At 42.3% G+C, this 65,246-nt stretch overlaps 3 protein-coding genes, 1 long non-coding RNA gene and 1 other non-coding gene across 7 annotated transcripts; 3 read left to right on the top strand and 2 right to left on the bottom strand.

The window, feature by feature from the left end:
- Positions 1-4,839: 4,839 nt before the first annotated feature.
- LOC148872810 (uncharacterized) lies at positions 4,840-6,427 on the top strand. Its single transcript, XM_088973055.1, has 2 exons — positions 4,840-5,003; positions 5,626-6,427. Exons 1-2 carry the CDS (start codon positions 4,907-4,909, stop codon positions 6,315-6,317), a joined length of 789 nt encoding a protein of 262 aa, XP_088829181.1. The 5' UTR covers positions 4,840-4,906; the 3' UTR covers positions 6,318-6,427.
- A 21,781-nt stretch (positions 6,428-28,208) lies between these two features.
- LOC148872809 (uncharacterized) lies at positions 28,209-30,513 on the bottom strand. 2 transcript variants are annotated; one of them, XR_016106901.1, is made up of 3 exons: positions 29,269-30,443; positions 29,068-29,140; positions 28,209-28,964 (listed from the first exon to the last, which is right to left on the bottom strand). It is a non-coding gene; the product is annotated as an uncharacterized LOC148872809 (long non-coding RNA). The 2 variants fall into 2 exon arrangements; XR_016106900.1 differs by lacking the exon at positions 29,068-29,140 and having other exon boundaries at positions 29,269-30,513.
- Positions 30,514-30,594: 81 nt separating this feature from the next.
- On the top strand, positions 30,595-39,878 carry LOC148872807 (E3 ubiquitin-protein ligase RING1-like). Of its 2 annotated transcripts, XR_016106899.1 has the most exons (3): positions 30,814-32,001; positions 39,211-39,318; positions 39,592-39,878. XR_016106899.1 is itself a non-coding variant. In XM_088968364.1 (2 exons), exon 1 carries the CDS (start codon positions 30,915-30,917, stop codon positions 31,959-31,961), a length of 1,047 nt encoding a protein of 348 aa, XP_088824490.1. In that variant the 5' UTR covers positions 30,595-30,914; the 3' UTR covers positions 31,962-32,001; positions 39,592-39,878. The 2 variants fall into 2 exon arrangements, 1 of the variants encoding a protein (XP_088824490.1); XM_088968364.1 differs by lacking the exon at positions 39,211-39,318 and having other exon boundaries at positions 30,595-32,001.
- Positions 30,614-30,695, bottom strand: TRNAS-GCU (transfer RNA serine (anticodon GCU)). The gene has a single exon. It is a non-coding gene; the product is annotated as a tRNA-Ser (tRNA).
- A 3,086-nt stretch (positions 39,879-42,964) lies between the features above and the next one.
- LOC148872806 (uncharacterized) lies at positions 42,965-43,777 on the top strand. Its single transcript, XM_088968677.1, has one exon. It carries the CDS (start codon positions 43,326-43,328, stop codon positions 43,602-43,604), a length of 279 nt encoding a protein of 92 aa, XP_088824803.1. The 5' UTR covers positions 42,965-43,325; the 3' UTR covers positions 43,605-43,777.
- The last annotated feature ends 21,469 nt before the right edge of the window (positions 43,778-65,246 follow it).

The raw sequence follows: 65,246 nt of genomic DNA, 5'->3' as shown, positions 1-65,246 counted from the left end.
AGCTCGAGGAACTCAGTCACGGTTTTGGACTGGTTGACGACCATGAGCCATCTGAATTCTTTGTGGGTGATACCTCATTTGGCCGCCGTAAGCCGAACTACAGGGTCCAGGTCGGGTATCTGTAGGCAAGCATCATTAAACCGCTTGATATAGTTATGGATGGACTCCCCATCTCTCTAGACTATGCTAAGGAGACTTTCTTGGGTCCTCAAGCATCTCTTGCTCGTGACGAAGTGGGAGGTGAAGACCTTCACAAACTGCGCCCAGCTCCTTATTGAGTCCGGTGAGAGGTTTCGGTACTAGGTACAGGCCACCACTTTGAACATAGTGGAGAAGGCCACGCACATGCAAGATTCGCTTGCCCTAGCCAGATGCATCTGGGACTGGAAGGCATCGACGTGGTCGTTGGGGTCGAAGGACCCATCGTATTTGTCCAATGGTGGGAGCTTGAAGTCCTTGGACATGGGGTCTGCGAGAAGCTCCAGGGATAGAGGAGAGGGGACCGAGAGAAGTGGTGTGGCTCTCACCTCTCCTGAACTTATTTCTATTTTGCCCTTGAGCTCAGGCAGGTTGGGGGCGGTGGTAGTTCGGCGAGCCCGGTGACGTCTTCACTACTTCTTGGCCAGCTCGGCGTTGGTGCTGCTGGCCTCTGTATTGCTGAGTTCGATGGGCCCAGCGAGAGGTAGGGATGGCTGCCAGTAGCTACGGACAGAAGGACCTTGCTCTAGGTCATCGGCTAGCACTTCAAACTTGTTCTCCACGAGCAGAGGCTCGAACTGCGAGTGTTGGGGTGACGTCGGCCTAACCGGCTGGGAAGCCCCCGACCTGACCGCGGGCCGCATGGCGGGGGTAGGGAATCTTCCTTTCTTCCTTGAGTTGATGCCGAAGTCTCTCCCTGCCGGGAAGGGAGTTCACTACAGCACTGAGGCTTGGCTGGCTGCGCCGCCCGATGTCGGGGAAGGAGTGAAGGGAACTGTTGCTGGTATTGGTACTGAGATACTTGGTGCAACACTTGTTGCTGGTGAAGTTGGAGTTGTTGAAACTGCTGCATCTGTTGAAACTGCTGCACTACATCAAGTCTTCAAGTTGGCCTTGGTCGGCCACCGAAGGGAGAATGGCGGGTTCAATGGGGGTCATCCCGACTACAAGGGGTAGTGGGACAGTTATGGGTGCTACCGTTACAGTCATGTTCAGGATAGGAATCCCGTCCGCAGAGAGGGGGACGATGAACTGCCCGATGCAAACGGTGGGTAGTTGGAGCTGCTCCTCTTGGGTGCTCCGGCGTTCGGAGTTGCTAGAAGAAGCCATGGGTGTCGGTGGTGTTGGTGAGCAGAGAGGGAAGTTTTGCAAAGATTAAAGGGAAGCTTTTCGAAGCGTATTCCCACAGACGGCGCCAGATGATGCTGCACAATCTGGGCATTCCTAGCTAGTTGTGACTTGGCTTTTGACTGAAACGAATGGCACCTGAGAGGAAGGAGAAAGTGAAGGGTTCCCAGGGAGTTATCCCGGTGGGAACACTCCGATGGCTAAGTTAGAACTAGAGAAAATCTCAAAGAGAGTAGAGAGTAAGAGTGTTCAAAGTGCTTAAGCTTCAATACCTTTACTTCATGAGAGTTAGGGTTCTTTTATGTCGGAGCTCGGTCATACCTGGCATAACCGCCAATGCCCTTGCCGTTACTGCCAGGGAAGGTGTGGCCAGCGCAAGTTACTGCTATGGAGTACTATCGCCAGGTACGAACTTGACTGACGTGCAATGCTTTTCAAAGACGGCAAACAGAACGCCACTTGGCGGGCGGAACGCCGCCTGGCAAGGGATTAGAGCCCTGCCATCGGGTCGGGCAGGTACGGATGTTAGGCATGCCTCCCCACAGCCTGCCGAGCTACTATGCACCGAACTACCTGGGGCAAGTTTGTCTTGGCACCGAGGTGCCGAGGTGCCTACGTTGGGGGCGGTGCTGCCCCGAGGTGCTTCTCCCTCAGGATACTTAGTCGAAAACCGTGGTGCTCCCTTCTTAGGGAGGAAGACCCCTTAGGAAGAGCTCAGGCCTCGAGGGGAGCTTAGGCCCTGGGAGGAGCTCGGGACCTCCCACACTTTGTGAAAGTCAAGGTTAGCTGGGTGTTAGTCTTCGGCGAGTCGCTTAACCCGCCGAGTGGATAGCGTAGGACTCGATGTGTCTCTTCCGCCGAGTCACAACTGTGTTGTCAGGCTGAGCTGTTCCTTGAGCCAGGCCACGCACACGTGTCTCCATGCTATGAGGTCGGGCCAAATCACCCTCCATCATCCATCATCTGACGGCATGGGATAAAAGCATATTGGTTCAAGGAAATACACTTATACGAAGTCTAGTAGCTAAGATTTTGGAGATGATTTTATAAAGAACATTACATAAATCGATGGGGCGATAATCTTGGTCCTTAGTGCAATTAATATTTTTTAGAACAAGACAAAGAAAAGTATGATTTAAGCATTTAAGTAACTTTTTGTTCTGGAAAAATTATTGCATAAAAGCTACAATTTCGAAGCACATTAACTCCCAATATTGTTTATAGATTATGGTTGGCATTCCATCTGGCCTAGGAGATTTGAGACTGCTAATACTGAATAAAGTTGTTTTAACTTTATCTTCAGAAGGGGTGGCAGTTAAAAAATTATTTTCTTCCACAAAAATGGTGAGAGTAAAAAGTTCTGACACAAAGTACAAATCAGATTGGGGTTGATGAGTAAATAACTTCGAAAAATAAGAGATGAGTGCATCTAAGATATCCTTATGATCTGTCACCCAATAATTATGATTATCTTTTACTCATTGGATTTCATTTTTTCTCTGTCGGCATAAAGTACTTTTATAAAAAAAAAAATGTGTTCTTGTCACCCAACGAGAGCCAAAGTTGTTTGGATCTTTGTTTCCAAAAACTCTCTACTTGTGATTGAATATCATCATATAGTTTATACAGAGATGAGAGTTGTGATTGATTCCTAGGAATTATTTGTTCAACATGGATAATCTGTTGTTCCAAATCACTTAACTTCTTTTGGGGATCTATGAATTTAAAATTTCTCGAATGAATAAGGTCATATTTAATTTGATTCATCTTCTAAGACAAGCAATAAGTAGCATATCCATTTATCTATATCTCCCAACCATATTGAATAACTTCGCTACAGGAATCATCAGACAACCACATATCATAAAATCTAAAGGGTTTTGGAAATTGGTTTTTAGGGGGATAGTGTTCAGGATTAATGGATGATGATTAAAACCCCATTTAGCAAATGAATTAAGAGTTGCATGATCCAGTCTAGAGTAGCTAGAGCTCTACCTAGGGTTCGAGAAATAAATCCTAAATATCTTTTATTGGACCAACTGAGTTTTCCTCCTTGAATGTTAATCTCAATAAGATTGTTATTCAGAACCATATTACAGTATTGGCTAAACGTGAATCTAGAGGTATGAGTTGATGTTGTAGGGTCAGGAGGCAAGGCAGAGTCGACTTCATTAAAACCACCTATCAGTAAGAAAGGTTATAATTGATTAAGATGGGACCATAATTTATTTCTATGTGCTTTAATCGATGGTCCATAAATAAAACCTAACAACCAATTACGGTATTGGCTAAACGTGAATCTAGAGTTATGAGTTGATGTTGTAGGGTCAGGAGGCAAGACAGAGTCGACTTCATTAAAATCACCTATCAGTAAGAAAGGTTATAATTGATTAAGATGGGACCATAATTTATTTCTATGTGCTTTAATCGATGGTCCATAAATAAAACCTAACAACCAGTTATCCAAAATAGGAGGAGAAGAGATGTTCAAGAAGATATACCCTGAGTTAACAAAAACGTAGATACCAGAAAACCTGATTTTCAAAAAGCTCTCTTTCATTCAACTACGCTTAGAATCCATTTCCTCCCTATCCATATGCACCCTAGTTGAATTCTAAATGATTTTAAGGCAATTGGTATGAAGAAGGAATTTATTGAAATCAAAAGGCATGCAAAGGCACTAAGAACATGGCATCCGGCCACATATCTAGAACATCGCCTATATTTGTATGTTTATGGAAAGATGCTTCTCATGTATGGCTGGAGAGTTCACATCTGTGCCCCACAAGGGGGCACCCCACAACATCCCACAGCACATTCCCACTGTGTATTGGGAACATCTCCCGATGATGACATTATCGGTTCTGGTACTATCATCGAGAGGTGTTTTCAATACACGATGGGGATGTAATGTGGGACGTCGTGGGAGTTCACATCTCCACCCCACAAGGAGCCGCCTCACAATGCCTAACAGCACATCCCTATCATGTATTGGGAACATCTTCCGGTGATGATATCATCGGAACTGGTACTATCATTAGGAGATGTTCCCAATACACGACAGGGATGTATTGTGGGGCGGTTCCTTCTGGGGCAGAGATGCGAACTCATGGCTGGATGTCATGCTCTCAAAGTGTTTGTATATTTTTTTCCTTTAATAGGCCCAGACTCACTCAAAAAACTTTGACCAATCACAAACCCAGATGAATTTTAATTTTAAAGTGATTCATATCATCAATTGATTGATAACCAATTGAATGATAAGGATCAAGGATGGATGTCTCGCATTGTAGCCCGTTTGCACCGCTTGCAACACTTATTAGTAGAGTGGAAGAAAGACAAAGAACATTTTTTACTTGCTGGTGCAACAAGCACAATCTCAAAAGTGACAATAACCCATTAAATCACAAACCCCTAGGCACAAAAAAGGAATGCTTTTGCTTCAAACAATACCCACCAAGGAATTTTCCAATCTATAAAACCCTTTGGGAGCCACCATTCTCGTTCAAGTATTTCATTGACCATTGTTACTCGCCAGATTGAGAACAAGAGCACAAGAACAGAAAACAAAACCTTTCCCATGGATAGAACAGGGACCCGTGTGTATGAAGATTTCCAACCCTCCTTGGATTGGAAAAAAGAATCTGGATCTGAAGTTGCCGTCGTCCGTCTACCTGGTTTGTCTGTTTTTCCATTTCCCTGCCAAAGTTATTTTTAAGCACTTGTTGGGAAAAGGGGCTTTATTTGAAGCTAGATCAACAAGTGCTTATATGTATTTCGCAAATTAGTTGAATAAGTGCTTTTTCAGGGAAATAAGCTTGTTTTGAATAAACCCAACCTTTTGGTTTTTTTAAGTGCTTTTTGATATTGTATTTCTGATCTGTTTTGGTATATCACATCTACCCACATTTGAAATAAAGTACTTTTTCACTAAGCACTTATTAAGATAAGCACTAATTAATAAGCACTCCCAAGTCCCAAACAACAATTTTTTGGCCCATTTTTATTTTTCACAAAAGCAAAAATTTATCCTAACAATGCCTTAATTTAGTTTAAGTGATTGTAGTTTTACCATGGACATTCTGAACCGGGTCAAGCATATAGCCAACCCAAACTCATGATACAATAATGTAGTTTTACCATGGATCTCTTACCCACAAGACACTACCGCCGTGTATTGGGTACATCTCTTGTCCTGAATAGAGTCAAAATGTTGTAAGAGTTTGTGAGTAGGAGATCTGAGTTCTATATCATGCCTCACAGATCGAAAAAATGGATTCATCTCTTGACCTCTTGCAGACTTTAAAAAGGAACAACTGAGGGTCCAACTTGGATCCGGAGCCCTGAAGGTCTCCGGAGAGCGCCCGATCAACAACAACAGATGGAGCCGTTTCCAGAAGGAGTTCAAACTTCCTCAAAATTGTGAGACCAAAGACATTCGTGCACAATTCGTTGCTGAAGTACTTACCATTGTAATGCCAAAGGTAGTTGCTCCAGCCCAGCCACAATTGCTGCATCCCACAAGTCATAAACCCGAACCCGGAAGCCCGCCTGCACCCAAAAATAGTCCGGAAGAAGCAGTGACCCCAAAACCCGAGAGCCCCGAAAAGCGCCCGGAAACACCGAGTCAGAAATCAGCAGTGGAGCCAAAACCCAGCAAAGCTGATGATGAAGGAAAGAAGGAGAATGGAAGGCCAAGTGATGATGCTAAGAATGTAGCAGAGAAGACTTCAGAGAAGAAGGGACAGGGTGGTGGGTTTGTTGATGGTGAGAAGGTTTCTGGAGACAAAGGGAAGAAAGAAGAAAAAGCAGGAGCAGCCATTAATGGTGAAGCGAGAGCTATGGATGGGTCAAGTGAAACTGCTGCAGCTGGGGATGGTAATCAAGCTATTGGACAGGATAAACCCAGAAAATTGATTATGAGCTCGGTGGCTGTTGCTGTGGTAGTGATGGCGTTTGTGGCATATTTATTATTTAATATATACACTTGAGTCATCAGGGAAAACTAAGAATTCTCGTTTATAATTCTGTATAGTTTTCAATACAATTCTGTATAAGTTATTTGATCTAATAAAAGGACTTCATAAATCATAATTCTGAATTGTGAAATCCAAAGAGAAAATATATGATGCAGGAAAGATATGGTATGGAAAGAGTTTTGATGAATCAAAACCCACCCATAAATTTTGATAAATAACACCTGATTTATGATTCCAATTGATTGATCAGATGTTTTTCCAATATCATATCTTTTCTATATCATAGTCGAACATAAATCCAAATGAACACCTAGGATAATAATAATAATGCTGATGACTATGATGAACTTAAGAAATTGACTTTCTTAATGTTGCGTTAGGTTTGATAGAAAATAAGAGAGAAACATAAATATGAAGGAAAGTTCTTAACTAATTTCAAATTTTATTAAGACTTGATTATCAAGTAAGGGTTCAAGTGATAAAAGTTACCCTAGTTTTCCTCATGGTATTAAATGGCAATGAAGTTTTTCTAGAGCCAAAATGCCTAGTATCGGTTGCATTGTATGTTAATATAAGGCTTTTTTTCGGTATTTACACTAGTAAATGACCCCGTACTAAGTATGGGAAAATCTACCCATATTAATTGTTTAATATTTTTCCTTTTATCAATGTTTTTATATTTTATCCATTTATTTATTATTTAATTAATTGTCTTTTATTATTTAACCATTTTAACAACTATTGATTCATTTTTTTAATTAATATTTTTTAATCCTTTAACCAATTTTCCTTTTATCAGTTTCTTAGTTTTTAAACAATTGTTTGATTTTTCAATCATTTTCTTATTGAATTGGTCATTTTTAATTACTTAATCAAAATTTAATTTAATTTAATTTAATTATTCAATATTTTTCTTGTTAATTTAATTTTTAATTAGTAATTACTTAATAGTTTTATTATTTAATTATCCATTCTTTAGTTAAAAATCAATTTTAATTGTTTAACCATATTGTAGTGTTTTTCTCAAATTATTAATTATTTAATAATGTTTTCAATTATTTAATCGCTTTTATTAATAATTAAATTTTTTGTCTTACCAATTTATTAATTATGTAAATGAATTAATTAATTTAATTAAGCTATTTGAATTAAGATAATTAAGTAAATTAGTTAAGAGGCAAAAAATTGAGTGTGTAAGGTCCATTGAGTAGTATCATACATGTTATGTCATTCGAGCATACGACCCATACAACAAAAAAATGGAACCATTCTGGCCACCGGTTTTTGGGTTGATGATTCGACCATTCGGTTCGAACGGACGGCCCGTTCTGACAACAAAAGTTAAAAAATAAAAAAGAAACAGCCAAAAACCATAAAACGGGCCAATGGGTTGACGGTTCGATCACTCTAGTCAATGGGTCGTTGACTGATTCAATGGTTTTTGTCCAGGGACCAAGATTGGGGTAAAACGGAATTGGTTGCCTAGATAATTTCCAATTAAAAAAAAAAAAACAGACAACCCATTTTGACAACAAAAATTACATGCATAAAATTGAGTGTGTGAAGTTCATTAAGCATTACCATATGTGTTATGTGCTTCGAGCGTGTGACTTATACAACCTGAAAATGGAACCATTCTGGTCACTAGTTTTTTGGTCAACGATTCGACTATTCAGTTCAAACAGATGGTCCGTTCTAATACTAAAAATTAAAAAAATAAAAAAAGGACCAAAAACCATTGAACGGGTCAATGGTTCAATTGCCCAAGTCAATGGGTCGTTGATCGATTCAACGATTTTTTGCTATGGACCGAGATTATGATAAAACGAACCGGTTGCCTAAATGGCAGAAGCAACCAAAACCATTGAACAAGTCAACGGGTTAATAATTCGATTGCTTAGATCAATGGGTCATTGACCGATTCAATGATTTTTTACCAAAGACTAGGTCAACGGTTCCATTCCAGCCCCTATGAAGCAGGGCCCCTCCCCTAGTTTGAAATAATGTGGGTTTGAAGGCTTGGAGTATAGGATGCCACATATTTTAACTCAATTTTTTTCAATAATGGGCTTTTTCTTGAGAGTAGGAATAACCGGTCTTTTGAGATGCTCTTTCTTGAGAAAAAATAAGATGCTATTTGTCTAAGGGAGAACTTTTTTCTAATCAAGTTATTTAAATGAGAAAATGAAGATGATATATGATTGTTTTCAAAGTTCAAGGAGATTTGATTATTTGTTTAATAGCTAATAAAGTAAAACTTTAAACACTATTTGGATCAATTAGAACCAATTTGAACAAATCTAATATTTGTTTTCAAAATATAGGTGTCAATGGACCAGGTTTACGCTGGAACAAATCTAAATTAAAACCAATTTGAACATTTTTGGGTAGTTTAGACGTTGAGCAGACTGATCCAAAATAGTCCAATCTGTTCATCAGATTGGATTAGACCTGGTTCATTTGTAAAGGACTCATATTGGTTCAGATCGGATTGCCCCTTCCCCCCCCCCCCCCCCCCCATTTATTGGGAAAATTCCTGACCTAGTACCCTGAACTTTAAGGGTTGTCTTTGATCTGTCCCCGAACTTCAAAACATGCTTATGTAGTATCCCAAACTTTCAGAATGTGTCTAATACGTCCATCAATTACCTGTATCATGTGATGACATGTGCCACTTATAATTTTAAAAATGACAAAACTACCCTTCAAAAAAGATATTGTTCATTATCTGATACCTTTTAAAAAAAACACTATTTATTGTCTTCTTCATTGAAATTAAACGAGAGCAACAATCAATGGTCTCAACTCTCAAGCACTCTCGAAAGCTGTCCTCTCTCTCTCTCTCTTTTCTTTGTTACATTTTTCGGGATGCTGCTGACGGAGAACATGTTGATACACAACAGTGCCTGGCCATGGTAGAAGCTTCAATATGTGGAATCGGTGTTGAAAACCTTACATATTTAATTTGATTATTAAATTATTCATAGATAACCTCCTAAATCTGTTTAATCCCATTGAAATCGACAACAACATCCTTGATCTGGGTATTTATCTCCCATTGAGGTGGAAAGCAGAAGTTTCTTGCTTCTTTCGAGTTTAGGCTTGTTGTTTTATGCTTGATACGTGGATGAGAATCTGGATAAAATCAATTCGGTTTTTAAGAAAAAAAATGGTGATTTTTCGGGACAATAGTATGGTGAGACCTGAACTGAGACTTTCTAGTTGAGATACTAGGGGTTCTCCTACTTGATAGAGAAATCAGAAATGGCGAACTGGGAACTCAGTGAAGATGCGTAAGTGGTAGACAAAGAAAATTAGATGATACCTTATGGGTATTTTTAACATTTCCAAAATGAATTGACGGGCTATTAACGCCAGGAACTTATTAGACACATTCTGAAAGTTTGGGGTACTGCATGGACACATTTTGAAGCTCGGGGACTGACTAGAAACAACCCCTAAAATTCAAGGTACTGATCCAAAATTTTCCCTAATTTATTTGCTAGGTCTAAGGTATTGGGCCTTGGCCCATCCTGAAATTTGCTAGCTGGGGCCCAAATTGGGTCTGAACACAAAGCATAAGCCTAAGCCCACAATTTCCATACCATGGCTGACCAAGCTGAAAATTACCACCCCTACTATATAAACAAGCAATTTAAATTTCATTCTGTTTCAATGTATAAATCAAAGTGTGGGGATTAAAACAACCTATCTTTATGGATACTGGTATTAAATAATCCAGTGCTGCAAATGAATTGAATTTAACCTCATTACATTTCAAAACTGATTCATTAGTGTTGGATTTTGATATATGTTTTACTTATACTTGGGTTAAATGGACATGAAACTAAAGTGCGATATTTCTATTAATTTGACCAAATTCAAATATGAGTCATGTTGATGATTCAATTATATACAAACATTCATTCCCTTTCAGAATTTTAACTCATAATGATATAGGACTGAAATTATCCACCAATGTGAGTTTGTCTTATACTGCCAATCCCAAGCCTGGATAAAGGAGGATGGTGTGGTAGGTTGGTTGCCGATACTAAAACTTTTGACAAACACTCATGATATGGATCTTGAGTATTTTTTTTCTTTCTCATATTAGGGAATTCTCAAAAAAAATGATAGATTGCATCCAAAGTGTAGTGTTAAGTGGGCAAGGATTTCCCAGGATGGTCCCCGTAAGTGACTTGCCATGGCAATGCCACCTGATTGTGGTGTCAGATAAGCAAGGGTCACCACTTGGAATGTAAGAATATTAACATGAAGGAGAAGGGTTAATATTATGTGTGCATGTGCTTGTATGTAAGGCTGTTAATTGGTAAGATTTGGCTGGGATGGGGTGTATTAGTCCCATTCCAATTAGCAATTGGTACAAAATATGATACCCAAAATTGAACCAATTATTTATTGGGACAATTGGGTCTAATTGATTATACTTGTCATTTATAATTATCAATATAATAACCACTTATAACCTCATTCTCATAATATAACCTTAATAAAATTGAAAGTAAAATGCTAAATTATTGATAAAATGTACTTTTAATCATGGTTGTTTTATATATTCTTTATGAAATTTACCTTTTTACACATAAAATATAATAAAGACTATAAAAAATAGGAGATTTTTATATATTACTAATTATACAATCGGTTTGAGTCTTGGATTGCCTTCTGCATGTGTTTTGAAGAATGCTTGGCATTACATTATGCCATAATAGATACTTAATACTTTTCATTTCAATTACAAAGCTCTACTTGTGTACTATTAAAAAAGCTCTGCTTGTTTAAAATCATCCTAAACTAGGTTTAAGCAAAAGAAGAGTTTCATCTTACTTTCACTATCCAGAAGCATGTGTCAAGTTGAAAATCTGGCTTTATGTACCATGATTTTACACCAATGTGCTTGTCATAAGAAGCTCTCCGCATCTTGAATACTATACAACTCTACTGCACAAAGGAGAATTGTCTTTAGAGAGCACTAGTGTTCTAAACTTTTTGTGAAGACTGTAGGATTAAGATCTAACTGGAGATTGGGAAGAACAATAATCTGTTATTGAACACTTGAACTTGTAATTTTGATTTTTGGGACTTACCCTAGTGCTAGAGTTATGAATCGTAAAAGTTATCTCCATAGTTTTTAAAACCGGATCGAATAGGGAACCATTCTGGGACTAGCTCCTGGGTTGAGCGGTCTGGTCCTTGAGATTCTGGGGCTCCTTTTGTCTGTTGGTGGAAGAGTTTTATTCTTTTTGGGTAGAATAGTTTAGGCTTAAGTATCCCTCCATGGAGGGATCAGACAGGGAGATCCTTTATCTCCCTATATTTTTGTTCTTTGTGCTGAAGCGTTAGCAAAGAAGCTTGAAAAAAAATCTCTAGTTGAGAAAAACCAAATTGGTTGTAAAGTTGCCAAAGTCCAAAAATACCAATTTTATAGTTTGTAGATGACTGTTTGATATTCATTAAGACCTCAATTACATGATGTTCTCACTAAATTTGTTGTCACCCAAACTTTTCAAAATCTATGCTCCAATTTTCGAAAAATACACCAATTAGATTCCAAAAAATCTTAGCAAAAATTTTGAGGATCCCAATCCAAGCAAAGTCTAATATTTATTTGGGAGCCCCCACAATAAACGGTAGGGTTTCAAAGACACATTCTTGAATCTCAAGGAAAGGGTAAATAATAAACTGGCAAGTTGGAAAAAAAAAACACTTTATCCTTGGTAGGTAGAATGACCCTTCTGAATGCTACAACAAATATGATTTCGCAATTCCTCATGAGTTATTTCAAGCTTCCCCAAAGTATCATAGATGAAATTGATAAAATCCAAAGGAACTTCTTATGGACAAATTCTAGTGAAAAAAAAAATCAGTTCATTTGATTAGTTGGAACAAGGTGTGTACCCCAAAATGTTGGGGTGGTTTGGGGCTAATGGGTTAATGAAGCTAACTTAGCAAAGTTGGGTTGGAAAATATTAGTAAAGAGTGATAACATTTTGGTTAAAATTATTAAAGCAAAGTATCTCTAGAAAGAAGACTTTTGGAATGTTAAGGAAAAGAAAGGTATATCATGGGCTTGGAGAGGTATCCTTAAGGGGAGAGATCTCCTTAAAGAAGGGTTAGGTTGGGAAATAAACAATGACAAATCTATTAAATTTTGGAAAGATATATGGATAGGCGATGCCTCAATGGACCAAATTATTCCACCTGATAGGATTAAAAATGATAATCTCATTGTTAGTAAGGTTATTGATTAGAATAGGGGTGTGTGGATATAAAATAGAATTTGTAGTTGGTTCCTTTGAATACTTGGTGGGAAATAAAATCAATCTTCATCTCCTCAAACCCAAAAGAAGATAAATTAGTTTGGAGACTTAACTGTAATGGGAAATTCTTAATTAAGTTTGCATATAAATTAAAATGTAGCTTGTTTCTTCGTGAAGATTTGAACTCAAAGTGGAACTCGACCGTTTGGAAGGTAAATTGTCCCCCCAAATTGAAAATTTTTTTCTATCTCCTTTTAAATAAAAGACTCCCAACAAAAATTCTCATGCAAAATAGAGGTTTAAGTATGGATGGAAAATGTAATTTTTGAGGAGATAACAAGGATGTGGATTATATTTTTAAGAATTGTATAGTTGTTAATCAAATATGGGATGCAATCAATCCCATTTGGAGGGTCTTACAAGCATTAACTCTTCCTTAGAGGATTGGTGGCTAAAAATTGGTAAGAAAAATTCAAATGGAGGAAACAATGGAAGAGAAAAGTGTGCATTCTTAATTCTTATTATGGTATATTTAGAAAAGTAGAAACCAAAAATCTTTTAATAATGTGTCAACCCCTATTCAAGTGGTGATTGATAGAGCTTTATCATCCTTTATGGAATATTATGAAACCAATATGAAGCCTAATGGAGTTGGTTCCCATAAGTTGTGGAAGTATGTTGTGTGGCAACCTCCAAAAATTGGTACTATCAAAATAAACTTTGGCATGTCCTAGCTAAACAATGGGATGTGCTTAGTTGCAGCCATAGCTAGGAATTTCATGATTGAGGTGGTAGATTACAAGACTTACCACTAAGGTTCTTCGATCATCAACATGGTAGAAGCTTGGGCCGCTTGGGAGGTGATGCAGCACGATCCAGGCACTCCTAACCGGGGGTTTACCCGGTGGGAATACTCCGATGCTTAAGTCAGAACGTAAGGGAAAGAGAAAAGAATAGTGCAAAAGCTAAGAGTGTAGGTCGCGCTTTATCACTGTGCTCGAGAGATTAGCTCGCTAGCGAAGATGTATTCAGTTAGAGTGTGAGAGTGCGAAGGTATTCAAAAGTCTAAAGATCCTTTCCCCTTCTGCCTCAAGGACTTTTATAGGGGCGTTCTTGTCAGATCGGGCGTAACTGCCACTAGGCCCCTGCCACAACCGTTACCTGCCAGGGATGCGCAGGCGGCCGTTGCGACGTACACCTTGCTCGGATGGGTGACACGTCTCCAAAGGGGCAGGCACGCCTCCGCCTATTGAGAGACGTGGGTGCAGACTATTGAAAGGACAGGGACTACGCCGTCAGTCAAAGGACGTGGCGTAGTCTGATCGGCATGGTCTGTCAGATAGAAGCTTCCTGAGAAACGCTCGCGCTGCTCACTTGCGAGCTATTTTGTAGCGAGCTTAGGAATACTTGAGGGTTGCCCTTCTAATGACTTAGCTGCTTAGGGGCTTGAGCGAGCTGGTTTCCCCAGCTCGCGAGCTAAGGTAGGCTCAGGATATCCCTTTCGGGGTAGCTCGGGGAACCCAGAGCTCGTGTTGTAGTGAGATCCTTCTTTAGCAAGCTGCTTTATATCCCTATTCCTTAGCCGTTACCAGGCTATGATGCTGAGTTGTTGCTCGCGCTGAGTCAGGTTCACGTGTCATCGTTTCGTGGGTTGGGCCAAATCATCCTCCATCAATTGCCCCCCACTCCTTGGGCTGAGAGTGTTGCCTTAGCGCAAGGAGTTCACGAAGTATGATGGACTGATTTGACCGAAATTCAAACTTGATTGACTACTCACATTAAATGCGTTCGCGGGAATCATGAGATTTTCTGACTTCTTGAATTCCGAAAATGTGCTGCAGTGGCTCTTAACGCCGGATGTCGTGCAGCTGTCATTACCTGAATCATGGGAGATGTGCATCCAATCGCTTTTCGGTTTTCAGAAGCCGTGCGGTCAATGCACCTGCGAACCGTCGGATCTGCCTTAATTTGGGCTATTGAATCGGAGGCGTGGAGGCTATAAATAGGAGGGCCCTTTGGGTCTCATTTTCTCTCATGCTATCTTGCTGTCTTCGGATTCTGAGGTCGCGCATCTGTCAAGTCTACTCGAGTTCCTCAGTTCACTTCGTCCCATCCCTTTTTGGAGAGTCTCGATTACTATCAATCATGTCTGAGTACCCATACTACACTCGTCATCGGGGCGGTGACCAGAATAATGATGCTCCCTCGAGCTCAGGGGGAGCTTGGGAACGGGCCCCGGGGCTCGGGAGACCTCCGGTGACGGAGCCTCCACTTCCCGGGGGAAGGAGTCCGACACTTTCGGCCCTTCCTCCATGACAGAGGGGAGACTTAGGTATCTAATTAGCTATTTCCACCTTCCCAGGGACCTCGTCTACTGCCTTCCCACCGGTAACTTTCCGTGGGAGCATGGTCCCAATGAGATAGTTATATACCAGGAGTAGCTCAATGTTGACCTGCATCTCCCCTTGCACCCCTTGATAGTGGAGGTGCTAAACCACTTTTAACGTCACCATCGATCAGCTTCATCCCGACGCCATTTGGAACATGGTTGGGACTATATCCTTGTGTTGTGAATATTGTCTTCCCTTACACCTTGACATTTTTTCTGCTATCCGGTGTATAAAGAATGCCACTCCCGGGGCTTCACCGGAGAGGCGTCTTTACTACTTCTCTCCCCACCGTGGCTACAAGAGCTTATACGGGCTTCTGAATAAAATTCCTGCCTGGAAACGGGATTATTTTTTGGTCCGCAACCCTGAGGGGTGGCCCTTCCCTACTTCTTGGGGGGGGCGCCATCCATGACTCTGGGGTCAAGCTGGACCCCGACACTCAAAAAACGATGCTGTCCTGGGCATCAGTTGGCTTCCTCTGTTCGGATTACTTGGCCAAGGAGAAGCTCTTGTAGGCCGGCCTAAGCCCAGGTAGGTTGCCTCTTTAGGTCGCGTAGCACCTTGTCACAATATTGTATATATATGTGTACTTTGTTCTTACTGAACTTGACACTTTATGGTTTCTTCCTGACAGCCATCATGTCTGGTGTTGATTCGCGTCGTCTTCTGTCAAGCAATCAGAGGCACAAAGTAAAGAGTCCATGCCCTGACCAGACTCCCTCCTCTGGGGGTACTGAGTTCGGGTCTACCGAGCCAGGTTTCACCTCTCCACCGCCTGAAGTCCCGCCGCCTCCATCCAAAGAGGGTGCCGGCGGGGCCAGCCTCGAGGAGGGCGAGCTCCCGCAGCAAGAGGTACCCCCTCCGGGTTCCTCTCGTTCGTTTCCCTATCCATGGCTCCTAGTGGGGAACCGGGAGGGCATAAACGACTTCGTCATGGCTTGCACGAGGAGCCGGAGAGCGATCTGCAATGAGGAGGTCGCTAAGTGGGGGGCAATGGAGCCTTGGGATCTTGCCGCGCTCGCTGCTTCTCACTATATGGTGGTAAGTGGTCCTTCTATCTTCCTTTGCCCTCCTTTCCTTTTTGTTGTATTTTGACTATTGTCTCTTGTTGGCAGGTAAACATCGCCATACACACCATGGCCCTCCAGACGCACGTCCATTCATGTGATGCTCATAACCAGAAAGTCAACCTTCAGAAGCTTCAGGGTGAGCTTGACCGGACTTGGGGCGAGCTCCTTCACACTCGCAAGGGGAGAGAGTCCCAAGAGCTGCTCGTCCAAAACCAGGAGGCGCAGATCGCCAGTCTTTCTAAAGAGAGCAAGCGTTACATGGAGGAGGAGTCAAGGGTGGCAGCAGAGAGGGAGCTCCTTCGCCAACAGGTTCGAGAAATGGAGTCTACTCTATTGGATCGAACTCGAAACTTTGACAACATGGTGGAGGCCGAGCGAGAGAAGGCTGTCTGGGACTTCAAAGATTCCCAGGAATATCATGACCTCCAGGTAGAATATGGCTCGAGTTCATACCGCTCTGGGTTTAAGCTCTGTCGGTGGTTGGTCTGAAAGAAATTCTCCGAGCTCAACCTCGACGGCATCACCATGAAAGGTCTGTCTCCCGAGACGGTGGACCAGGTGGAGGAAGAGGAGCTTGACTCTCCGGAGGACGAGGATGAGGAGGCGGATCCCTGAGGCTTTGGCGGCGTTATTTTGGACTTCTGGTGGCTCCCAGGTGTCATAAACCCGGTCTTGAAAATATCTTTTGTTGAGCGGTTAAGCCCTTTCACTCTGTCAGACATTCCTGAGCTATTTAGCTCGACTATAGCTTTATCATTTGCTATTTTTCTTTCTTTTCTTCTTTTTTTTTCTAAATGGTAATGAAATTTCTTCTTTTTTTTTCTTCCAAGTATGATGTGCTCTCTTTATTTTTTCCAAGGCGATCTCAACACCCTAACTATTAGAGCTACATACCCGAAGTAAGACTTCTCAATAGTCGCTATCCCGAACTATCCCTTAATCATTTAAGGCATCTCTATGGTGCACGGCGAAGTGATTACCATGTGTGCCCAAACCATACACTTGTCGGTTATTCCTTAGTTCAACCAACACACCGAGACGAGCTATGTTTCGTGTGGTTTAAACCCAAGTTGTTTACGCCTCTAATATTTCATACTTTGCCTTCATCACTGAAGTGGCTAACTCTTTCTTGATGCCGATGTCTCAATTAGCTCGGTGTTTTAGCCCGTAAGCTGGGGGGGTGACTTAAAGTCTGCCCTTGAAGTTTGCCCATGCTATAGAGACGACTGGGTCTTATTGCGCCGAGGTCATGTTAGCTCGGCATTTCAGCCCTTAGGCTCTGGGAGTAACTCGTGGTCTACTCAGTTGTCACAGCTAATATTGTCTTAAGTTGACAATATTCCATGCCCGAGGTACTTGTTTCCCTTCAAGGGTCTCGAAATCATATGTTCCCTCCCCAAGCACTCATTTCACTCGGTAAGGTCCTTCCCAATTAGACCCGAGCTTGCCAACGCCGGGCTCAAGTACCATAACTTTACGAAGGAAAAGGTCACCGACACGGAGGTTCCGCTTCTTAACCTTAGCATTATAGTACCGAGCTACTCTTTGTTGGTAAGCTGCGGTCCTGATGTACACGAAGTCCCTTACTTCGTCAAGTAAGTCGAGGTTAGTACGTAGCTCATCTTCATTTGTCTTGTCATCGTATGCTTCTAGTCGCAGCGTAGGTACTTCGATCTCTGTCGGGATAACTGCTTTGGTGCCGTAGGTGAGGTTGAAGGGAGTCTATCCTGTTGCAGTTTTCTCCATGGTTCGGTAAGCCCATAGAACACTGGGTATCTCGTCTGCCCACAATCCTTTAGCTCAGTCCAAACGTGCCTTCAGTCCACTGAGGATGGCTCTGTTCGTGACGTTTGCTTGACCGTTTTCTTGAGGGAGTGCAACCAAGGTAAAATTCTATCGTATCCCCATATCTTGGCACCAGTTCTGGAATTGATGTCCTCGAACTGCTTGCCATTGTTAGAAATTAGTACCCGAGGTAACCCGAAACGACACACAATGTTCTTCCAAAAGAAGTTTTGGATGTTCCGAGCTGTGATTGTTATAAGAGGTTCAGCTTCTACCCAATTGGTGAAGTAATCCACGACTACTACTAAGAATTTCCTCTGGCCTGTCGCTGGCGGGAACAGTCCAAGTGTGTCGATGCCCCATTGTGCGAAAGGCCACAGGCTGGTGAGATACTTGAGGTCGATAGCGGGCTGATGGTGGATATTGGCATGCTTCTGGCATTTGTCACATTTTCTGACAAGCTCGATGGCGTCTGCTTTCATTGTTGGCCAATAGTACCCCTGTCGTAGTGCTTTTTGGGTGAGGGCCCTGCCTCCCAAGTGTCTGCCGCACAAACCCTCATGAGTGTTGCGGAGTACAAGCTCAGCTTCGATAGGTCGTAAGTAGTGCAGGTAGGAGAGCGTATAGGATCTTCGGTACAGTCATCCATCTATCATGACTTATTTGGCCGCTTGACGCTCTACCCTTCTGGCGGCATTGCGGTCCGTGGGGAGGGTTCCATGTAGCAGGATGCTTGTGAGCGGTTCAATCCAGCTCGGCTCTGCTTGAACGACGGGAGCGACCTCCTCTGCCCCCCAAGAATGCTAGGCCGAGGCAGGTCTTCTATGTACACGGTCCTCATGGTGATGTCAATGGCGCTGGCTAACCGGGACAGAGCGTTGGCCTCCGCGTTCTCCAACCTCGGGATTTGCCTGATGAAGTGTGACTGGAAGTTGAGCAGAGCCTCTCTTACTTTGGCTAAGTAGGCAATCATGGTTGGTTCGTGAGCTTCGTAATCTCCTGTGACTTGGTTAACTACGAGCTGGGAATCGCTGCAGATGACGATATGCTTGGCTTTTACTTCTCTAGCTAAAGCTAGCCCGGCTATCAACGCTTCGTACTCCGCTTCATTGTTGGATGCTGCAAACTCGAAGCATAGCGCGTACTCCAGTTTCATGCCACTCAGGCCGTGCAGAACTATTCTGGCTCCGCTGCCCTACTGGTTTGAGGAGCCATCTACATGAAGGATCCAGGGCTCTTCATCCCAATTCACACTTTGCCTAACTAGGAGAGATTTTGCACTGGCTGCTACCTCATGGGGCTCAGACTTAGGTGGCCTGGGAGCTCCGGGCTTACCCAAACTAGGGGCCTCATGCTCAACTGGCCTGGGGACTTCGAAGCTGAAAGTGCACTCCGCAATGAAATCTGCTAAAACTTGGGCCTTAATAGAAATTCGCAGCTTGTATTGGAGGTCGTACTCGCTGAGCTCAATGGCCCACTTCGTCAGTCGACCAGAGACCTCGGGCTTAAGTAAAACTTGCCTCGAAGGTTTGTCGATGAGGACGATAGCAGTATGAGCTTGGAAGTATGGGTGGAGCTTTCGAGCTGCGATGACCAGCGCGTAGGCTAGCTTCTCTATCTCTGGATATCTCGTCTCTGCTCCCCGCAACACTTTACTAACTTAGTATATGGGTTGTTGGACCCGATCTACTTCCTTTATCAGTATCGAGCTGACCACTTCGTCATTTGTCAAGAGGTACAACTCTAAAACATCGCCCTCTTCAGGCTGGGTTAAGTTGGGTACATTAGCGAGGTATTTCTTGAGCTCGTCAAACGCGAGCTGGCAATCTTGGGTCCACTCGAACCCTTTGCTTTTAATTGCCTTAAAGAAAGGCAGACAGCGGTCCACTGACTTAGACATAAAGTGGCTCAGGGCGGCTTTGCGGCCATTCAACCTCTGAACCTCCTTCAACTTCCGAGATGGTCTCATATCTATGATAGCCTTAACTTTATCCGGGTTGGCCTCAATGCCGTGCTGGTTGACGATGTACCCTAAGAATTTACCCGAGGTAACACCAGAGACACACTTGTTTGGATTTAACTTCATGTTAAATCGTCGCAGAATTTGAAAGACAAAATGTAAGTCTTGTATTAATTCATGTGAGAATTGGGTTTTAATGACCATGTCGTTTACATAACACTCTATTTTTCTACCAATTAATGGCTCAAATAGTTTATTTACAAGCCTTTGAAAGGTTTGCCCCAGCATTTTTCAATCCAAAGGGCATAACCTTGTAGCAATATAGACCGAACTCTGTGATGAAGGTAGTCTTTTCTTCGTCTGTCGGGTCCATCCTGATATGGTTATAGCCCAAATAGGCATCTAGGAAACTCAGCAACTCGTGCCCTGAGGTCGCGTCCACTAAGCAGTCGATTCTGGGGAGGGGGAAGCAGTCTTTCGGACAGGCTCGGTTCAGGTCGGTGTAGTCAACGCACATGCGCCACTTGCCGTTAGCCTTCTTTACCAGAACAGGGTTGGCTACCCAACTCGAGTATTGGACTTCTCTTATGAAGTCGGTTGCGAGGAGCTTCCCGACCTCCTCGTCGACTGCTTTCCATCGCTCTGGGGCTAGGTTGCGTTTCTTCTAACGGGCCTAACTATAGGATCAATATTGAGTTTGTGAGTTATGAGATTAAGGTCTATGCCGGGCATCTCTGCCGTGGACTATGCAAAAACATCTAAGTTTTGGAGTAGGAAACTTACTAGTTCGGATCGCAGGGGCTCCTGGACTGAAACTCCAATTTGAAGTGTCCGAGCTATGGGTGCAGCTCATTCTTCGCCTTGCTCCGTAGGTCGCTTCAGTTTGAGATTGTCAGCCACCTTGGTCATTCCCTTGAGGGCGGCAACGTAGCACTTGCGAGACTCAAGTTGGTCGCCCCGCGCTACCCCCACTCCAAAGTCTGTAGGGAACTTCATTGCCAAATAATAAGTGGAAACCATCGCTCGTAGGGCATGGGTGATCGGCCGGCCTATTATGGCATTGTATGGGGAGGGGGTTGCGACCACTAAGAAGTCATGGTTAAGCCTTACTATGCTGGGCCATGCGCCGATTTCCACAGGTACTGTTATTTTCCCCAGGGGCCTGACTTCTTCTCCGCTAAATCCTACCAAGGGAGTATTCGTGGGCCTCAAGTCACTTCCCTGCAACTGAAGTTGATCGAACGCGGCTTTGAATAGGATATTTGCCGAGCTACTTGAGTCTACGAGGATGCGTCTGACCTCGAAATCATTGATCCTTACTTTAATGACGCGCGCATCATCGTGAAGGTAGTGGACCCCGCGCGCATCGTCCTCTATGAAGAAGATCAGTTCCTTTGTCTTTGACCGCTTCGGAGGATTCTATTCTTCTTGGGCAGTTTCGTGAACTGATGATTGGGCTGCCGCCAAGGTACAACTTGCAACGATCGAGCCTCCAACTATCATGTGGATGGTGCCCCGAACTGGCCTCTCTTCTGAGGGCTGCCTCTGTGACTGCTCTGCCAGCCTGTTGCTGGACTCAGAAACATCCTTGTTGTGCTCCCCTTGTCGACCAGCTTTATTATTATTATTGATGAGGGCAGATTTGGCCCTCCAGTAAAATTGTGACACATGGCACCTCGTGACAACGAGGAAAACACCCAGCCAACAAACTTACGAAGTTGGTGACCCACCCAGGCACCTGTCTGGCCGGCCTGGCGCGACCTGCGCGCGGCTTGACGCGCGCCTGCGCGGCGCGCACGAACTGCACGGCGCGCGCGCGGCCTGCGCGAACTACGCGCGGCCTGCACGAACTGCGTGCGGCCTGCGTGAACTGCGCACGGCTTGCGCGAACTGTGCACGGCCTGCGCGACCTAGCCGACCTGGACCAGCCTAGCGCATGATCCGGCCAAGGCACCAGCTTGACGACCTGATCTAGACACTGACCCGCCGACTGACACAGGCGCCAGCTTGACGACCTGATCTAGACACTGGCCCGCCGACTGACACAGGTGCCAGCTTGACGACCTGATCTAGGCACTGTCCCGCCGACTGACACAGGCGTCGACCTGATGACCTGGCTAAACACTGACCCGTCGACTGACGCAGGCACCCCTCTGACAACCTAGCCCAGGCGCCGACCTGGCCGCCTGACACAAGTGCCAGTCTGATGACCTCGAGGATTTCACCACCGTACCCCGATTCTGACCGGATGCGACGAGTCTTACCGTTTGGAGGCTTTTCACCCACCTAACTCGCGAAGACTCCGGTATATAAAGACCTCACCCCCCAAAGGGGAAGGGGATGGAAAAGAAAGGGAAGTAACCCCGCTCTCTAGCTCTCTCATATTATCTTCAAAGCTCTCTACAATAAGAGTGCTAACTTAAGCATCGGAGAGCCCCCACCGGGAAAGTACCCCCGGGACCTCTGATTCAGTTCTCGCAGGTCCTTCAGCTCCCGCCGCCTACGAAGAGGAGGAAAAGATGCAGTTCTCGGAAGTCCCTCAGCTCCCCCCACCTACAAGGAGGAGGAAGAGATGGAGTTCTCGCAGGTCCCCCAACTCCCGCCACCTACAAGGAGGAGGAAAAGATGGAGTTCTCGGAGGTCCCTTAGCTCCCGCCACCTACAAAGAGGAGGAAAAGATGGAGTTCTCGCAGGTCTCTCAGCTCCCGCCACCTACAAAGAGGAGGAAAAGATGAAGTTCTCGCAGGTCCCTCATCTCCTGCAGCCTACAAAGGAAAGAAGACCACCTCATGCTGAGGGCAGTCGGGTTGCGCCGCACCAGGGAGCCCCAACATTCTCCAAGGCATCGACCGCCTAGTAGGGAGTTCGCCCCCAAGCAGTTCGCCCCCAGGGAGTTCGCCACCAGGCAGTTCACCACCAAGGCAGTTCGCCCCCAGGCAGTTCGCCCCCAGGCAGTTTGCCCCCAGGCAGTTCGCCTCCAGACAGTTCGCCACCAGGGAGTTCGCCACCAGGCAGTTTGCCACCAAGGCAGTTTTCCCCCAGGCAGTTCGCCCCCAGGCAGTTCGCCCCCAGGCAGTTCGCCACCAGGGAGTTCGCCACCAGGCAATTCGCCACCAAAGCAGTTCGCCACCAGGCAGTTCGCCACCAAGTAGCTCGTCACTAAGGTACGCCACCACCGAGTCGAATAACGAGGTACTTTGCCAAAAAATTTTACATCACAAAACATTGGTACGTGGCCGAAAATGGTTACATCAATTATTATTATTATTATTATTATTATTATTATTATTATTATTATTATTATTATTATTATTATTATTATTATTATTATTATTATTATTATTATTATGTACAAAATTCCTTAGATATCCACAACGAATGAGTTTCTCTATCTCGTTGCAGAGATTCTTACAGTTCTTGGTACTATGACCATGGTCTCTGTGAAAGCTACAATATAAATTTTTATTCCTTTCATTAGGATTCCCCCTCAGGCGGGGTGGCCACTTCACGTACGGGGCATCCTTGATTGCCATCAAGATTTCGGCCCGCTTAGCATTCTGTGGGGTGTAGTCAATTCGGTCTGCTATAGGGGCTCGGAATGGCTGACTCGGCTTTGCCCCCCGAGCTAAGTCCTTCTTCTTTCGGTTGTCTCCTTGGTTGGAAGTTCCCCTTCTCTTTTTCTCTTTTCAGGCGCGCCTTCGCCCTTCTGGTTGATCTCCTCTTCCATGGCTATGAACCTATCTGCGAGCTTGAGGAATTCAATTATGGTCGCCGGCTGGTTGACAACCATGTGCCACTTGAATTCCTTGTGCGTTACGTCCTTCTTGGCTGCTACAAGGCACACTGCAGGGTCTAGGCACGGTATTTGCATGCATGCATCGTTGAATCACTTGATGTAGCCTCGGATGGACTCTCCCTCTCTCTATACTATGCCGAGAAGGCTTTCCTCGATTTGCGGGCACCGCTTGCTGGTGACAAAGTGGGACGTGAAGGCTTGCTCGAACTGTGCCCAACTTCTTATCGATCTGGGTGCAAGGTTCCAATACCACATGCGGACCGTTCCTCTAAAAGTGGTGGAAAAGGCCACACACATGCAAGACTCACTAGCCCTTGCCAGATGCATCTATGACTGGAAACCATCTACATGATCATTCGGGTCGAACGACCCGTCATACTTATCGAGAGGGGGGAGCTTGAAGTCCCATCCCCCTTGTCTCCCGAGTTAACCTCTTTCCGGCCTTTGAGCTTGGGCAGGTTGTAGGTGGCAGTTCGGCGAGCTCAGCGACGGGGTCTTTTTTTCTTGGCGGGCTCCGTGTTGGTGCTGCTCGCCTCCGTACTGTCAGGGATAGTTTTTGCAGGAAGTGACTCGGGTTGCTAGTGATGGTTGCGGACGGAGAGGTCCTGCTTAGAGTTTGCGGCCAGGATCTCGAATCGGTTCTCCAGAAGCAGGGCTTCGAACTTCAATTGCTGGGGCGACATAGGCCTGGGAAGCTGGGATCCTCCCGACCTGACTGCCCGCGACAAGACCAGAGTGGCTGGTCTTTCCTTCCTACAGCGGGAAGAGGCTTGGCTTTTAGGGGGGTTATAGGAAGCCTCTTCTTGGCGAGAAGGGTGCTCATTCTGGCGACGAGGCCTAGTTTGTCGCGAGGCTGGGTGCCGAGGAGGGAGCTGAGGCTGAGGCTGAGGCAACTAAGGGAACTGCTGCTGATAATGATATTGAGAGACTTGGTGCAGCACTTGCTGCTGGTAGAGCTGGAATTGCTGAAACTGTTGCATCTGGGCTTGCATGGCCTGCATGGACTGCACCAGGTTGTCAAGTTGGATCTGGCTTGTCATCGGAGGGACGATGGAAGGCTCAGTGAAGGTTGTCTCGACTGAAAAAGGTAGGGGGACGCTCAAGGGTGCCGCTACTTGCTGCACATTTAGGCTGGGGACTCCATCCGCGGAGAGGGGAATAGTGAACTGCCCAATGCAGACCACGGGAACCTGGAGTTGTTCCCCGGCAATGTCCATCTCCATGCTGTGTCCGACATTTCTTGAAGAAGCCATGAGTGCTAAATCTTAAAAAGGGAGTTACAAAAACTAAGAGGAGGCTTTTTGAAGCGTTCCCACAGATGGCGCCAAATGATGTGACACGATCCGGGCACTCCTAGTTGGCTGTGGACTGGCTCCTTGCTGGCAACAGACGACACCTAAGAAGATGGAAAAGAAGGATTCCCGGGGGTTTACCCGGTGGGAATACTCCGATGCTTAAGTCAAAACGTAGGGGAAAGAGAAAAGAATAGTGCAAAAGCTAAGAGTGTAGGTCGCGCTTTATCATTGTGCTCGAGAGATTAGCTCGCGAGCGAAGATGTATTCAGTTAGAGTGTGAGAGTGCGAAGGTATTCAAAAGTCTGAAGATCCTTTCCTCTTCTGCCTCAAGGGCTTTTATAGGGGCGTTCTTGTCAAATCAGACGTAACTGCCACTGGGCCCCTGCCACAGCCGTTACCTGCCAGGGCTGCGCAAGCGGCCGTTGCGACGTACCCCTTGCTCGGATGGGCGACACTTCTCCAAAGGAGCAGGCACGCCTCCTCCTACTGAGAGATGTGGGTGCAGACTGTTGAAAGAACAGGTACTGCGCTGTCAGTCAAGGGACGTGGCACAGTTTGATCGATACAGTCTATTAGATAGAAGCTTCCTGAGAAACGCTCGCGCTGCTCACTTGCGAGCTATTTTGTAGCGAGCTTAGGAATACTTGAGGGTTGCCCTTCTAATGACTTAGCTGCTTAGGGGCTTGAGCCCCAGCTCGCGAGCTAAGGTAGCCTCGGGATATCCCCTTCGGGGTAGCTCGGGGAACCCGAAGCTCGTGTTGTAGCGAGCTGCTTTATAGGCCTATTACTTAGTTGTTACCAGGCTATGATGCTGAGTTGTTGCTCACAATGAGTCAGGTGCACGTGTCATCATTTCGTAGGTCGGGCCAAATCATCCTCCATCAAGAGGCCTACAACCTGGCAATGAATTTCCCAAACCATTCATTCCATCACAATTGAAGGCTTTGGTCGTGATTTCTTGTTTGAAACGGCTCATCAACCTCCTAAAATCTATGAAACATCATTGAGGAGTATACCTGTTCATGGGTTGGGCTTGGTCCGGTCTTTTGTTCTTCATTAACAAAAATTTTTTCAGGCCCAAGTCCGACCCAATCCGACCAACGAGCCTACAACTTGGGCCCAAGCTCGACCTTCATATAAAACCCAAAGACTGAGCTCGAGCCGAAAGCCCGACTTAGGAGTCTAAATGTCAGTGCTTGAGTTCGCCGATTCTTGGGAGTTTGAGAGAGAATGAAAACTGAGAAAGTGAGAAGATAGAAGATGAAAATGGTGTCGGCCAGAGAGAGAGAGAGAGATCACCGCCGAAGAGAGAGATGACCTAGTTCTGGTGGCGCCGGCCGCCAATGCCTGAGTTTGTAGAGTGAAAATGGTGCGCCTGGGTTCACTGATTCTAAGAGTCTGAGAGTGAGAAACTGAGAATGATAAGATAAGTGAGAAGATAGAAGGAACTTGGGGTTTAAAGTTTAAACAATATAAAAGTCAGGCTGGGCTTTTTTGAGAAATCCTGAGCCCGGCTTGAAAAAAATTGAGCCGGGCTTTTAGGCTGAGGTCAAGCTTGCAAGCTAAAACTCATGTTCAAGCCCATCCAAGGGCCGGGCCGGGCTGTTGGGCTACTTGGCCCATGAACAGGTCTATTGAGGAGTGTATGGATTTGAAGAATCGAGCAAATGAAGATTTGGTCTACAATCACATGTATCGGGAAACTAATCAAGCAATATACTAGCTCGCCAATTAAGCATTTTCTTCCAAACAGGGTATAGTGAGTCTCAATCTCAACGATCTTCCATGGAATTTAGGCTTTGTTTGATAACATTTTTCAAAGGTCTGGTGTCTGAAAAACTTTTCAGACACCAGACTCATTTGGTGTTGCGTCTGAAAATCAATTTGAAATCTGTTTTCAAATTTGAAATTTTAAGTTTGTAGCCTGACACTTAATGCAGTCAGACGTAATTGAGAGGTGCATAAAAAACATAAACGCCCTCAAAGAAATTTAAACATTACATGTTTTTGTCCTTCATGTAACTCGAATTGAACCCTCACTTCGACCTAACGAAGCTCCATTGCCACCACCGTCGTTGCACTCTCCCTGCCACACTCTCTCTCTCTCTGTATTCCCGCCTTCAGCGGCGGCGGTTCCTTCTCTCTCTCTCTCACTCTCTCTCTCTCTCTCTCTCTCTCTTCTCTCTTTCTCTCTTTCTCTCTCTTGTCTTCCCATCACCACCACTACAAGTTGCAGCAGCGACGATTCCTTTTCTCTCTCTCTCTTGCTCTGTCTCTCTCTCCCCTTGTCTTCTTGTCGCCGCCGCTTGCAGTGGTAGTTCATTCTCTCTCTCTCTCTCTCTCTCTCTCCCCCTCCCTCCTATCTTCTCGCCATCGCCGCTACAACTTGCAACGGCGGTTCGGTGAGTAGTAATAATAATAATAATAATAATAATAATAATTATTATTATTATAAATTATTTTTATTAATTATTAATATTTAATAAAAATTTTATTAAAACATTACTAATTATTAATTATTTATATAACAAGTAATTTTTAATCATTTTATTTATTAATTATTAATTTTATTTATTAATTATTTATATAAACAAGTAATTTTTATTAATTATTAATTTTTATTGTGTAAATTATTAATTATTTTAATATTTTTATAATCATTAATTATTTTTTATTTTAATCATTTTATTTATTAAATAGTAATTATTAATTATTAATTTATTATTTTTATTTGTATTGTTTCAATGTTATTTTGAGGTTGAAATTTTTTTTTTGAGATAATGCAAATTGAATTCAACATTTCCAAATAGTATGTTGTAGGGATAAAATAGTAAAATTAGTAAATTTCAGATGATAAAGGTTGATCCAACGCCAACAAACAAAGTAAAAAATCACATATGCTTATTTTCATATTTTAGACAAAATTACCTTTTTAACTTTTTAAATCTGAAATTTCAGATTCGTCGAACGCCACCTTACATTGTATTGTATTTGTATGTCTGATTTGTAGGGACATTCTACCCCCCGTCTTGTGTAGTCTCTTTCGTTTTCTATCAAAACAAATTGATTTAGATAAGCTAACCTTTTCCTAAATAATAACACAATTATTTTCTGCCACGTCAGGTCGTTAGTCACCAGCGAATATAAAACACAACATTTATTTTTTGCCACGTCAAATCGTTATTCACCAGTTCACCAGCGAATAAAAACACAACAGTTTTTTTTTCCACGTAAGATTGTTATTCACCAGCGAATAATAACACAACAGTTATTTTTGCCACGTCAGATCGTTATTCACCACCGAACGCAATAATTGCCCTAAGAGTAATAGGAAGCTCTTAAGTGAGTTATAAATAGGGTAAATTAGAAAGACTTCCGTACAATAGGATCTATGACAAAGACCCCTGTATCATGACCGTGAGACAAAGGCACCTTTCGTTAAAATCTCGTTGCAATATTTTATAATTCCCAGATCTGAGGAGAAAAAAATACTGTTCATCTTTCCTTACCTCACGACACGAACAACAGCGGGGTAGCTGCTGTTATAGCGGCAGCGGACTTCCGAAGTCCTCCCTCTCCCCAGATCTCTCTTTTTCCCCCTTCCCTTTTCTCTCCTTAAAAGACCCTGTTTGTACAGCAAGAATGTCTTCTTCTTCAACTCAGATACCGCTTGATTCACCATGTAATGCAACTCGTGAGCTGAAACTGGCCCTCTTCTCCTTGAACCGGAGCTGTCGGTTGATCGGAAGCTCAAGAATTGGGAAAAAATCGAATACAAAGGCAGACCTAAACTTTGACGAATCGATCCATCTCCGCCTCTTGCCTCTGCAATTCCCCATCGATATCGTCATCGAGGATCGAGAAAAGAGGTGAATCACTTGAAGAAGCCGTACACCTATCATCTAGGGACAACCCCAAACCTGTGGAAACCGACCGTGTTTGCAAGAAATCCACCGAAGATATCTGGGAGTTGTTCTCCAAGAAATCCTATTCTTTTAACCTTTTCTTCTTCGATTCCGAACCATTCTTCCACCATATATCATTACCGCCAGTCTGTTGCCGTAGTCGGAGCAGGAGCGAATCTGGCCACGTGAACTAAGAAATTAAAAAAAATGAAGTAAATAACTAAAATATTTTACAGGAAAAATAATGGAGATGAAGAAAATCTCAAGAGATATTGGTTACAGGGAGAGATATATTGGGGTTGAGATTGATTGACGAAATTTGTGGAGTTGAAGAAGCCGATCGGTGATGACAGCTGACCATCCATAGATAACAAATTTCTTGATAAAAGAAATCAGAAAAAAAATTTAAAGAAGAAATAAAATAGCAGAAATTAGAAAAAAAATAAAAATAAAAAATCTATATATGATTTCGTCGCTCGACCTTCTCAAGCGCTTCGGAGCAACAGAAAATCTTTCGGCCTCCATTTCTTGCTCCCCTTCAAAGACGACAACGATGTAGAAGAGGATTTTGAAATTGACGAAGCGGGTTTGGTGCTTTGATGTTGCTCTTTTTCTTCCCATGCGAATGCAGAAATTCTGAATGACAACAACGATCGGGTACCCTATGGCCGGAATTCAAACCAGAGAGCCTGTCTCTCCCTCGATCTCGTTTTGATCCTTTACGCGCTTGCTCTATTGCAACTGCGAACGAGTCGAAGTCTTTCTTGTGTCGCGGGGACAACGCTTCACGGATTATACTTTTCCCCTTCAAGATAGGTGATCTTGGAGACCTAGGCGACGAAATAACGGTCTTCTGAGTAGCAAACTCATCAACTCCTCTAGGAACCTATTGTAACCAAGGAGGAAGTTTTAAAGGTTTAATGACACCTTCGTCGAAGAATTCATTGGCAGTGAGCAAAGCTGTCTCAAACCGACCACTGAAATCAAAGGCGAAGTCGTCATTGTTGTTGTGGGTGTCACTTGATTTCGACTTTCCAGGCTTCTGTTCCCAGTCAAATGGGATGACCAAAGAAGAGCCACCCCTGCCGCCGATGCCACTGGTGATGGAGAAGTCTGAAGCCACGGTAGATTGTAGCAGCCCTAGTAGGACTAGTGGGAGCGCTAAAGAACTCACCAAGACGTTTGGGGTTGGAAGGAGCGCTGATGTAGGGGGAAGAGCAGGCGCTGTCAAAGTTAAAATCCATGCCGCTGGGTGGCGCCGGTACCACCACCTCCATTATCGAGTCTGGAATTCTGTCCTTATGGCTCGCTCAATTGAGAAGTTGAATTTCGGAGTTTTTATAAGAAATAGGAAAAGAAAGAGAGAGAGAGAGAGAGAGAGAGAGAGAGAGAGAGAGAGAGAGAGAGAGAGAGAGAGGGAAAGAGAGAGGAAAGAGGGGAGAAGGAGCAAATGGCAAATGGGCATCAGAGAGATGATTGACCAACAGATGAACTTAAGGAGAAGGTTGGTTGCTTGTGGTATAGAAAGAAGTCGCCTTTTTTATTTCGTTATTATGACATCGATAGCATCGTCGGCGGCAATCACTGGATCAGCTACGCTGGTGTTGGGACCGAATTTTGTGCTCAATATCTGCTATGTTTTTTTTTGGGAAGAAGAAAGGTGAGAAGAGAAATGGAAAGAAGATAAATAGTATTTTCTCGGAATAATTATTACAAGAAAGTAGGGAGATTAAAAAAATATTGCAACGGCGAATTTCATAGAAAAATGGGGTTTTGTCTCATGATCACAGGGGTGTTTGTAATTTACCCTAATAAATTAAAACACTCGTCGCCTGAGAGATTCGAACTCTCGCGGGGAAACCCCATGTACTTAGCAGGCACACGCCTTAACCACTCGGCCAATGCGACGTCTTCATGCATACGACCTATTAATCATTTTTATTTGGTCACTTAGATTCCAATCGAACGACAAAAAGAGCTGTACCTCACGTGAATGAGGAAAGCGATAGCTCGACTGCGTTTCTCCGAAGAAAAGCAATCCAGTAAAAAAGATCAAGGGCACTGCCGCGCTAGACAGACAAACTTCCGGTGGAACCGTGGAGGGGTGTGACGAGAGAGAGAGAGAGTATGTCTTCGGCTAACGCAACTACCGCTACCGTCATGGCAACCGGCGCCGGTGCAACCACCACGAGCAGTAACCGGCAACAGGCGTATTGGTGTCACGAATGCGATATGAGCGTCTCTCTCTCGCCCAACTCTCCCTCGCTCCATTGCCCATTCTGTCAAGGAGACTTCCTCGAAGAAATGGAGTCCCCTCTCTTCCCCTTTTCCTCCTTCCCTTCTAACCCTAACCCTAACCTTAACCTTGATAACGACCTCTCCACCCACCCTCATTTCCCTCCTCCCCTCGATCCTTTCTCCATCCTTTCCCCTTCTCATATCCTTACACCCACTACCGACGACGATCTCGACGCCGACGATGAGTTTCTCGACATCCCCGCTGCTGTCCGCCTCGCAACCTCCTCCTCCGGCTATCTACTTGACACTCCCTATTTCGATCGCTTGATCCAGCATCTCGCCGATCCCGACGACGATCCCGACACGCTCCTTCCCCCCGGCTCCACTCCCGCTTCCAAGGCCTCCGTCGAGTCCATCCCCACCATCAAGATCAGCGGCAACTTCTTGGCCTCTGACACAATTCTCTGCGCCATCTGCAAGGATGAGTTCGAGATCGACGGTGAGGCCAAGCAGTTGCCTTGCAAGCACATCTACCATTCCGATTGTATTTTGCCTTGGCTGTCACAGCACAATTCATGCCCCGTTTGTCGGTTTTGTCTGCCGACCGACGAAGCCGACCGGAGACCCTGTCGAAGAACAAGGGTTGCGGTGAGGTTCGGAAATTTGATCGATGACGATGATTTTTTTGGAATAGGGAATACTTTGAGGCATATTGCTAGGAGGCACAGGCTTGTGTTCCCTGCGAGGTCAACGGCGGTGGATTCTACTCAGATGGCACAAGTTGAGACAAGCTCGGCAGGGCCTGCCAACAGTGGGGAGACTGTGTCTAGCCAACCGGTTGAGGGAGGGAGTCGTGTGGGTGTTGGTGGAAGTTCCAGAGTAGATGAGGATGGTGATACTGTAATGTCTGAAGTTAGGGAATTCTTGTTCGATTAGGTAGAGGTGGTTGTTCGGATTCTCTTTTTCCAAACCTAAGGTAAGCCCTGATATTGGTTACTCTCGCTATGTGGGTTATGTATTTCCTTTTCTTTTCTGGATGTTCTTGACTTGGACCTTTGAAGAGATGTTTCCGGATTTTAGAACTGATATACAACTATACATAGGGAGTCTTGAATGAATACCATGTAGAATTAAATTAACATAGATGGTAAAATGATGGCCATGTTCGGGGGTGGAAATTGATAAAGCATTATGGCGACTTTCATATCTATTGTTTTGGGTTTTCCTGTTGTCCATATCAAGTTCAGTTAAAAGCCTTAGATGAACTAGTTCCGTATGGTTCTGCCTACTCTTGATTGGTTTAGTAATTCTGCTCTAGCAACTTGATGAATGCCAGCTTGAATTGACCAAGTACTAGAGAAGTTGTGACAATAACTTCGCTTCCTTCTTTGGAGTCTTTTCAGGTCTTCATGGTTAAGCAGCATAATGTTTTTTTCCAGATCAGGGGAAAATGTGGAATGAGTGTTTAGTGGGTGGAACAATTGAAAAAATATGCAACTGTAAATTAGGAGTTTGGAATTAACATAATGGACCGAACCTTATTTGGTTATATGATTATCAGAAAATAATAACAGTAATAATAGTAAACTAATTTTTTTAGTTGTAGAATAAGATATAATAGTTTGTGCGCATGGGGTTTACATTGTCTCAATTTGGGTGTTCCACTTCCATATGCTAGTGAATAGGGAGGATCTGTTACATCTTTTTTTTTTTGTTTTTATGATCAGCAACTCTGAAATGATTTCATTAAATAGAAAAATTATGGATACAACAAGTTGTTGTGAAAGAGACCAGCCTTAGTAAGCTGACCCAAACCAGAATTACAAATGAGCCCAAACTGTTGGCAGATCTCCTCACCCATCTCCCATGGAGACATGTCCCTTGACAGCCATTTAAATCTCCTGAATTCATTCCTCAACTGCTATGTCACCCCTTCCCCCTTCTGTAACCACTTTATCACAGTTTTTGAGTCTCCCTCAATGATCAGTCTATTAATACCCAACTCTTTAGCCTTCTAAACCCCATATGCTGCAGCTAGAAACTCTGATCTTGCCACATCAACCTGCTCCACAGGACCGGAGTACAGAGCAATGATATTTCCATCTTCATTTCTAATGGCCCCCCCAATGCCTGAGGGGCCTGGATTACCCACACAACTCCCATCAAAGTTCAGCTTCTTCCAGCAATCTATTGGGGGAGACCATGCCTCAACAATTTTATCTCTTGTAGATCAAGAGGCTGCAATAACACCCCAAACCCTAAAAAAGTCTTCAACCTTAAAATATGAAAACATCTTCAAGCTTTTTGCCCAGTGTGCCACCCTCAACATTATTGTTTCAACCAAGGCTTCCTTACTTTTTTTCTTTTCCTTTGAAAATTCCTGCATTTCTTTCCTCCCATATAGTCCAAAGTAGTGCTGCTCTAGTATCCTTCCACGTGGAATATATCCAATAAAGGATGGTTGTCATTTCCAATCCTTATAATTAGCGTACATCCAGGGGATTTAAGTTTGTAACTGTAACAGATGAATCATATAATGGGAAAAAAGATCCTCATCTTTTAATTTTCTACTTGGCGAGGTTTGTTGGTTTCCTAACCAAAAGGTTTTTGCTACAGGAGCAAATACTGCATGTCAGCAGTCCTGTGTGGACCTACTGCACACATTAGAAAGTTCCTGAAAGAGCTACTAAATTAGCTTTTTTTTTAATCAGAAACGGTAACTTTCATTAGAGATAAAGTAACCTGAAATACAGAATTCAACCCTTATTAGCAAAGGTTGATCCGATAAACATCAAACATTACAGTACTGCCCAAAAAAGACTCTCCCTTACAGTCCCTTGTTTTGCTAGGGCGTCAGCAAAACCATTTGCTGATCTCCTTACCCAGTTGAACCAAACACCCACCTCCTTTGTTATGCTAAGAATTTCCCTTATCAGTTGTCTATATTGCCAAATTCCCAGCTGCCCTGATTGCATTCACCCAATTACCAACTTGGAGTCTCCCTCTATCTCAATCTGCTGTAGCCTCAACTGTTTGGCCAGTTTTACACCTTGATGTAGTGCCAAGATTTCCGCTCTTAAGGAGTCTCCAAGTCCTATTGGACCTGAAAACAAAGCCATTATCTTGCCTTCATTATCTCTGAAAACACCTCCTATACCAGATGGGCCTGGATTACGTATAGAGCTTCCATCAAAGTTCAGTTTTACCTTTTGTTGTGCCGGTGGGGACCAAACTTCCTGTATCATAGCTTTGGAAGTAGTAGTAGATGCCACAATACCCCAACTTCTATAAATGTCTTCAACCAAGAAATCCTTAAAAAGATCACAGGATTTCAACCAATGGATAACCTTAGTAGTTATTTCCTTCCACAACCTCTTCCTTGGATCTACATCTGCCTTTAAAGATCCTATTGTTTCTTTCCTCCCACACTGACCACAATACAAAAGCTCTAGTGGCTCTCCACATAATCCTTTCACAAACCGTTGGTTGCCTGTAAAAAGTCGGATCAAAGAGGTTCACCACGCTTGAGGAGGGAGTCCACCTGCAGCCAAAGAGAGAAGAGAACCAAGACCAAATAAAGAACACTGAGGGACATGAGACTAGTAAATGTGAAATTGTCTCACCAGAACCCAAACAGAGGCAACAAACATGGGGGGAGAGGCACATATTTGGCCTCTTTTTTTGCAATAAATGCAAGGTGTTGAGTTTTTGGAGTACCACTTCCCAACAAAAGGCCTGAATTTTAGGGGGTACAGGGCTACCCCGCACCTCCTTTGAAGGAAAGTTCCCTACAAGGTTAGAGGTCTGAAGCAAAATGTTATAGAAAGAAGAGCAATTGAAAAAACCAAAAGGGGTAGGTTTCCAAATTCTGCTATCTCTACAGGACTAATCAAGAAAGACTTCCCCTAACTGAGTGATCAAATCATCAAACCATCCCCATTTCAGAATCCCTTAGACCTCTCCTCGAGTCCAAATCCTAGGAGTTATCAACAAACACTGAAGAGATCACTTTTCTTTTGTTTTCACACAAGGAGTGAATAGAAGTAAATCTATCTCTAAGGGATTTTTCACCAACCCAAACATCTTCCCAAAACAAGCCTTTATTTCTAGCGCAGACATCATTTTTGAAATAAGGAAGCATAAGAGGCAAAATACCTTGAATAGCTTTCCAAGGAGAACACTGAGAAGCCCCATGGTCGAGTCCTTCATCCCAACCGTTATCTGCCAATCCATGAATACTAACAATCACTATAGACCAAAGTTTGTCCTGTTCCATCAGTAGTCTCCAAATCCATTTCCCCAGCAAAGCCATGTTTCTTAATCTTATATTTCCTAAGCCAAGGCCTCCATCATCCCTACTCCTAGAAACCACCTCCCACTTCACTAAGTGATCCTTCTTAGTATCCCTTGGTTCCCACAAGAAATCCCTCATTATCTTCTCTAACTGGCTAGCTACTTTCATTGGTACTCTAAAGGTAGACAAGAAATAAACTGGCAGGTTGGCTAAGGTTGACTTGATTAAGGTTATCCTACCCCCTAAAGAGATGTAATTCCTCTTCCAATTTGCTAAGCTCTTGGAGAATCTTTCAATTACACAGTACCAAAAACTCTCAACCATTGGGTTCCCTCCCAGTGTCAACCCCAAATATTGTAAAGGCTAGCCCCCCACTTCACATCCCAAAATCCTAGCTAGGGAATCCACCTCCTCTCCCCCTAGATTGAGCCCTGCCACACAACTTTTTCCCTAGTTCACTTTAAGATTGGACTTCCTTTCAAATTGAAGCACTGGACTCATTAAGTTCCGTAATTCCCCTTCCCGTCACAAAACAAGATGATGTCATCTGCAAATTGTAAGTGTATGACCACCACCTCCTCCCCACCAATCCTCCAACCTCTTATCAAATTGTTAGCATCGGCTCTCGAAATCATGGCACTCAACACATCAGCTACTAGGGTAAAGAGGAATGGGGACAATAGATCTCCTTGCCTAATACCCCTCTTTGCAGGAAAGAAACCCCTAGCTACACCATTCACCAATATTGAGAAATGACATGAAGAAATGCATCCCTTTACCCAACTGCACCATCTCTCCCCAAACCCTCTCCGCTTGAGAACCTCTAGTAAAAAATCCCAGTCCACCATGTCATATGCCTTTTCAAGATCCAATTTGCAAACCAACTCGTTTTCCTTTCTCCTCCTCTTCACCTCAACACATTCATTGGCAATAAGTATTTGATCTACAATTTGTCTTCCTTCTACAAAGGCCCCTTGATACGGTGAGATTAGAGACGGGAGGATCTTTTTTAGTCTTAGCGCTAAGACCTTAGAGATGATCTTATACATGCTTCCCACCAGGTTTATAGGTCTGAAATCCTTTGGTTGGAGAGCGTCCTTCTTCTTAGGAACCAAGGCAATAAAAGTTACATTTGCTCCCGAGTTAAATTTGCCTCTCTCATAGAACTCTTCAAAAACCTCCAACAAATCCTCTCTAATTATCTCCCAACAATCTTGATAGAAGGCCATCGAAAAACCATCAGGCTCGACCCATGGAGAATATTGCATTTCTCACTTCTTGGGCCTCAAATCTTCTTTCCGAAGATTCCAATAAGACACTATCTTCCACCCTCCACTCCAAGTCCTCTAAGCTCCCACTAGGTCTCCCTGGGTTGTCATACACTAATTTGAAGTGATTAACGAAAGCTTGAGCTATATCATCTTCCCTTGTTAGCAATTGCCCATCCCACTCCAATTTTGAAACGGAATTCTTCCTTCTCCTTCCATTTGCCAACAAATGAAAAAACCTTGTATTGATGTCCCCTTTCTTTAGCCATTGCACTTGGATTTTTGCCTCCAACTTATCTCCTCCTTCCTAAGAAGATCTAGTTCCTGTTTCAAATTCCATCTTTCCACCCTACCCTCTCCCCCTAGCCTTCTTTCAGCTTCTAGTCCATCTCTTTCGTGCACTCTCTGACTGATTTCTACTTTCCTTTGCTCTAATCTACCAAAAACCTCTTTATTCCAAATCTTGAGTCTAGCTTTCAAGAGTTGTAGTTTCTTATAAAACCTATACCCCTTCCATCCAGAATTCCACTTGGTCCACTTCCCACCATTCTTTTACCTTAGCTAGAAACTCTGGATGAAGTAACCACATGTTTTCAAACCTAAAAGGGCACGGGCCTCCATCTAGTCTTTCTTGAGACAACCTGATTGGGCAATGATCTGAAATAGGTCTCGGCACTACAACTGGGGTTATTAGACTCGTTTAAGAATCTTATTACATTGAAATCCCCACCCAAACACCAAGGGCCATCCCACAAACCCCTAACAGCTGCTAGTTCTTCCCTTTCCCTATGAGAGGTGGGACCATAGACATTAGTTAGCACCCAAGCCCACCCATCTTCCTTTCTCTTCAATTTTATTGACACAGAGAAGTTCCCAATTAATTCTTCTTCACACTCCCAGTTTTCATTTCTCCATAAAGTAATAATTCCCACTGAAGTTCCCCACGATTGTGCAAAGGCCCAACTCAAATTTCTTGTTGACCAAATGCTCCTCATCCATTTCTTGTCCACCTCAGACAATTTTGATTCTTGTATTAAGACCACATCTGGCTTTTCTCTTCTCAAGAAGTCTTTGATCACTTGCCTTTTCTTTGAACTCTCCAAACCTCTTGCATTCCAGCTTATTAACTTCATGGACAAACCTTCCCTCACCCGCTAATAGCTTGGGGCAATCACATCTGAAATGTGGTTTTGCTACATGCAGAAAAATGCCCCATCACATAGAGGTAGCACTGCCCTTATTGATGCCACCATGCCCCCAAAACCTAGGTTTGCTATACGTGGCTATTACAACATCACCTTGGATCAAATTCAAATATAATATCCATAAATTGATTGATAGGAGAAGAGAGTTTGTAATGTTTTGATCAAAGAGCTATGAACTTGGTTAAAATCCAAGTACCACATGTAATAGAGGCCTTTGAAGAGGGTGAACCAGTGAAATCTGAGTTACTCTACAGGTTAGGCAGTTAACCTAGCTTCTTCAAATAGTGAGTACAGGAAGAGAGTCTGTTACAAGTTTCAGCAGATATGATCTTGGGGCGCTGCTTCTGTGTCACTTGAGTGATTTGAACAAGATAGCAACTTATAGAAGTTAGTTTAACTTATGTGGAGGAGAACAAATATTTATAATTCAGGAAACAAGATAAAAAATAGAGAATGCAATTTCTGTAAGATTTTGATTAGGGTTTATAAGTGGCCTTAAGCCACCTCAAAGTTCTTGTACAAAACATGAGGAACGTTTCCATCCTGGATCACTGGATGCTTTTATGTTTTTAGTGAGTCAACTGGTTTTTGTGTTTTTGTTCTTTTAATTTTTTAGGAGTGGGGAATGAAAAACGGACAAATGTTTAGGCTGGACAATGTTTTCACCCTAATGTCTTGCCATTTCTCAATGCCCAAATCTTTGCTTAAACTGTGATCTTTTGTACTATTTGTCATACCTAGGCCATTTCTTGTGCTTGTTTCTCTTACTAAAGTTACATATTTGTATCATTGGATGTCATTATTATATTCTCTGCATATAACCTAAATTACATAATAAAAATTCAGTAGGTTCATCTTTTAGAAAGATTTTGTATCTATTATTCTCCTTTATATGATTAAGATATCACATGATCTGATTGCCATGATCATTATCTAATGGATAATTTGTGATGTAAATTATTTATACTGGTATATACATCACAACTTGAATGTGATTCATTGTTTCTTTGGCGTTTCTGTTTTATACTTCTGTGTCTTTGTCTGCGTTACTTTTCATGTATAGATGACTAAAAGCATGGTGTTTAGCTTACTAATTCCAATTGCCCAGGATGATCAATGGCATCATTTCCAAGTCTATAGTTATCATGAATATAGTAAAATAAGTTAAATTGCAGTGTCTTTTTTCAAGCACTCCGATACATAGCGGTTTATGTGACATGCGACTTGAGCTGAACAGCAATGCAGAAGATTGAAATTGCCTACTTTCATTTTTTTTTTTGAAATGGCCTTTTTGACTGCTTGCATGATATAATTAAAAGCTAGTAGTCATGCTTTGTTGGATGTAAAATAGGTCATCTAAAATTGGCAGCAATGTACTTTCAGATTCTTCTTTCTATTTGATTTGCCTTATCTTTCAGGGGTATGATAATTCAAATCCTGTAGTTCATTAAATGGAATGCATTAGTTTTGGGGCGTTGTAAAGCTACGTGCGTGTAAGATTAGTTTTCCACTATTTTGGATCTTTGGTAAGCAATCTTCGTGAAATTTATCAACTGTTGTGGAGCTATGTGATGGTTACCTGTAAATTACTGTACAGTAATAAAAACATTTACACCAGAAACTATGGAAGTTGAGCTATGATTTAGTAGTAAATCTTACACGCACGTAACCTTTTGACTGTGGAGAGTGCATTTAATGGGCGGTCCACAAGCATGACCTGTTAGTTAATCCTATCATGTTCCAGTTTACTGAATCAAGTTGCTATTTCTCTTTCTTTAACTTTGGTATGTTTCTTGCAGTTCGTGTACAGTAGATGGAACGAAAGGAGATGATTAAGAGGCCTTGTTAGGATCTGTTTAAATGAAATGCAAAAATCTTCATTGGAGGACCTTAGCTCTAATGGTGTATATTTGTGCTACTTGCCTGCATTTTTCTATTTTCTTGGCTTTTCTGTTTTTTCCCTCCCCGTTATTTTGGGCAGATACAAATATACAATTCATTATCTGCGATCTGATGTTGTCAGTTGTACAATTTTTGTTAGTATTTTTGAAAAAATGAAATAGAAAATGAAGCCACTTCTCTTTCATTGACGACATAAATAAATGCTGCACTTGCAGGCCCTGGGGGTTATCAAGTCTCGTGGTCTCAGCCAATCACCTCATTGTCCTAAGTCAATGTTAAAAAATATCTATACAGTGGCGTATCGGTCGAATCGATACCGCATTTATATATATATATATATTTTTCGCAACCAATTCAGGAGTTGGTTCAGGTCTCCTCCACCCCCTGAACCAGTCAGACCTTGATACATTTATTGTAGGGGCATATCCGAGGGGTTTGGATTGATACTTGTTGATACTTTGAACCTTGGTCCAAGTATATCTGGGTGAATTGGGCTGGATTGGTTTGGTCATTCTTCTTGCTCTTGGCTTATGTGCACTGTGGAGTGTGGTGGTTAAAAAGAAGTAAATTACAGATAGGTACCTTGCAGGCCTGTACTTCGGGGTAGTGACATATAGGTATCCTGAACTTTCAATTGCAACACTTGTTACTCTAAACTTTCAAAAAAGGCTCTTTTTTATGTAATGTCAAAAATACCTTTGTTCATTTGAGAACGCCATCATGGGGATGTATTTGGTTACCTGAAAATGATCTCAGAAATACGTAAAATGGTATTTTTGATATTATGTAATGTTTAACTGATGGAATGCTAATGTATGGATCTAAGTGTGTATTTTTGAGAGTTCAAGATATTCAACCGTTGCAATTAAAAGGACAGGGTAATTGAGCTCAATGAGTCATGCTGTGTTAAACTGTTAATGCTAGTCATCTCACCATAGACAACATTTTCATCTGGTCTGATTTGTCAATTGTGATCAATCAATCCAACTCCAGTTTACATTACAAGGCCCCAGAGATTTGATCCTGAAAATCTCATGAGTTATGACAGCCGTAGCCTTTAGTCCTGAATCATTCACCAACAGAAGATAGGGGATGGGTTCTTTCTTCTGGTTATTTTGTTAATAAACGGACGAGAGAGAGAGAGAGTGATTATGCTATTATACTATTGTAAAAAAAAAAAAAAAAGAGTTCGTTTACGGATTGAGATTTAGTAGCGATTCCAAAGAGACGATAAAAGATGCCTATTTACCTCGAGCTGGTGGCTTCGGAGCTGTAAATGCGGGATTTTAACCCTCAACAAATTCAGAACCCCTTTGAGCCACTTTCGAGGGCTTTGTTCCAGGAAAGTTAATTAGAGTAAGGAAAGCCTATATTGAATTTTCAGATTTTTAGGCCATGTTTTGTTCAATTTTCATTTTTTCTTATTCTTGTCCAGGTACAAATGGATAGAATGTGGAAATATTGTTATGAATCAATTGTTTTTTTCTTAAAAAATGAATTCTTTTCAGACTGACAAGTGTCTTATGCATAGTTTTTAAAACCGAATTGGTGATCGAACTGGTCAGGGGTCCGGTTACCGGGTCGAATGGTCTGACCATTCGAATCGAACGCTCTGCCCGTTTTGACAAAAAAATAAAAACGATCAAAATCGTTCGAACGGTTAACTGCCCAATTCAGCGGTTCGTTAACCAAAATCAATGGTTTGGGGGGGAAGTCCGGTTTTGGGGGAAAATGGAATTGGTCACTTGACCGATTCCTGGTTTTTTTTGGTCTGACTGTCCGGACTAGTCCGGTTTTGAAAACCATGGTCTTATGTTGCTCATTTTCATTCTTCAAAAAACTCGGTCCACAGGTATAAACTGTTAGTTTAATTCATCGAAATTATTAGCATAGATATTTTACCAATGGATGGCGATAGTCAATGTGCATCGATATAAGTTTCCACAATAATCGGCCAATAAACATTTGTGGCAACAGTTTTGCAGACCTAACCATTGTTGGCATAGAGTTTCTTTTGAGAATAAAAATGAACAAAATGGGGTATGATTATTTTTTATGTTGCACGTTATCTCGTTTTTATGCTATGTATTAATTTTTCATTCTGAAAAAAATGAGGCTCTTGACAAGAATTTTGTTACCAAATGTTCAAATGTTATTCATTCTTGTCAAATTTTAACCAGAATGAATAAGAATTAGAAGAATGAGGCCCAAAGCAATGACCCAAACATTGGCCTTATCATTTGCATGTGGGGTCAGTTTAAATCAGCATATCATCCCGAGAGCCCTTCCAAACGAACAAATTGACTGCATTTGGCATTCCTAAAGACTTATCTTTTTTTTACTTAAAAATGCCCTTCTCATCCGGGGAGATGTTCACAATATATAATTGGGATGTGGTGTGGGGCGCTGTTATGCTCACCGAGTTTTTAAATGAAAAAGAAAATAAATATTAAAATAAGGAGTGCCAAATGCAGCTTTAGTTTCATGAAACTTGAAAAGTCGATTTTATAACTGAATTATAACGTACTGGCCTTGTTGGTTTTTTAACCAAACATAATTTTCTAAGTTATCCTTGTAGGGCCCCCACCTTGACATTACCAAGCCAGAAGTAGAAGCCGCTGCATAAAAGAGGAGATTGCCCTTGTGGGTGGTGAATTGATGTAAAAAAAAAACTAAATAAAAAAGGAGCAAATCGGCACGACAACGTTTGATGTCTTAATCCATTGAGAGTTCGACAACTCAGACTAACGTGGCATTCCTCTTCTTGAATCTTGATGCCGCAGCCCGCAGGCGGGGGAACGGGATCTGCTCCTCACACAGGAGCGCTTTACATGTATATCCACCGTATATTCGGAACTGTCCCATGAATAATAATTTATAAGTACGGAGATGTCTACGATATGCGAGTGAGGCGCAGATCCGATCTCGCAGGCGGGGTGAGTTGAGAATTGAGATGAGGTGATGAGATGTTCCTCTTTCTTTTCTCTCTTCTCCCTTCACTCTTGTTGTGCTCATCTAGATTGACTATTTCTGTTTGCACCGCACCGCCGGCAGACGCAGTCATTAGAATGTGCACAACGTGTTACGTTACGTGTGGACTTGGAACGGAACGGTCAAAGCATTTCATCATATCACATAGACAAACCCACAACCATACATCATGTTTGGAGAAAACCCAAAACAAAAGAAATCGTTTCTTAATGATCTACTACATACACCAAACAAATCTCAATCCCCAATTTCTTGTATCATCATCCAATTGAGCTAAAGCTGACACTCCATGTGAAGGACACCCAAAACTTCAAGGCTCTTCCTAACAAACTTCGCCAACGCCAACGTCATAGAAAAAAGCTTCTGCTCCTACGCATCTGACTGGCTTATGGCACAAGTCAAAGAGGCGGCCCTTCAATCTTCTTCTTCTTCTTCATGACAAGAGTCGTTCTCAATTCCCCACTTTCTATATAAACAACTGGTCGATTTGGCTTTGCTCTTACATCCATTCAATTCCATCCCGTTCACGTCTCCACATCTCCTCCGCACAGCACAACTTAACTCATCATCATCCGGTCATCCCCCTCCTTGAGATCTTAACTTTTCCGGCCGGCCATCATATACCGGATTCTCGTTCAAAATGGTGTTCGACGGTAGCCTGGAGGATATGTTGCTGAAGGTGGGCATGTTCCTGCTTGTGCAGTCTCTGGTCTACCTCATCCTCTCCAAGTCATCCAACATCTTCTCCAAGAACGTCCCCAGGTCTGTCAGTTTCAGACCTGCTCGCTCCGCCAGCATACGCCGATTTCTGGCCGCTCTCTCCGACTTACCAGCTGGTTCCGAATCACCTTCTCGGGGATTAAAGGCTTCACTGTCGTTTCAGAAAACCCAAGAGAACTCTGCACCCGATGATAACTAAACTATACTTGGGATTTTGATTGATTGATTTTTTTTTCCTTTTTCTGAATTTGGAACTTATAAGAAAGGTGATTGATTGTATTGCATATGTTTAAATCCTTGAAGGGTTATTCTTTAGTTCTTTCGAACTTGGATCATACAGTTTTATAATTTTATTTGATGGTTATGTAAATACATGTTCTGGTGTTCATCATATTTGTATCAAATTCGCTCAGGGTTAATTCGTGGCTAGCTATTCGTTTCGTTTGTGATTTGTTTATTGAAAATTCCTGAATTTTTTTGATATAAAGCAATGCCTTTTTTTTATTGAATCCCAAATGAGACACTTTGACTACTTTCATTAATGATCTTAGATGTTTTACAGCTGCCAATCTAATCTCAATCTAGGAATGCTACTGATTAACGTTCAAACCAACACACAACCTTAATGTTTGAATGGTAGATCAATAAGGGGTGGAATGGTAGATAAATGTCATAGATATATAAAAATATGAGACGAAATCAGCCCCACAACATTCCACAGCACATCCCCGCCGTGTATTGGGAACATCTGTGCTGTGGGACGTTGTGGGGGGCTGATTTGGACTAAAAAATATCCATCCTAACTTTCGGTGCATGGCCATCATCTCAGTAATAATCGGCAATACACCCCACCGAGCACACCCCCACATGCATATCCAACCATGCATTGGGAAGAACACGTTTCCATGACAATGGGAGATATTTCATTGCCATATAGGCATTTATCCCAAACTGTTATTTGGTAAGACTTATTAAGTGGGTGTTTGACATGGATGCTGTTTTTTGAGAAAATGGCACCATCAAAGTACTGTTTTTTTTCAGAATATATATATATATATATATATATATATATATATATATATATATATATCTAGACCACACCTTGGAATTTGGGAAAGTGTGGTATGGAGTAATGCCAAATTCAATGTTTTTTGAGAAACATTGCTATTAATTGTACAATGATGCAGCATCATCTTGGATGTTGGATAATATAGACCATGTTGAAAATGTTGTTGCCAGCAATGGTACCAAACAAAATCAGTATTGTTTTCTCAGAAAACAATCTATGCGGTTGCACCAGTTCCAAATAAAAATAAGCATCGTCTTCTTAAAATTCCACATGCCCAACACCATTTTTCTTAAAAATCGGTGTGATGTTCCTAACATCGATGCCAAATACCTACTAAATAAACATTTTCTTGGATTGTGTGAGAGCTAATTGTTGGGGAAAACACCATTTTTTTATTGTTTTCCCCAACACTCATTCATTTAATTACTATTGAGATTATATGGTGCCTAATGATGCCTAAGGTTGTGTTTGATTGCAATGCAAATAAATTTGCATTGTTACAAGACCATGGCAGTGCAAATGATTTGAATGTAAATTCTGACCTATTTTTGTTTTAAATTTTAGCTTATTTTGTTTGATTGCATTACAAATGAAGTAGAATAAAGTAAAATCCAAAGCAAAATTAAACAAGAATTTGCATTTTTTACATTTGCACTCCAATGCATTTGTACTAGTACAAATAAAATTGAATTGCAACCAAACATAGCCTAAATGCCAAATAATACCAAATAAATTCATATCAACCACTTTCTATATTTTTAATAAGCTTTTTTCACAACAAAACATTCTTACACATTACAATATGTTTTGGAGATAAAGAGTCCTGACTTAAGGCCCCTGTTTGGTGAATCTTTTCACATAGGTTGTCGGCTTTTCAGAATTCCGGCAATCTACATTTTGGTCTTTTTTCACTTGGTTGGGGAAAAGATCTAGCCGCAGCCCCAAAAAGATACGGGAAACCCATTTCGAACTATTTTCAAGAAATTCCAAATGAAGTTTTTTACATTTTTTCAACTCATCTTCATGAGGAAAGATGCATGGATAGACATGCCTTAACAAATGATCTTCAAACTATTAAGATCTTGATGCAAAAACTCACATCATCTTTTGACTATCAAAGCTTCCAAGGAATCTTAAAAAAAAAACACTTTTCAAATGACTCCTTAATCAAGTAACACTTTAAACTGTTCAACAAACGCTAAAACCAATAATAGTATTCCACACCAATTATAAAATATATAGGATCCACAATTATTCAACTTCTCGTCCCATATATTTTAACCGGTGTTAATTTAATTGGTCTAATAGAACCGACCCATTTACAACTCTTGGGATTTGGTTAGATTGTGCAAACTTTAGGTGTTCCACCTCCACAACTAAGCTGAACTAACAGTTCTTTTGCCCATTGGCGTTTGTTTCATGATAATCGGTTCATACTCTCCAAGTAAATAACTGCCACTAAAGCTGACAATGTTGTTGTCTCCAATACTTATAGCTGGCCCAACTTGTCCAATCAAACCATGGAGTACTAGGCATAGGCCCACTATTCCACAAGTTATTCATCGGGATTTTGAGTGAAACTGGATTTGCAATTTCATAACAATTTATACCTCACTCTTATATACATGATAATATTTTGATTAGCAAGGCATTTATATAACATGAGGGGATGTAGCTCAGATGGTAGAGCGCTCGCTTAATATACAAGAAGTACAGGGATTGATACCCTGCATTTTCATTTAATTTTTAATTTAGGCATGTATCAGTTATAGCTCAGATGGTAGAGAACTTGCTTAGCATGCGAGAGGTACAGAGATTGATACCCTGCATCTCCATAGTTTTTAATTTAGGCATGCATCAGTTTTGGCAGTAATAATATAAGAGGGGATATAGCTGTAGAACGCTTGATTAGCATGCGAGAGGTACGGGGATCAATACCTTGCATTTCCATTTGGTTTTTAATAGGCATGCTCTAGTTTTGGCGGTCAAAATATATTTGAGTAGGATTAGGAAGATGTAGCTCAAATGGAAGAGCGTTTGCTTAGCATGCAAGAGGTATGAGGATCCATATCCTATATCCTGCATCTCCATTAAATTTTAATATAGGCATGCATCAGTTTTGGCTGTCAAAATAACATTGAATACTTTTTTAGGTGGCATTTGATAAATCTGAAATCTAAAAAGTTAAAAAAAAATATATATAAGTGTATAGATAAAGTTGTTTGTGTTGGATCAAATTTTTAACATCTGAAAATCCATAAATTACTAGTTTATCCCTAAATATAATTTTGAATTCAATTTTCATTATTTCATATAAATAATTTATTAAATTCAAAATAATATTAAGAATATGAGTAAATTATAAAAAAATAATTTATTAGAATACAAATAAAATTGAAAAATACATATAAATTTATATTAAAAACAAATTATTAAGAGTTAAAATAATAATGAAAATAGTAATAAAATCCATGAAACAATAAAAAAAATTAATAATTATCAAATTATTAAGTTAAAACTATTAAAATATTTAAAATTTTATAAAAGAATTAAAAGAATTAATAATTAATACAATAAAAATATAAAAAAGAAAAACATTAATATTTAATAAATTTATAAATTAAATAAATTTATAATTTAATAATTATTATAAATAAATTTATAAGTTATTCAGCTTCTCTCTACCGCTCTCGAAACCTTCCATACCGCTTCCTTCTCCCTTTCATGACCTCCTCAGACAATCATCGAGCTAGAGTCAAAACCCGAGCCGTTCAAATCTTCGTCAACTCCCTGGCGTTATTTAACTCCCCACCAAAAAAGAGCATAGGAGTTGTCGTTGTTGGAGCTGGGTTTCAAATCTTCATCACTGCCTACATCGAGGATTTCCTTCAAACAGACATTGTCGACGGATTTATCCTAGATTGAGGGTTTCAGATCTTCATTACTGTCTACCTCGAACAATACTACCGCCGACCGACTTGAAACAACGATAGCGGCGGCCGATAGGAAGACATGAGAGAGAGAGAGAGAGAGGGGAGGAAGGGAGAGGGAAATCGAACATGAACGTCAACTGAGAACGCCACCAGCCGACTGAGAACAGAGATAGGGGAAATCGAACGTGGCGGTCGGCGGGAAGACAGGGGAGAGAGAACGCGAGAAAGAGGGAGGGAGGGAGAGGGAAATCGAACAGAACCGCTGATTGAGAACGCCAATGCTGAGAAACCAAACAAGACCGCCGCCGACCTACTAAGAACAACGGCGGTGGCGGACGACGAATATTGTGTTTCTTCGAGTTCTCCGTCGCCGTCTCCCTTCGAGCCTTGTCCCTGCGTCAGTGATGATTAGGAGTCGAATGAAAAAAAAAATTAGGTTTAAAAAGAGATGTTCATTTCAATATTATGAGGGGCATTTAAGACTTTCAAATAATCTGAAACGCATCTGACTGCATTTCAGTGATGGCCCATTATCTAACTTTTTAGATCTGAAATTCAGATCAATTTTAAGATGCATATCCAAACGCTTTTGAAGTACGAAAAGTAATACTTTCAGACTTCAGACCTCTTAAAAGCGTTATCAAACGTGGCCTTAGTCCCTTATATTTGTTTTGGTCAAACGCAATTTCTCCCATGGTTCTCACTTTTAAACCGTTAAAAGTTTCAAACTATGATATTGGGGCAATCATGACAGACTATGTCAGCTATGTTCATGTAGGAATTAAAATGATCGAATTCAACTGGCATTTGCATCCCATCCGATTATTATATCAAATATCAGATTTAATAAAATGATAATTATATTTAACTTATATGTATAAAAATATATGAATATTATTATTATATAAGACCCTTATGATTTACATGGTCAAATTGTTTATTTGTCATTTGAATAAAAAAAAAAGAAAACGTGGACTTTATAATGTTAAAAGAATTGGATATACTTTTAATTAACAAAATTTATTGATGAAAAATAATATATCTTAAATATATGAATTAATGAGAGAATGATTAACTAATACTAAGATTTAATAGAAAAAATTAAATAAGATGAAAAATAGTTATTTAAATTACAATTTCTACCCTAGAATTGAATTCAAAAAATAAAGATATTTTAGTGAACAAAAACTCTACACCCTCATTCATGTGTGTGTATGTGATCATAAAGAAAGGTCAAGCCCTAAAGGCTCATATTCTATCAAAACTTGGGTTAAATTAGGCTTAGATTGCGGCCTTGAATGGCTTAATCTTCACTAACCTTTATATATACAATATATCTATCTGTGTATACATCAAATACGTAAACACACAATATATATAGTCTATTTACAATTTTTACATGGTTAACTTGATAGCTACATATATTGTATATGTGCAAACATACATGTTATAGATTCTACTTGACCCGATTATTGAAAATATGGGGAGTGCTGAAATTAGTAAAACCTCTTTTGTTTTGGGCAAATGTCAATGTATGCAAAAAAGATTTTTTATATGATTTGAAAATAATTGAGCCCAACTTTTTTTTCGACTTACAAGGTACAATTTTGCATTCTCATGCAAATCAGGTTTGGCCATTCTCTCCCCATCATGATGTTCCATGGTCAAGGTCTACTACCGATTGGTTGAAAGCGAACTGATGGGATTATCTCTACTACGAAAGTCGGTGCCGGTATCGTTATTAGACATCATTCTAGATATGTGGTGGTAGCAACCCCTACTATTGTTGATGTAGGCGCATGTGGAAGGGCCCATGATGGCACAACGTGGCATCGGCCGGATGCAATCCTGGTCGGTCCACTGCTAATCACCTCCAACTACTCCCAAGGCAAGGTTAAGTATAAATAGGAGTGTTCCTCTCTGGATAAAACTATCTTGTTCACACTTTCTCATCTGCTCATTAGCTATCGAGTGACTTTATCTGAACCCTCTTCTCAAGCCCCATTTGACCCCTTTCATTGATTGTCGAAGTCTCCGCCCCTGGGATAATACCTGGGGCCTTTGACTTGCTATTTTATTCTCAGGTTGGACACATCGACCTCAACCACAGGAAACAAATTTACCTTGTCGCCCTCAACCCTATCCTTGGCAACAACATTTGGCGCCGTCTGTGGGAAACGTTGCTAAGATTTTCCCTAAATGAACACTTAACTCAAAACAACTAAGCTTCCCACAATGGTTGATAAACAAGACAATAATTCAAATGCTTAGAACCTAGTCACCATGGACCAATTCAAAATAATCCTCGATAGATTGGACAATGTAACCCAGAGACTGGATGAGGTGGAGCGCCCGATAAGAGGCCGCCCACAATGTAGCGGCCCCGTTGGGAACTAGGGGTAGTACAGTGAACGCTCTACTCATGCTCCACTAGTCCAGCATCCCCTTGGCCCCCGCAAAGGCGACCCCTCAACATCCAACAGCAGTAGCCAATGTGCAAGCAAGCCACCAAAGACCTCTTACCTCCCCAGCTGACGAGGAGATGATCCAGTTGGCTCTCGTGACAACCGCAAGGACCATGAATGCTACCACCGTGCGAAGAGCCATAGGGACGAACACAAACGCAAACGCTCTGGTCACTACAATCCTCCTCTGAGGGTTGGAGGCCAACCCCACCCCTCTCCCTCGCCAATATCTGGCCCCTGTGATCTCCTCAATGATCATTGAGCCTGAAGGAACTAGGATACACCAGCGTCTAAAAACTCAAGGAATCGGGCCAACCTATCCCACAATAGAGAAGACCAGGACAAAGCCCCCGACTCCCATCGACTGACGAATTGGCGATCTATAGGCGCAAATCAGCGCCATGCAAGACAAGTTGTGATAGGTTAAGGAGGGCCAAGGCGATGCCTCCACTAGTCAAAACCCTTCATCCACCAGGATGGACGCCTTCATTGACTCCATCACCTTGGAGCCGCTCCCACCTCACTTTAAGTCTTCCACACTGGAGACATATGATGGAACAACCAACCTGGACAACCACCTGGAGAGCTTTTGAGCACTCATGCTTCTCAATGGGTACTCCAATGCCCTAACCTGCCGAGATTTCCAAGCAAATGGTTTTCCATACTTCCTCCTCGGTCCATCAGCTCGTGGGAGCAGTTTTCCAACCTCTTCCTCTCCCACTTCATTAGTAGCCGACGGTGCCAGAAGATTGTTGCCTCCCTCATGTCAATCAAACATAAGCGCAAAGAGAGACTCCAGTCCTGCATTGACCGCTTTAAGAAGGAAGAACTCGAGGTCCAAGACCTCGACTCCTTGGTCTCCATGCACGGTACCATCAGCGGCCTCCAATCGGAACCTCTAAAGTTGTCCATCTCCAAGATACCTCCAAGAATAAGGCGGAATTCTTGAAGAAAGCGCAAAAGTACATCGCCGCCGAGGAGGCCTCGGCCGACGAATGCCTTCAAGAGCACGAGGCCAACCTTAGCTGAGGGGCCTCGGAGAAGAAGAGAAAGGATAGAGACGGTCACATCCATGACCACCACCACTCAACTCCACCCGAACGCATATCTTCATGCAAATAGGGAAAGAGGAATACAAGAAGTGGCTGACCAAGATGAAGAGGAACCCCAAGAGGGGTAACCCGAAGAAATACTGCAAGTACCATCGTGGCACCGACCAAGACACCAAGGACTATTACAAGCTCAAAAATGAGATCGAGTCTCTCATCCGTCGTGGTTACTTGAAGGAGTATGTGGTGGGTGACATCGACACCTCGTCCTTGCAGCAACAATAGCAACAACAACATCACACCCTAGCCTGGGTCATCGACATCATCGCTGGGGACACAGCCTTGGGTGGAGCCACATCCTCGGCCCGAATGGCCTACTTCAAGCAACTCAACATCCAAGGCCCGACCCCCAAGAAGTCGAAGATAAACGACATCATCTCCTTTCTAGACAATGACTTGAAGGGGATCTCGGTACCCCATGATGATGCATTGGTGGTGTTGATGTCTATCACCAATAACATGGTGAAGAGGATACTTGTGGATAGCAAATCTTTAGTGGACATTCTCTTCTATGATACCTTTGAGAAGATGAAGCTAACACCAGATTAGCTGTATCCGACCGACGTGCCACTAGTCGGCTTCATGTGAGCTGTCATCAAGCCAAAAAGAAGAATAACCTTACTAGTCACCATAAAGACAAAGCCTCGGTAGGTGATAGAATGACTGAGCTCTTAGTCATGAAGATAGGCTCCCTATATAGCGCCATCATCGGGAGGCCGACCCTTCATGCACTCAACGCAACCATCTCCTCCTATCGACTCGCTATGAAGTTCCCTATCGAGTTCGGCATCGAAGTCATCCGAGGGAACCAATAGATAGCTAGACACTGCTATGTGGCGGCACTAAAAGGCAAGAATAAAGAAGCTTTGTCATTGGGATTGATCTCAGGGATGAACCAACGAGCTAAAGCTAGCTAGCCGAGGACCTTATCTCGGTTCCCCTAGATATGGCCAAGCCCGAGAAGGTAGTGTGGGTCGGGTCTAGCCTTCCTCCAAACACCCTTTCTGAGCTGGTAATCCTCTTCAAATCTAATGCCAACATCTTTGCTTGGTCAACCACTAACATGCCTGAAATTGACCCCTCAGTCATTACTCACAAGCTAAGCATGGACCCGAGTTATAAGCCGGTTTGGCAGGAAAAGATGAACTTTGCACCGAAGCATTAGAAAGCCATCAAAGAGGAGGTAGATAAGCTACTATATATTGACTTCATCTGGGAGGTACACTACCCTAACTGGTTGTTCAATGTGGTCATGGTTAAGAAGGCTAATGAGAAATGGTGGATCTATATTGACTTCATAGACCTTAACCAAGCTTGTTTCAAAGACAACTTTCTTTTGCCGATGATCAACCACCTCATCGACGCCACCATAGGGTACGAGCTACTAAGCTTCATGGACACCCTCTCTGGATATAATCAGATCAAGATGCTAGCTGAGGATGAGGAGAAAACCTCGTTCATCACTTAGCATGACACCTACTACTACAAAGTCATGGCCTTCGGCTTGAAGAATGCTGAAATGACCTATCAACGGTTGATGAACAAACTGTTCAAAGACTATATGGGAAGAAACATTAAGGCTTACATCGATGACATGGTGGTGAAGAGCTTGAAAATCGACCAACACACCTTGGACCTCGGCAAACCTTTGTGGTGTTGAGGAAATACAACATGAAGCTAAACCCAAGCAAGTGTGCCTTTTGGCATCACCTTGGGCAAGGCCGAGGTATAAAGGCCAACCCAGAGAAGTGTCATCCTTGACATGGAGCCACCTCGGTCCATTAGAGAAACACAAAGGCTCACTGGCCGAGTGGTTGTTCTCATCTGATTTGTGCCGAAGTTGGTCGACTGTCGCATACCCTACTTTTGAGTCATCAAGAAGTTGAAGGACTTATAGTGGACCAAAGAATGCCAAAAAGCCTTTGATGAGCTGAAGTCCTACCTCACTCTCCCCCTTTGCTCTCATGGCCCCTTCCAAGAGAAACATTGTCCCTATACTTCTTGGCCAGGGATGAGGCCATCAGTTCTGTTCTGGTGCGAGAGGATGAAGGCGTGTAGCAGTTAATTTATTACATTAGCTAAGTCCTATACGACTCCAAGACTAAATACCCCGAGGCGGAGAAGCTAGCCTTTGTATCAGTGGTCTTGGCTAAGGAACTCAGAACTTACTTCCAAGCTCACAGCATCATGATGCTGACCAAGCAACCCCTCAAGTTTGTACTCTCCAGGCCCAAGACCTCGGGTTGGCTGACCAAGTGGGCCATTGAATTGTTAGAATTTGACCTACATTATCAGCCGAGACATGTGATCAAGGCACAAACCTTAGTGGATTTCTTGGTAGAGTGCACCTTTAGCAAAAACCTTGGCCAAGCTCCTGTGGCTGATGAAGGACCTCAGCCAACCTAGAAACTATTTGTGGATGAGTCCTTTAATGCTAAAGAAAGCAAAGAAGGCCTCATACTGCTCACCCTAATCAACAATAAGGTAGAATATATAGTGAGATTTTGCTTCCTAGCCTCCAACAATGAAGCCGGGTACGAGGCCCTGCTCGCTAGAGTACAACTTGCCAAAGACCTCAGAGCTAAGCACATTGAATCCTTTAGTGACTCTCAGTTGTCAGTGAATCAATTGAATGGAGAGTACGAAGTTAGAGAACCAAACATGGCTAAGTACTTGGCCAAAGTACAAGAGCTAGCCCACCGCTTTCAACACTTTGCCCTACAGCAGGTCCCACAGGTCGAGAACATGAGAGTCGATGCCCTATCTAAGTTGGCAAGTACCTTTGGTCCAGCCCTCAGCCACACTATGTGCATTGAGAAACTAGCATGACCCAACATCAAAGAGATAAAGGTGCTTCCAATATAAGTCGAGTCCTATTGGATGGACCCCATCTTCAACTATTTGTAGTACAAGCAACTCCCCTCAGACAAGAATGAAGTGAGGAGAGTCCAACGATAGACAACCCACTATGATGTGCTCGAAGGAAATCTTTAGAGCATAGTTTCTCAACGCTGTGCGCGTTGAGAAATTAGCACAACCTAGCATTGAAGAGATAAAGGTGTTTCTAGTACAAGCCGAGTCCTATTGGGCGGACTCCATCCTCAGTTATTTGCAACAAGAGCAACTCCCCTTGGACAAGAATGAGGCAAGGAGAGTTTGACGGCAGACAACCTACTATGTTGTGCTCTAAGGAAAGCTTTACAAAAGGTCTTTCACCTTGCTCTAAGGCATCTGTGGCAACCACCTTAAAGGTAGAGCCTTGGCACAAAAAGCACTAAGGCAAAGATATTTTTGGCCAACCATACGGAAGGATGCAACTAAGCTGGTGCAGAAATGCAACTAATGTTAGAGACACTCCAACATCTCCCATCTGCCAGCCACAACCCTGTCAGCCCTCAGTAGCCCATGGTCCTTTGCTAGGTGGGGAATGGATCTCATCAAACCCTTCTCTCAAGCCACAAAGAGCAGGAAATACTTCATTGTCGCAATAGACTACTTCACCAAGTGGGACTTCTTCTAGAAACATGTCATTTGCTACTTCGATATCCCCCACATGCTCGTCACTAACTACGACAAGCAAATCAACAACGTCAGGTTCAGAGAATGGTGTGTGAGGCTAAGCATTAAGCAGCAGTACACCTCGGTAGGTTACCCCGTAACTAACGGCCTACTCGATGTCACCAATAGAACTATCCTAGAAGGACTGAAAACAAGATTGGATAGAGACAAAGGCCTTTGGGCCAATGAACTATACAACGTCCTATGGGCCAACTGAACGACACCTCGGGCAGCCACAGGTGAGACCCCATTCAACTTGACCTATGGGACTGAGGTCATCATCCTAGAAGAGATCGGCTAGCTGATGTTTTGGACTGAGGTGTACAATGAGGTCGAGAAAGATGAAGAACTAAGAAACAATATGGATCTTTTGGAAGGCATCCGAGAGCAGGCTCAAATCAGGGTTGTGATCTATTAGTAGAGGGTAGCTCGATACTACAACTCTCAAGTGAAGGAGTGCCGCTTCCTAGAAAGTGACTTTTTCCTCTGAAAGGTCATGGTGCCCGGGCCCAACATTAGAAAGCTCGACCCCAACAAAATCAGGCAGGTGGTCGGACTCGACACCTTTCAACTAGAGTACTTGAATGGAAGACCAATTCCTCATACTTGGAACTCCAAGAACCTATTAATGTACTATCAGTGACAATGTAGCCTCTTGTACAAGAAGGTTATCAATGAAAAGTGTGAAGTTTCTCCCACCTTGGCTCAAATTTTAGTGTAAAAGTTGCTCCCCACCCAACTACCAGGACCCCTTGGCTACACGAATAGTCGTAGCACACAACCTTCACCAAGGTTATATGCTCGGACTGGACGACAGCCCGGCCATGCGGCTCTCGGAGAGTCATACGCCCAATCGCTTTTTCACTAATGCAAAGAACCTTGGGGACCTTCTCCATGGTACTGGCCTGTGACATTGGCCTACTACCTAATGAACAAACACACTAAAACGAGCAAGCTACTTCACTTAGGCAAGAATCACCCTGCAACCCCGATCAGGCCATCTGTAGAGCCTTGCGTGCACGCGAGTCCACATACTAAGTCCCTAAGGAGAGTTAAGCCAAGCAGGCTAAGGAATTCGCCTTCCTTTCCCTCTTGCTAAGGAAGGGGCCACGAGCCCTCAGTGGTGAAGCTCGGCCTCGAACTAACTCCCTAAACTTGAATTCCTATGTGAATGGCTCAGTAAGGAACACTAGATTTTTGCTACTTACGACCCCTCGGAGGGGTGCATCAGCCCTAGCACAACAAAAAGAAATCACAAAAAAATGGACACAAGTCGAGCAAAAATTCTATTCATTATCCATTGATGTATCATTTTGAGCTTTACAAAAATGAACCTTGGATGGGGAAGGACAAGCCCCTTACAAAAAAAAAAAGTAAACAAAAAGAGGCAATAAAGGATAGACAAAAGAAGACTTCACAGCTCTTCAAGCTTCTACTTCCACGTTCTCCTCGACCATTTTGGTCTTTGTAGGCTGTTCGTTTCTAACCCAGCCCTCGGAGGGCTGCACTGCATCAGCAGGCGTTGGCCCTTCATCCACCGGATTGAGCTAAACTCCTAGTTGACTAATGTCAAAGTCAAGCAACAGGGCCAACACTTGGGCCTTTGTATCTTCAATGCTCTCCAAGTAAGAGGTGACACCAAAGTTGGTCATCTTAGTCAGATAGGCCATGGTGGTCTTCCATTCTTCCATGGCCTGGGCCAAAAGCCTTCTTGGCTCTCTTTTCGACCGCCTCGAGTCTCTCCTCGGTCTCTTGTAGCTTTTGCTTAGCCTCTTTTTGTTTTTCCTCCACCTCACTCAAGGAGGCCCGAGGAGCTCGTAGCTACTCCCTCTCGACTGTGACCTCAACCTCCACATCCTTCTAGAAGGCATGCTCCTCATGCACTACATTGGTCGTCGACTCTCGGCCCTTCTCAGCCTTGGCTAGTTGAGGCTCCAACCTCTCTTTCTCCTCTTGCGAGATCCTAAATTGTTGTAAAAGGACCTCGACCTTATTGTAAAGGTCAACAATAGTGGAAGACACTTGCAATGAACAAATGATTGACATCTAATGAAAAGTAAGAAAAAGAAAAAATTTGACAAAGTGCTTGAGGAGAGGAAACTCACCTCAGCCAATCGATCCAGAAGGGTGTATCGTACACCCTGGATTCTCACCTAGGTGCAAAACTGTCTGTCCCCTAACCAGGAGCATCCCAATCAACAGGGCTCGGCCGACCCCCAGGGTGCTAAAAGTATCACCCTCTCGAACGTTCTACTGAGGGCAGAAGATACATTGTGTCACCGACGACATGTCATTGTGATGATTTGAAGAATGAGGCCCCGACTAGCGAGAGCTCCCAATAGCACCCTCGGTTGGATGCTCTTTCACCGCCAGCCTTTTCCCCCTTGGAGGCTAGAGGGGCTCGACGGGTCTCTTCATGGTAGGCTCCTTCCTCCTCTTAGCCTTGACAGGCTCCTTCCCCCTCTTAGCCTCGGCGGGATCTTTCCTATCCTCAGCCTTGACGGGAGCCTTTGGCCAAGGTGGTTCCCTCACGGTAGCAACTTCCCTTGGTGTCTACTTCCTTAGTCACCCTCTACTCGAAGTTCTCTTGTTAGACCTCTCCATCTGCATTATTTTGTCCTTAATGCTGCCCTACATCTTTACAAAACACCGCAAGATGTGTTAGTGCACAATGCAAAAGAAGAAGAAGTGAAGATGGTGTGTACAACCGACAACAGGAGTTTGCCTACCGAGATGGGCAGGGCAGAGACCAGCCCACACCAAAGGCTTCCACCACCACCAAGGGCTTAGCGAGAATCATCCCTAACACCTGAATCCAGGTCATCACCCACAAGCATCATCATCTTTATAATAAGGTTGTATCCTCTTGGCAACTAGATCCAGCTACCCCCAGTCAGTTCCAAAACGCCAACCCTCCAGACAGGACACAAAGAAGTATTTCCTCTTCCAATTGTGAATGAATGACTAGTTGTCCACCACTCTACCCCATCGGCCCTAAAAGTAAAAAAAAAACCTTCCCCAATAGGATGCTTCCTTAGGATGAACATGCATCGAAAGATATTCACGGTCACATATACACCTCAGAGGCAGGTAATCACCAGCATGACTATGATGGTCCTAACAGCGTTGGGGGCAAGCTGACTGAGGGAAATATTATAATAGTTCAAGAGATCGAAGATGAGAGGAAGAATGGGGAATTGTAGGCCAATGTGCAGGTAGTGCTCATGCACTCACACCTCCCCCTCGGGCAGCTGCCACAACCTATCACTGATGTTGGGGACTCTAAGCCTATAATTCCCAGGGATATGGTACATCTCAACAAGGGACCTTACTTGCTCCTTGTTGAGTTCACTATCCAAGTCAGAGAGCGAATAACACATCAATACAATGCCTCAGCCTTCGGCCTCAGCTATGCCTTCAGGGCTCGGGTCCTCGGCTTCCTTAGAGTCCACCTTTTGGTTTCGTCAAGGCATTCCTAGCGGCATCACCCCTCGGCCAAGTAGAACTAGTACTTTCATCGGGAGACTCACCACCCTATCGGTCGCACTCGTTACCTCCAAGAGCAATTCTCTCCCTCAGTACCTAGGCCTCAGGCCTTCAAGGAGAACCCTCAGACCCACTACTAGGACTTTTACTATTGGTCGAGGTGGAAGACGAGGTGCTAGTGTTTGAGAGGTCGGGAAGATCATAGCACTCGAGACCGGAGTCAGAATACGATATGGTTACGAGAGAAGTCCTTTACCTATTAGTTGAGTCAAAGACGGGTTGAGTCAAAGAAGAGGAATAAAAGTTCGGCTAGAAGGTGATCGAGGTCTCTAAAAACTCAAGCAAAAGTAGACAAATGGTAGCGGCTGCCTCAACCAATGACCCTATTTAAAGAAGAATTAATAACTCAAATCACTTTGATCCAACGATCACAGAGCAGCCAACTTGATGACCCAAACTGACAATGCCATGTCGCATCGACCTCGGGAATGCAAAACAATGCTAAGCGAGTCACCTAGTTCGCTTGCTGAACTCAAGTCAGAAGCGGCCCAACCCGGGTGACCCATCGCCCATCTTGTGTACAGTCGCGACCAGTCAACAACAACGCTTGTCCCACATACAAATCCATGATGACACCGGTGAGGAACATGACCGACGATCATGGATGCCTCATGCCCATACAAGACACGACTCCACGCCCTCGACCCTTCGTGATTCTCCTAAGAGGCAGAGTCAGCAATGGAACAATTGTCACGTAACGACCTGGTGGAGCTCTTAGCAACTGAGGTCAACATCCCACACTTCTGAACAACACTCTCTTCAACCAAGTCAAGGCCTTCGCCTAACGTGCCATCCAACGGCTTCAAGTGACATTGTGACACTTTCTTCAGTTAAAGATGAGGTCTCCACTCAGCCCATCGTCGGACCTCACCCTTTATGGCCTCGAGAGTGGGGAAAATGATGTAGGCACATGTGGCAAGGCCCAAGATTGTGCCACATGGCATTGACTAGATGCAATCCTATTTGTCCATTGCTAACCACCTCCAACTACTCCCAAGACAAGGCCAAGTATAAATAGGGGCGCCCCTCTCCAAGTAAAGCTATCTTGCTCACTCTTGCTCTCCTGCTCATTAGCTCTCAAGTGACCTCGTTTGAGGCCTCATCCTACCCCTCTCATACACTTGACTAACTTGACCGTCGGAGACTTTGCCATGGGAGAACACCCAAGGCCTCTGACTTGATGTCTTATTCTCAGGTTGGACACATAGGCCACGGCCAAGTGAATTTACCTTGTTTCCCTCGGCCCCATCCTTGGCAGCAACAATTGTGTTCTTTAGTGGAGTGTGATGCTAAGGCATTATTAGAGGCCCTCAAGCTTGCTGTAGGTCTAAATCCGAGTTGTATTGTCTTTGAGGGAGATGTGTCGCGAGTTATTTCATCTTCGTTAAGGGAGGATACTTCTCACCTTCGGTGAATTACTAACATTCTTGCCGATTGTAGAGAGCTTTCAAATTCTACCTTTTGTTGCTCAGTTACTCATGCTAGAAGAAATTGAAACATGGTTGCTCACAAGTTAGCTCGTCACTCTCTTTCTTTCTCAAGACCTCATACATGGTATTCACAACCTAATTTCATATCATCTATTTTGGCTTTTGATTGAAATACTTCTTCAACAATTTTATCTTAAAGAATTGTCTTAAGGCAGGCATTAAAAAAAAAAAAAAAACTATTTGGGACCTTACCATCCTAAAAGCCTAAGTTCATTTGTTCAACCCATTATGTGATAATTAAGTCAACGCAATCTAGTTAATCGCTTACAATTAATCTATTTGCTAAAAATGGTTAACACCACATAAGGGAATGACCTTTTCCCTTTTTGTCATTGTGAAATGGTGTCCAACTCCCAACACCACCTATATCTTTCATCGAGGATTCAGATAATGCTGCTACAAGGAATTTATACAAAGTATTCTATATGTCCTAACATAGTAGTAGATCTTATCACTTTGATCACCAGTCAATATACCATCATTGAATGTCCCAACATACGCAAATATTTGACCCTAGAAGGATCTCACTGATTGGTATATCAAAGATAGACAAGTCTATACTTAATTTGATATCAATACCAAGTATAGATATTAAGAACAATACCTAGTTGTCCAACCTATCATAAAATCCAAGAACATGCTGGGTTCGGTCCAATTCAATGTTTCTTGTAAATATTCACCCACCCCCACACCTTATGTCACAACCCAAGCAGTTAAGACCCACTACTCTACAAACTTGAGCAATATGAGAGTGATAACCTTGTTAGGATAGATAGACTTTTCCAAATGTATCTGTTAGTTGTAAAGATTTAAGTCCATATTAAATTAATTATATTGATCTTATACATAATACTAATATGAACTAAGGGTAATTTAGCATAACAATTTAAATGACACATAAAATGAATGTTTCTTTATTTATAATAAATCATGTACAATAAGCTGAAGGCATACAGTGTCTAACATTATTTTGCCATAACTGTTTTTAAGGTTGTTCACGGGTCAGGTCGGTTCGATTTCACACGTTTTTGTCATAATGGGTTGACTTATAAACCAACCAAAACGGACTAAAGTTAATAAAAAATCGAATAAAAACTAGATGTACCTAAGGTTAGTTTAATTGGTTTGAATCCAAATCGCCGTTCTCTTTTTCTAAATCCAAGTTAAAAAGAAAATTTTCAATTTTCACATGTGGCAAACCTTCCAAATGTAATAAATCACAACTTTTTTAATGATAAAATATTGTTATTAATAGCTTTTCTAGCATCGGCAATAAATATTGTCAATCATCATTGTTTGCCTTTGCTAGCTTTCTACTTGTAACTTCACTATTTTATCAACAATGTAAATGAATGGCAAATTAGTGTCAATCTTATTACCTGTATATATTGTCAACTTTTTACTTTATTAAGAAGGAAGGGGTCTCATCCCTCTCTCGCTCCTGTCTCTCACTCAGTCGTCTCTCTCCTTTTCTCTCTCTCTCTCTTAGTCTGAATCATTCCTCTCGCGCTCTCTCTCGCTCTCAGTCATCCCTCTCTTGCTCTCCCTCGCTCTCAGTCGTCTCTCTATTTCTCTCCCTCAGTCGTCTCTCTTTCTCCCGCTCTCTCTCGCTAAGTTCTCTCTCTCTTGCTCTCTCTCTTGCACTCGTGCTCGCTCTATCTTTATCTCTCTCACACACGATTGGACATCAGCGATTCTCTCTGTCTCTCACGGTCTCTCTCTCAGATGCATCCACAGCATTTGATTCACAAGTAATTCCTATATATGTTGTCTTTTTTCTCTATTTGTTAGGATTTCTTCATTATTTCCACCACTTATGCTCTGTATTCTTTGATAAATGCTAGTTTAGTCTAAGTACTGAGGAACTCTAAAGGACAACTTCGATTTGCCAAGGAGGTACTAAACTTCTCTCTTGCCGTCTCAGTCGCATTCCTCTATTTTTTTATTTTGTTCATCTATTTTGATTGAAAATTATACTAGCTGTTATTTTGTTCCTAGTCAGCCAACTACATGTGCGATGGCAATAATTTGGTAAACCTAGCTTGGTGGTAATTGATGTGTGGCTCATTGTAACACTAGCAAGTGCACTAGCCGTTCAAGTAATAAAGTAGTGAGTGAAGTATCGTTCCCACGAGGATTTAGGAAACAATTACCAATACTAAATTGAACACTTCTTATCTGATCAACAAATAAATCAAAACTCTAATGAAAGCTAAGAAATCCTAAATTAAAATCTATCTAAATCATTGGTCCAATTGCCTTCAATTCAGGTTAGAAGAGTAAGTAGTGAATGTCAATCTCAGAATTCAGCAATCTATCAATTTGGATCATTCGAATGAATCATGATTGAGCCTTGGTTTGGTGAAACCCCAAGGTCATGAACAGCCTCTCTCAAGCGCATGTTCATCCTATGCATGAGTGACGGTTCTTCTATCTCTAGCAAGAATCTAATCCCCATGCATGCATTTTTTCAAACACTTCTAAGGCATCAATTCAAATCTGAATTGATCACCAACTGAATTGTGCAAGTTATCTCTAACCTTGCACTCAATTCAGTTCTTGAATAGTAGATCTGAATTCCTAGAGTCTCTCTCAAGCACTCTAGGAATTCCAAGCTGTAGATTAATTCGCCCAATCTGAAAATTGCAGATCTGAATTCTCTTTCAAGCAATTCAGATCTTGCAATCTCAGATCTTAGAATTCAGATCTGAGTTTTGAAGGTTAGTTGGCCGAATTAATCTACAATCACACCCTTATTCAAGAAACTTCAAATACAATGCATGACCATTTGAATGAATCGAAAAGAATTAGATTGCTGAACTGAAATTTTACAAGCTGAAATACATCAAGGAAGAATGGAAACAAGGAGAAAGAAGAAAGAACATATAACTAAGAAACTGAATTCAAATCAAAAGAAAATGAAACTACAAATGATTTATTACAGAAGATCTTTGAATCACAAACTCTCAATTCGAACTCACCTTCTTCTTCTAGCTTGCTTGTCTTGAACTTCCTTCAGCCCTTCTTCTTCTTCCTTGCGCCTAGCCTTCTTCTCTTCTCTTCTCTCAAGGTGGCCGAACCTCTAAGAGTGGGAGAGCCTTCCTCTCAAGCAATTGAACAACTTTCTCCCCTCCTAGAGGCCTCCTTATATAGTTTTTCAAGGGGGCTCTTGCCCTTCTTGAAGCCTCTAGAATGGGGTGTATTACACCCCTCATGAACCTTCTAGAGTGCTCCCTCCTTCTCTTCAAGAAACTCCTAGAAGTTGCCGCCCCTAGCTCCCTTTGGGCTGCTATTTGGGCTACAACTTAGCTTGCTTTTGAGCTCATGTGGGCTACACTCTAGGCTGTTATTTGGGCTAAAAATGGGCCTTCCTTGCTAGGCCGAATTCTCCTCATAGCTAGGCTTTATTTTCTTGGGTTTTCTCAAGGAATTCACTTGCTCTTTTTGGGCCGAATGAAATTCTCTTGCTCTCATGGCTGGGCCGGGCTGAACTTGATAAATTTTGGGTTTTCTTTTCTTGCTTTTACCTTCTTTGTGTTGATTTGGCTCCCCCTGAAATCTTTCTTGCAATCAAGCTAAATTAAGGCAAAAATTAATAAAACCGGCATAAAAATCCATGCAAAAACCTCATAAAATATAGATAAATTGTAGGTTCATCAGTAATAATTTGGTAAACCTTGTTATTGTTATTGTGATTCAATGTATATAAAGTGGCTTGCAACTAACAGAGCACTGCCTTATCAACATAATTCTTGTTTCGTAGTTGCTGTTGGAACCCTGTTTTCTGAATTAATTCTTGACAAATTTTCAATTAAATTACGTATTCTGAAAGACAAAACCCTTATTACTGTAGTATTTTTTAATATTTTGGGAATTTGTGACACCAATCGATTCGGTGAAGTTACTGGTACAAGAATAGTCTTGTACATGGGGTTGGTACCATGTTCATGGATGATTTCTGATACACAAATCTTCTAAACAAATATGTAAGCAAAATCCTTGCTGTTTTCTTTTCTGAAGAAAAGAGGGGGATGACAATATATAGAAACCAGTGGAACCACCGCTATATAAATGTGCCTCCAGATCACACAACAAAGATTTTTGGAACCATCCATTGCAGCTTTGTTCATGATTAAAAAATGAGGAAAAGAAGTCTTTCTGAAGTTTCTAACAAGAACAGGAAAAAAATTACTCCAAATATTGATTGCTCTATGAAACCTGCGGTAATGATGTTCCACACAAAAGGAATGGTCCTGCATACAGAAGAAAACAATGAATTCACATGGCCACACTCACACACAAAAATGAAAGTTACTAGACTTTAAAGTAGATACTATCATAGGATCGGTGGTGGCTGCTGCCATGGTGGCATCCCCTCTAATGCAAAATGCTGATTTTGCTCTTCGAGAAGAGGATGCTGTGAAGTCTGGAATAGAGGAAATCAAGAAGAAATTGGGGATTTTTGCCAAGAGCATTGAGGATCTGGGTGAGCATGCTGACAAATGCAGCAGGGATATAAGAAGGGCAAGAACAGTAGTCCTGTAGAGGATTATTAAGAATCCCAGCAACTGATGCAGATTTTTGGTATGCTCTATTGATTTCAAGCTAAATACATGTTAAGTTCTGGATCTTGGATCTATTGAACTGAGTATTTTACCTTATGAAGAATAATAGGAAAAAAAACAGTTAACTTTCAGGTCTAAAATTGGATGGTTTCCAACTTTCATCTCTTTATGTCTAAATGTATTTATTGTTTTAACATTAATATTGTTCTTTGATTCACAAAATTGTGGATGGTGAGTGTTACATTCTTTTACAACCTTGTTTATTACTGTTTTTGGTTTGATTCAATCCTAAAGAATTTATTTGATTGCCATGCAGATGTGAGGTACCTGGCTATAGATCAATAAATGATTAAATCCCTAGAATATGTTATTCCTTCTGTTTATCAACATATCGTTGAAGTTGGAGAAACTTATTGGAAGAAAGCATCCAATCCAATTTCTTAAGTAGTAATTCTCTAAACTTGGATGGTTTCCAACTTTCATCTCTTTATGTCTAAATGTATTTATTGTTTTAACATTAATATTGTTCTTTGATTCACAAAATTGTGGATGGTGAGTGTTACATTCTTTTACAACCATGTTTATTACTGTTTTTGGTTTGATTCAATCCTAAAGAATTTATTTGACTGCCATGCAGATGTGAGGTACCTGGCTATAGATCAATAAATGATTAAATCCCTAGAATATGGTATTCCTTCTGTTTATCAACATATCGTTGATGTTGGAGAAACTTATTGGAAGAAAGCATCCAATCCAATTTCTTAAGTAGTAATTCTCTATGATTTGTATGACAACAAAAAGATTATGAAATGCACTAAATCCATTAAGTGGGACTCTTATTCTCATACAACTGCCTAGGCATCTATTCTACATAGCTGAACTCTTGAGTTTGATGAAAAATAGCAAGGAGATCGAAACGGTATGGGCAATTTATTTATGGAAGTGTCATGCCTCAATGCTTGTTCTTCTTGCATTATCATGGAATAAGGAAAAATAGTAGATAATAAAAGAAAAGTAGTGATGATAAAGACAAAACAGTTATAGTAATAATAAGACAAGATAGTCATTCAAATGGTTTCAGAAGCTATCCCTTCTACTTATCTCCA

Source organism: Nelumbo lutea, chromosome 2 (assembly GCF_056320005.1).
Source record: "Nelumbo lutea isolate HS-2025 chromosome 2, American lotus-T2T, whole genome shotgun sequence".
Lineage (NCBI taxonomy): Eukaryota > Viridiplantae > Streptophyta > Magnoliopsida > Proteales > Nelumbonaceae > Nelumbo > Nelumbo lutea.
The sequence above is the reverse complement of the archived record's forward strand: the minus strand, read 5'-3'. Positions and strand labels throughout refer to the sequence as shown.

Excerpts from the sequence above, each read along its gene's own strand:
- LOC148872810 (XM_088973055.1), top strand. The coding sequence starts at position 4,907 with ATGGATAGAACAGGGACCCGTGTGTATGAAGATTTCCAACCCTCCTTG. Across the intron at positions 5,004-5,625 it reads TGCCGTCGTCCGTCTACCTG|ACTTTAAAAAGGAACAACTG; the intron begins GTTTGTCTGTTT and ends GACCTCTTGCAG.
- LOC148872807 (XM_088968364.1), top strand. The coding sequence starts at position 30,915 with ATGTCTTCGGCTAACGCAACTACCGCTACCGTCATGGCAACCGGCGCC.
- LOC148872806 (XM_088968677.1), top strand. The coding sequence starts at position 43,326 with ATGGTGTTCGACGGTAGCCTGGAGGATATGTTGCTGAAGGTGGGCATG.